At 43.4% G+C, this 72089-nt stretch overlaps 2 protein-coding genes across 2 annotated transcripts in view; both read right to left on the bottom strand.

Annotated features, from left to right (window-relative positions):
• mtus2b (microtubule associated tumor suppressor candidate 2b) overlaps nucleotides 1–1933 on the bottom strand; it is a gene marked incomplete at both ends in the record, with an annotated part of 65963 nt that extends 64030 nt beyond the window's left edge. Inside the window, one exon of the mRNA XM_084310448.1 lies at nucleotides 1–1933. This exon is cut by the window's left edge and continues 44 nt beyond it. Within this exon, the coding sequence (XP_084166574.1) occupies nucleotides 1–1933 (1933 nt within the window).
• Nucleotides 1934–31927: 29994 nt separating this feature from the next.
• LOC311227297 (high affinity cationic amino acid transporter 1-like) lies at nucleotides 31928–70610 on the bottom strand. Its single transcript, XM_084312898.1, has 12 exons — nucleotides 70466–70610; nucleotides 53789–54191; nucleotides 51988–52146; nucleotides 51575–51749; nucleotides 51330–51463; nucleotides 50705–50927; nucleotides 46017–46156; nucleotides 45133–45235; nucleotides 43954–44159; nucleotides 43581–43732; nucleotides 42612–42720; nucleotides 31928–37948 (listed from the first exon to the last, which is right to left on the bottom strand). Exons 2-12 carry the CDS (start codon nucleotides 54156–54158, stop codon nucleotides 37746–37748), a joined length of 1974 nt encoding a protein of 657 aa, XP_084169024.1. The 5' UTR covers nucleotides 54159–54191; nucleotides 70466–70610; the 3' UTR covers nucleotides 31928–37745.
• Between the last annotated feature and the right edge of the window lie 1479 nt (nucleotides 70611–72089).

The raw sequence follows: 72089 nt of genomic DNA, 5'->3' as shown, positions 1-72089 counted from the left end.
ACTTCCCGCTCAGTTTATGGGGACCAGCCTGGCTTGGAGCCTTCACTCCTGGAGCAGTGGTTCCTGGAGGGAGATAGCAGGCCGCCTTCTGCAGCTCTTGACGATACTTGTCGAACAGCAGGTTGGAGGAGCAGAGAACCTGCGTAGCTTTGAGTTGAGCAACGCTGGGCTCTTTGTGAGCCGGTGGACTGGGGTAGGAGGACAACCTAAGTGGGAGGGTGGAGGCCTCGTACGTGGCCTCTGTCGCCAAGGGCTTCACCTGAGGACTCTTACGGATGTAGGTGATGATTTTTGGCCGTACATTTTTGGGCTTATGAGGGGGAGAGGACTGCCTGGCCTCGGGCTCCCTCTGTTGAGAGGGGACAGGTTTGGGGATGCCGCTGCTCACAGACACTTTACTGGGCGGTTTGAGAGAGCTTTGGACTCTCTGAGGGGAGTCGCTGCGCTCCAAGCTGGGGGCCCGGGGACCCTGGACCCTGGCAGGTGAACCAGGGGGTATTTTCTTGGGAGACCAGTTCGTTTTGGGGGACGCAGGGGCCACTGATCGACTGGGGCTTCCCCACGGCCTCCTCCTGTCCAGACTTGAAGGACTGGAGCTGCGGCTGTTCTCAAAAGAACCTTGCTTCTTCAACGTGTTCTCAAAAGAACCCTGCTTCTTCAAAGTGTTCTCAAAAGAACCCTGCTTCTTCAAAGTGTTCTCAAAAGAACCCTGCTTCTTCAACGTGTTCTCAAAAGAACCCTGGTTCTTCAAAGTGTTCTCAAAAGAGGGTTGTTTCTTTAAGGTCTTGTCAGAGGAATTTTGTTCATTTAAAGTCTTATCAAGTGAACCTGGCTTCTTCGTGGCTTTGGGTGATGCGGTAGACGACTGAGTTCCCTTTGTGCCTGTTCTGGGTGAGTTATGGTTCATGTCCGGGGTGTCGTCAGCTTGGGTGCTTTTATCAATCTTCTTGTTGCTTTCGTCATGTGACTGATTTGCAGCCTTGTGTTTGGAGCTGCCTGCTCCATCATTGTCCCCCTTTCCCTCTGATGAAATAGTTTTCTCCAGTTTATATCTCTGGTTGAGGTTTTGCATGTGCTCTTCGGTAACATTACCAATGTGCTCCTTACACATAACAATTCCATTGCTCACTTGTGCTTCTGAAATGGCCTCCTTGGACGGAACCGTTGAATTCCGATTCAGGTCTACGTCTTTCCCCCGTGCTGTGCTTATCCCGGGGGAGAGAGAAGGACGTTGCTCTCTTTGAGCCGCCTTGGTTTCGTCTGAGACACGGTGGCAGGACTGGGAGGCCAGCGTCAGGTCCTCTGAGGCCGTTCTGTGATGGCCGGAGGGGACGTGCCAGGAGTCCGTTGTCTGTGTTCTGTCTGCAGTGTCCAGAGCACTGGCCAAACTTCCCCCAAGACTGGACATGGTGGACAGACAGGACACAAAGACATCAGTTTCAGAGCTGAATTCTGTCCTGGCCACGCAATCGGCTGTTCCTCTGCTCTCGGACATACGAGAGGCACTGGCCTCCTGCTCACTGGCAACTCTTTGGACGCTCTTCCTCTCTTCTTTGTTGCTGCGTTTATACGACGTCAGCCCTGCTGAAGCAGTGGCGCACGATAAGGGCTGATCGCCGAGCTCCTTTTGCTCTCCGACCCCGACGAAGTCCTCCCCGTCTTCGACAAGGTAGGCGTCCAGCTCCTGACACTCCAGCATCTCAAACTCAGCCAGGTCTGGGTCGTCACACTGGGAGTCCGTGCCCCAGATGATGATCTTGTCCTGTTCAGAGGTTTGGGACATTAGCGTGGAAAGGGTGCCAACATCTCCCGTCCTCCCGCCTCCCTCTGTCTGGATGTCATTAGCATTGGCATCACCGTTGCACGCCACACCGGCCTGCTGGTTGTTGTTTGTTGGCTCTCCGTGGATGATGCCCTCTCGCCGCTCACTCATTTTTACAATTTATCTGGCCCTGCAGGAGCAGTTCAAATTCAATCAAGCATCCATTGAAAAGGCCTAGTTTAGCCGCTCGAGGGCCTGGCACTTTGCCGGTTGCACAGAGGAAGGCTAAAAGAAGTTTCTCACATCTCTCTTGGGTTCCTTCCAAATGGATTTGTTCCCATCGGAGGTCCTTGGCCTGTTAGAATGACAAATAAGCGTATGACTTAAGGGCACAAACAATGGCAAATTATACCGTACCATCCATAGTATACTATCTCACAGGCATAATCCTAGGCAAATCAAGAAAAATCACATACAGTAACATTGCAATCTTTGAGTTTAAGCATACAATAGCAATCATTACTGTAGCCATGAGTGAAGTCAGTCTCCTGACAGGTTGTACATTTCTCCAAGAGCTGCGAGGGCAAGTACAGCCTTTTTCAGGTTTTATCATCTAGTAGACATTTCATCCAGCAGGGAATGGATCTTATGGCACCCCACACAGCGATAACCGGCTAACAACTAAACATATTATTGTCAATGGGGACGACAGATTTATAAAACACCAAGATAGTGTTTATGGTTTTGGCTCTCCTCTCCCTCCTTTTTTTCCTATGCACGGCAAATTGGGCCCACTCACTCACGGACGATACGGCAGGGACGTTTTGTAGCATGCACAGTGGTCATCTACTGCATTACCGCCATGGGTCTGCGCAGTTCCCTGCCATCTACTGCATTACTAGCCTCTCCTTCATTCTTTTGGATTTCTTTCTGTCAAACAGTGTTGTTACAACAGGCAGTCAAATCTAAAATGTTCCCTAGCAACAAGCCACGTTTGACTGCAGCGTATCAGAGAGGGACCTTTCCCTGAGGATCTCTCTCTCTCTCTCTCTCTCTCTCTCTCTCTCTCTCTCTCTCTCTCTCTCTCTCTCTCTCTCTCTCTCTCTCACAAGCTCATTAAAGTACACACACACACACCACAGTCTGACTGTACGCACACTGACATGGAATAAAGATGAAATAAAGACACACGATCCAGCACTTTCTCTCCATATCTCGGCGATGGTATAAATAACGAACCTATGTGTTTTAATTTAAATGGTATCACCCGGGGACTTTAACCCCGAAACAAAAGTAGTGTAGTCGGCAAACAATTGCTCTTTATTTGGTTTTACAGTAATCATGCACTTTATACGGTGCAAACCAATTAAATTATTGCTGCCATTCTTAACACTTTCAGTGCCGGCCATGCAGTGCCCCGGAACCCCGTTGCGTGCCACCACCCACTTCAATGACAGAGCTCTCATATTTGCGAACGCACAAACTATATCTTAAATTATGGCTATGTGTCTAATATGACCATCGCTTATCAATGACTTGTTTGCAGTCAACATTGTCGAAACGGATTGTTTTTTCATATGTACATTTCCGTTTTATACCCTTTTGAAAAACGCTCGTTTTTGGAAATTTCCAGAAAATAAAAAAGATTCTGTGATAAACGCCCTTTAGTCGAATACACAAAACATAATTTTTCGGCCTATTTATGAATCGTTTTCAAATAAACGCTAGATTATTGATAGTATATGTGTACTTATGCACGCTATAGAAGCGGGCTGAAAATAGATTCTCTTATTTCCTGATCGCACACACACATACACACATACGGGACACGTTGATATATCTGTGAAAATAGCTCTGATTATCCCAATACTGGTCAAATAGATTCCTTACCTCAGATCAGATGTTCTCCAAAAAGATTATTCCAATTCCTGATCGCCATTCCAAATATCGATCGCGTTTATTGATCCAACGCTGCGTACTGGAAACACATAATCCACGCTCCTCTGAGGGTCGGCGAAGACTGCAGTAGGCTCGGATTACATGCCTGACAAGTAAAATGTGGATTCCGGATTCTTTTTTCCCCATGTGTTTCATTCAGTCCATTCCAATGTGGTGCAATACCATCCGGAGAGACGATAGGGGGCGGTATTTTCCCAATAGAGCTCAGAGAGAGTTCCAGTGGTAACGTGAGGCTAGATTGATGAATGGATGGATGAATGGAAATCGCAAAAAAAAATAAAAATGATTAAACGACGATATTTCTCGTCGTTGGCACTCAGCGGTTGGCATGAACTAACGAGATTTCCCGTCGTTGGCACTCAAAGTGTTAAGAGTGTAAGTGCTCTGGCAATTTCTATGTGACTGAATCGGCCACCGTCACATATTTCTCCACATAGCCCCTGTGGCCTGTCTCTCTCCCTGGTTGACGTACAACGACACACATGCTGTTTAATCAGCCTGGATAGCTATAATAGTTACTTCTTTAAATAAAATGTTATGTCCATGTTACAATCGCCAGTTCCCTTTATGTATTACTTGTTGTGGGGAAGAGGACTAGGTGGATGCCTATCTAGGAGGGCATCAGCAGCTGTATTACACCTTTCAGGGTGATATCTAATATCAAAATCTAAGATTGCGAGCTGAGCCATCCATCTTTGCTCAACAACACAGAGCTGAGCTGTTTTGAGGTGACAACGGATTATTATCCATGTGTCTTTGGTTGGTGAAAATGCAGAGTGGCTATAGTGACTTTGGAAAACCACTAGCCACAGTGGCCAGTGAGCCAAACGGTTCACATCAAGCCCTGGTGACAACAACCGTACTATATGCTACCACAATGATACAGCTTTCGAACATTTTATTTTCTCACCTGCAGAGAAAACAAAATGTAAGTTCTAACAGTGTACAGACACTGTATGCAGTACAGCAAGGAGAAGCACAGCACTTCTTTGAAGAAAAAGTATTACTATAGTGCTGCTGACTGCACATCTACCTGTAAGGAATACTCAAGAGGAGACACAGCAGAGATTGAGAAATGTGACCTTAGGCTGGTAAACCACAGATATACCGTCTCCTCTCCGTTGACAGTCCTGCCCTACCCCCCCCCCCCCCCCCCCCCAAAGAACAGTCATGTTTTTAATCTTCAAAGCTTCCTCTTAAGTTGATGGGGGAAAAAAATACTTATGGTCTTGGGGGAATCTTCCATGACATTTTAGGAATCTGAAGTGTTTATTGTTACTGACACTTCAAAACAAGGAAACTCAGTTTTGTGCTTCAGAATGAAGGCAGTAGACCTATATTATAGGGATATAATTTCACCGGGAACAATGTCAAACATATCTGTGTGTCAAAACTGTGTGAGTAGAAATTACAATCACAATTATATGAATATACTTTGCAAGAAATGATGACAGTAATCATAAAGAGTCCACTTCCTGGAATTCCTCAGCACGCACAATATCTGCTCACGTATGCGTATATAAAGATAATTCTGTGAGAAAATGTGATTCATATTGAATTAATTTATAGACAGTATTGTGTACCACGATATCATAAATTCATCCTATAATCCCACTGTAAGAAAATAAGGATCATATTGAATGTGGTCCTATTCAGAAGAGAAAACCTGTCAACAACAAATGGTTTGGTTGCTTCCTAAAATGTTTTTCTTCAAAGACAGAGAGGATTACAGTCCAGGTAATCGCAGAACAGACAATTAGGACAACAGAACATGGAAGATTGAAGACAATGGCCCATTTATTTTGGGGGAATTTATGGCACACTTCCATGCGATTTCTGACAAATCCATGAAACTATTACTTTGATACAATTTTGAAGACATCCGTTTTGATATATAGGCCACATAGAAACTGAAGCCTTGTTAGAGCTAATGTAACCATCCATTTAAACTCTGTTCAGTCCAGTGCTTCACGTCATATGCAATACATCATATTCACATTTCTTGACATGTGGTAGATGTTTTCGGTTTTTCAAACAGGAATAGGATTGGTGGGCAGGGGAGAAGTAAGAAAAGCTTCAGGCAGATGGGTTTTTAAATCTCCAAGGGTAAAATAATCTGATCTACAAATGTATTGATTGGTCTTCGAGGATCAGTTTAATTCTGGATTTAGAACACAATTAAAGTCTCCCCCCCCATAATTAAATGATGTGAATTCAAATTAGGCCATACCATAGTGATGCGGAAGGTTTGTCATCATAGAAACTGGAAGCATATACACCAACTACACAAGTAGAATCATAAATCAAATCAAATACATTTACATTTACATTTAGTCATTTAGCTGACGCTTTTATCCAAAGCGACTTACAAGTTCTGTGCGACAAGACAGCAAGAAGGGTATAACTCTATCAGCTGAGTAACAATGTTCATCAAAGTGTTGCGTGTTACAGTGTAGGTTAGTTTATTAGGACAAGTGCATGACATTAAGGTTAGTCGGGGTTAGATTTTTTTTTTTTTTTTTTTTTTTTTTTTATCATTTCAGATAATGGTTGAAGAAGTGAGTCTTTAGTCGACGGCGAAAGATTGGACGGGATTCGGCTGTCCTAACTGGGATGGGTAGTTCATTCCACCATTGTGGGGCAAGGACTGAGAATAGGCGGCTTCTCTTTGATGACCCTCCGGGAGCTTGGATAGGAGTAGATCTGAGGCGGCCAGAAGACGCAGAGCGTAGGGGTCTTGAGGGTGTGTAGTTAGAGACCATTGACCGGAGGTAGGCGGGAGCGGTTCCCTTTGCCGCACGGTATGCTAGGTCGAGGGCCTTGAAGCGGATACGTGCAGCAATGGGGAGCCAGTGCAGGTCCCTAAGAAGTGGGGTGACATGGGCTGACTTCGGTAGGTTTGAGATCAGGCGGGCCGCTGCATTTTGAATGAGTTGAAGAGGCTTGGTGGCAGTGGCCGGGAGGCCAGCTAGCAGTGCGTTGCAGTAGTCGAGGCGGGAGATGACTGTTGATTGGACGAGGAGTTGGGTGGCTTCTTTTGTCAGGAAGGGGCGTATCCTTCTGACGTTGCTCAGGAGGAATCTGCAGGTTCTGGTTGTCGCTGCGATGTGAGCAGAGAAGTTCAACTGGTCGTCGAGGACAACACCAAGGTTCTTGGCGGTCGGCGACGCGGTCACAGCTGCATTCTCGACTGTGATGGAGAGGTCGGTCAGGGGGGAGGATTTGGCCGGCAGGTGGAGCAATTCTGTTTTGCTTAGGTTCAGTTTGAGGTGGTTGGTCGTCATCCAGGCGGAGATGTCGGACAGACAGGCCGAGATCCGCTCAGAGACGTGGATATCTGAGGGAGGGAAGGAGAGGAAGAGTTGAGTATCATCGGCATAACAATGATATGAGAAGCCATGAGATGTGATAATGTTACCCAGTGATTTAGTGTAGAGGGAGAAGAGAAGGGGTCCTAGGACCGAGCCCTGGGGGACACCCGTCTGGAGGGGGCGGGTGGCCGACAGAGTCCCTCTCCATGACACTTGGTAGGAGCGGTCATTGAGGTATGATGTCAGCCATGTCAGCGCAGATCCAGCCACTCCCATTCCTGCGAGGAATGGGAACATTGTATATCGTAGTTTCCTCACTACCACTGCATACCTTCATACCACCACATACCTTCCCTGACTATCAAAGAAAGATTGGCAACAAACAATGGGGTATTCTTACTTATTCATTTAGAAGTACGATTTAAATTTGGAATGGAAATTAAACACCTGGCTCACCCAGCCTTTACGTAGAAGTCCATGGTCTTGGTTTGTCTCTTGAAAGAACATTACGTCTGCTTTGAATTTCTTAAGATGTGCCAATACCCTTCCTCTATTTACAGTGCTATTAATTCCCTTGGTATTCCACGTATACAACTGGATTAATCTTTCCCCTCTATTCTCCATTTTAATCAGTCCTTTCTAGTTCTGCAGTTCCTGCAGGATATCAGTGTTGTTGATTGATGAAAAGGTTATTTGTTGTTCCCCTAGTGGTTGGAAGTCTTCAGACAGTCCTATCTGTAGCTTATACAGTCATAATTAGCTTGTCCCATATGAGCTCCATAAAATAAAATGGTTTAATAAACAAAGATCACAGCCCATTGGCCACCAATAGCATGTTTACTTAGCCAGTTTACTAGTCATAAGTCTCTGGTGGCTGTGTAAAAGATAAATAAAAATGACAGACACATAAAAATGCGACAGAGGAACCAAGGATATGGCTTCATCCATCTTAACGCGGGGTAGAAGTCCTCTGCTGCTTGTGAGGAATCAAAGATGTGTCTCACACCCTCCAGGTTGATAGCCAGGACCGCAGGATAAAAGAGACTCCTGGAAGTTCGCCTTCATTGAAGGTTGCCCTAAGCTTGCTTATCTCCACCGGTAGCCTACGGGGGGGGGGGGGGGGGGGGGCCTTCCCCCCGGCGAGGCTCACAATCCTCTTCCTTTGTGCGTAATAGTGCAACCGGGGTTGTGGTCGGTCCCCCTGTTTGGGCTTCAGTGCTGGGGGTCTATGGGTCGATCATTGCCGGAGAGGGACAATTCTCAGCCCCCCAAATCTCTGGGGTAAGCTCCTCCATAAATCTAGTGGGACTAGTTCCCTCCACTCCCTCTGGGATGCCGATAAATCTCTTCTGCCGTCTACTCCTGCTTTCAAGATCAAGGCGTTTATCCCGTAGATGCTTCAACTCTCTCGTCCTCAAGCTGTCAATCTGCTCCAATTGTCGAATGCGTTCAAGCAAGGGCATCCGAGGGCATCTCGGTTTGTTCTGGGTCACCTGGGTTTACTTTGCAATATTCAGAGGATTCCTTTTTAGATACTTACAGGTGCGTGGCTTTGCTAAGAAACACGTTACTTACCACTTAGAAATGCCATAGATACGATAATGGAATTAGATCCTTATGGGAAAGGGAGGGTGTCTAGAATCTAGAAAACAATACAAGACATCAGACAGTGGCTCAGGAGGTAGAGTGGTCATCTGGTGATTGGAAGGTTCCCGGTGAGATTCCCACTCCTCCTGGGCAGCGTGTCGAAGTGTCCTTGAGCAAGACCGTGAATGGGTGAATGTGAGGCACAAAAATTGTAAAGCGCTTTGGATAAAAGCGCTATATAAATGCACCATTTACCATTTATTATCATGGGATACTACTAAACTGGCATGGGAGGAGGACTGGAGATTGTCCAACTCTCTGATGAGACATGGCAGCCAGGTACCCAGGTGGGGTATCTCCCAGGCCTTTCTGTGTGGAGTTTGCATGTTCTCCCCATGCTCGCAAGGGTTTCCCCCCCCGATAAGATAAACCCAATGGAAAAACATGCACAACAACAGATCGCTAACGCTGTGGCGTCCTTGACGAAGACGGGCAGGAGCACTTGGATTGGTCCCCGGGCGTGGCCCTCGCCGACGCCTGTCTGCTCCCGGCTGCCCTTGGGGGAAAGGACGACGGGATGGGTTAAGCGCAGAGACGAATCGCATCGGTGATCCTACAAAAAACAATGCATGCGTGTGTGTTCCAGTGTGTGTGTGCTAACCGTGTGTGCTAACCGCTAACATTGAGGATAATTGCATGCCAATTAAATGCCGATCCCATAATTGCTGTCTCCGTCAGAAGAACATCTTAATGTTCTCCATGTTAAAACCGGGGCCCCCTTTATGGAATTTGTTGTAAGCGTACCCCTCGCTTGATATACACACATACATAGCTACCTATGCAGCCAGTTGGATCCAAGGATGCATGATGTTGTAAGTAAGTAAGTAAGTAAGTATTTATAAAGCACCGTTCATACATGTCATGTAGCTCAAAGTGCTGTACACAATTATAGGCATATATAACGATAAAAGCAATAAAGTCATAGTGATCAGTTAAGATCAATGTTTAAAAAAAAAAAAAAAATAATAATAGTAACGTAAAAATGAAAATAACGTAAAAACAGTCATTTGCTTACCAGTTTGGGAGAACAGGTCCGCACAAACATTTCCGCTCAGTGGCAACCGGAAGTGCACTAAACCAATGCACTTGTATTGTAGGTAGCAATGTTTAGCTCTTATAACGCTAGTGTAGTTACGTTTTTATCAGTGGTCATAGTTGGGTCCATAGTGCTTTACCAAGTCCCATGGATCCATCAGTGGCCGTGTATTGTGGTAGAAAGAAAGAAAAAGAAAAACGTATAAAGAAAACAGTCTAAAGTTTGAAAGTTTGGGAGGTCCGCAAAAACACGCCTTCAGCTCAGAAGCTGAGGCGTGTCAAAAACGTTTGAAAAACTGGAGGCGTGTCTCCTATTGTACCCATTCCTTCATCTAAAAAGTTTGAAAGTTTGGGAGGTCCGCAAAAACACGCCTTCAGCTCAGAAGCTGAGGCGTGTCAAAAACGTTTGAAAAACTGGAGGCGTGTCTCCTATTGTACCCATTCCTTCATCTAAAAAGTTTGAAAGTTTGGGAGGTCCGCAAAAACACGCCTTCAGCTCAGAAGCTGAGGCGTGTCAAAAACTTTTGAAAAACTGGAGGCGTGTCTCCTATGTACCCGTTCCTTCATCTAAAAAGTTGGGTCCACAAGGCTTATCCTAGCCTCATGGATCCATCAGGTTTTTCCAAGCCATAACTATTTGTAAGCTAGACTGTATAGGTACGTTTTTAATTTTCCTTTAAAAATGTGTATAGAGCTGGCGTTTCTGATGTGTGTTGGTAGTGTGTTCCATAGTTTTGGGGCATAGTTGGCAAAAGCCATACTTCCTATCCTTTTTTGGTTTCTGGGCATGTCTAGTAAACCTGTAGTGGATGACCGTAGCGTTCTTGAGGGCAGATAACTAACTAGGGAATTTGCTATGTATTTTGGGCCTTGCTCATTAAGAGCTTTATATGTTAGGAAAAGGACCTTAAAATCAATTCTATGAGTTATTGGAAGCCAGTGCAGAGTGGCCAGGACTGGAGTGATATGTTCTCTTCTCCTTGTATGAGTTAGTAATCGAGCTGCAGAGTTTTGGATAAGCTGAAGCTTCCCAATGGTTGCTTTGGGAAGACCAGTGAACAGTGCATTACAATAGTCAAGCCGACTTGATACAAAAGCATGAATAAGTTTCTCTGCATCCTTTTTATTTACGAAAGGTCTTACTTTCGCTATGTTTCTTAGGTGGAAGAATGACGTTTTCATGGCCTTATTTATATGAGACTTAAAGGTCAGGTCTGAGTCCAAGATGACACCTAGGCTTGTAACCTCAGTCTTTACATAGGATGACAGACTCCCCAGGTTTTTACAAAGCACTTCCCTTTTCGCTTTTGGGCCGATCAATAGGATTTCGGTCTTGCTTTCGTTTAATTTTAGGAAGTTATTGTTCATCCACTTGTTTATTGCTAACAGACAATTTGTAATGGACTGTATGGCTGTAGTGTTATTTGGTTCTGCGGAGATATATAGTTGTGTATCATCAGCATAACTATGGAAGCATACATTGTGGTCTCGAATGATGTCCCAGAGGGGCAGCATATATAGTGAGAAGAGTAATGGACCAAGGCAGCTTCCTTGTGCGACTCCAAAATTGCTGTCATGTTCCTCGGATACATTGTCTCCAAGCTTAACATAGAACCTTCTCCCCTTAATGTAAGTTATGAGCCAATTTAGTACATGATCGGAAAAGCCAACCAGTCTTTCTAGACGACTGATCAAGATATTATGGTCAATCGTATCGAACGCTGCACTAAGGTCCAATAGGACAAGAATTGAGACTTTGCCAGCATCGGAGTTTAGCCTGAGGTCGCTAACTATTTTGGTAAGGGCAGTTTCAGTGCTGTGATTTGTTCTGAAACCTGATTGTAGTTCCTCCATGATGTTATTATCTTTGAGAAAGGAGTTTATTTGTACTGAGACTATCTTTTCTAATATCTTGCTGATAAATGGAAGGTTCGATATTGGCCTATAGCTTTTTAGTTCGTTTACATCTAAGTTTGTTTTCTTTAGTAGTGGTTTTACTACAGCCGTTTTAAATGCATCTGGAAAAGTGCCTGTTTGAAGAGACATATTTATGATTTCAAGGACATGATTTGAGACACTATCAAACACCCGCTTGAGAAATGCTGTTGGTATAGGATCGAGGCAGGAGGTGGCGGAATTACACTCAGAGACAATCTTACAGAGGTCAGGTAATGTAATACATGTGAATTCCCCCATAGTTATCTCAGGTGGGGTTTCACTCATAGCCAGATCTATATCAGCGGTAATGCTTGCTCTAATCAATGATATTTTTTCATTAAAGAAAACTGCGAACTCTTCACATTTTGTGGCTGATTGCTGCGGTATATGGGGGGGTGGTATGTTAATCAGCCGGTCAATGGTGGAAAAAAGTACCCTGGAGTTACCCATATTTTCTGAGATCATTTTGGAAAAATATTCCTTTCTCGCAAGTTGTATTGCCTTATTGTATGCGCCCATGGCGTCTTTGTATAAATTAAAGTGAGCTGTGAGTTTGAGTTTCCTCCATTTTCGCTCGGCTATCCTACATTTTCTCTTGTTATCTTTAACATTGGTTTTATTTAGCCATGGAGAGATTCTATCAGTTTTTACCTTTTTAACCTTTAGAGGGGCAACAGTATCTAACACAGTTGACAAGGTGCTGTGGAAGTTTTGCACTTGCTGATTTAAGGAGGATTCACTGCATTGGTCATATGATTTCATCATACTAGAGAATTTTGCTTCAGCTCTAGCATCCAGAAGCCTTCTGTGAACTAGGAATTCGCTTCTGGTCTTATGTAATATTAGGCTTGTACCATAGAACACACAATAATGTTCAGAAATTGGAATTTGTTTTACTGATATATTCTCAATGTTTAGCCCTGTTGTTATTAGTAGGTCCAGAGTGTTGCCATGCTGGTGGGTGGCCTCGTGAACATGTTGCATCAGTCCAAAACTGTCCAGTAGGTTCAGAAACTCACAACCCCTGGGGTCATCCTTTTTGTTGATATGAATGTTTAGATCTCCATTAAGAATGATTCTATCATACCTGGTAATGCAGATCGATATGAGTTCTGAAAATTCCTGTATGAAGAGTGGCGAGTACCTTGGTGGTCGATACAATGTCACACATATTACTGGCATTTCTGTTTTCAATACAATAGCAAGGTATTCAAATGATAAAAATGTTCCCAGGTCAATATCATTGCACACAAATTGAGTGGAGATGATTGCTGCTATTCCGCCTCCCCTCCCACTCTGTCTGTTTGATTGATAGAATTTAAAATTGGAAGGGCAGGTCTCAATCAGTGTTGCTACACCAGTGATATTGTCTAACCATGTCTCTACTAAAAACATACAATGTACACCATGTTTTACTATGAGTTCATTTATCAGAAATGATTTTTGTTTCAGCGCTCTAACGTTGAACAGTGCTAGTTTTAGCTGTACGGGTTCTGTAGTGGGGTGTGAGATAGTCTGTGGTTGAACACTGATATTGATAAGGTTAGATTTACATATGGGACGTGATAATGAGTAATTGATTAGTCTTTTGGTGATCAGAATCGGGATGACACTCAACGTGTTTTTTTGTAGTTTAGGCTGCTTCTGTATATAGTCTACAGAGCTAGATATGGTTGGTTGTCAGGCCAGTGATGCTATACTTTGTATGACGTTATGTATTAGCACATTTACCCCTGATATGTTTGGATGGATGCCATCGGGTCTGTAATGGTCTTTCCTGGACCAGAGCAGATCAAAGTTATTTATATAGCAAAGTCCTATAGTAGTACAGTGGGTCTGTAGCCATTTGTGCAACCAGAACAGACGGCTAAATCGCTCAGATCCACGACCTATGGATGGAATGGGGCCAGACACAATGCATATTTTACCCAGGCTTTCAATAGTGAGTATTAGTGATTCAAAGTCAGATTGGAGTTTAACGGATTGTCTAGCCATTACGTCATTTGCTCCGATATGAATGATAACGGTGTGGGCGGACGGATATCTCTCGATGATTTCGGGAGTACACTCAAGTAAGTCAGTAACTTTTAAACCGGAAAAACAATACGTAATGCCGTGTGGTATTTGCAAAAACCTGGTGATGGAATCTCCGATGAGTAGGATCTCTGGCTGTTCCTGGATGCATTCCCCGTCGTAGATGGCCAGGTTTCTATGGTGAAAAGCCGCAGGAGTAGCGTCTGCATTGCTGGCGGAGTTAGACGGTTGGTCGGGCAGCAGCGCCGTGTGGAGGGGCTCGTTCACAGCGGCATTTCCATCGATGACACTCGCCGTTTGAATGATCATACTGGTATGGGCTGCAGAGCACCGCAGACGAGGGCGTTTAAACTTTGGGGAGTCGGACCCATCGCGTGAGTCTGGGGAGCTTGGCGATGCGAGAGCAAACAGGGCAGAGCGCTTTCTGCTCTGGGTTGTAGATATATTTCCATGGTTGAGTTGTGAGCTGGAGAGGGCCGCCGTCCTGGCAGCTTCGCTTGGAGCCTGGCTAGTAGCTAGGCTAGTAGCTAGGCTAGTAGCTAGCAACGGATAGTCTTTGAGCAAAGCTACATTACTAGCAGCAGGAGACGGAAGCGAGGGAGAGCCTAGGAGGCTGGAATTATTACAAAGAGGATTGAATCGGTTTGATAGTTGAGGTGAATCAAAGGGATCATATAGAGGAAGGGAGAGCTTCCGTCGGCCCCTCACCACTGTCGCCCAGGAGGGACTACTGGTGCGGCCTGCGTCCGCTTTTTCCATGCTAGCCAGCTTGGACATTAGCTCCGTTTGACGCTTGAGAAGATCCATTACTAGTATCTCGATGGTCTTCAGTTCCGTTCGCATTTCTGCGACATCTGATGTTGGAGCCATTTCCTCGGGGGAGTTTAGCACTGTGAGTACTGTAGCGTGTAGCTGTAGCTATGGCAACAAGAATGTTGTAGAATGTTTCTTATGAACATGATGTTGTGCTTATTCTTATTCTAAACACTGATAAACAATGTACATGTCAGTAATTGTTTACAACCATATTGCAATACATTTTTCTCATACTGTTCTAATTCTTATATTTAATTATTTTATTTTACTTTATTTATGAATATTTATAGTTTTTCTTCTTGACACTGTACTTGTTTTATTTTTTATCTGTAAACTGAAAATCTATATATATATAGTGTTTAACAATTTGTATTATTATTGTTATTATTATACATATTTTTTTTATCACTTGGGTGATGTTGAATTCTTCCTATTTACACTCCAATGTCTTGGCTCAGCTTTCCAAACCTGTTTGGAACCTGTTTCCGAACTGTCCATCGGCATCACTCCGAAGCGGACATGACCGGTTAGCCTAGGCATTGTCCAACTAACACCTCTCCCAAAGGCTAACCGGTCATGTCCGCTTCCATTCATTGTGCTAAGCTAGGCTAACATGCAGCCAGCTAGCTTTCTACTGAACGCACAGAGAGGAAACTGGTATCTATCTTCTTGTCTCTCTCTGGAGAAGACGATAAGCTAATTTCCCAAAATGTTGGCGTGTTCTTTTAACTATATTAGTTAGAATGTGCAGTATAAGTGAATAAGAAGGGAGCCGTCCTTCCCTGCGCATATCCCATCCAAGGGCCTTTCAGTCATGTCATGAGACAATCATCTGTGTCAATGCACTGCTCGCAGGTCTACTGAACACCGCCACCAAGCCCCTTCAATTCATTCAGAATGCAGCGGCCCGTCTGATCGCCAACCTACCAAAGTCAGCCCATGTTACCCCACTTCTCAGGGACCTGCACTGGCTCCCCATCACCGCACGAATACGCTTCATATATCGCACGGCGAAGGGAACGGCTCCCGCCTACCTCCGGTCAATGGTCTCTAACTAACTACACAGCCTCAAGACCCTACGCTCTACGTCCTCTGGCCGACTCAGACCCACTCCTATCCGAGCTCCGGAAGGGTCATCAAAGAGAAGCCGCCTATTCTCTGTCCTGGAACGAACTTCCCACCACAATTAGGTCAGCCGAATCCCGACCAATCTTTCGCCGTAGACTAAAAACACACTTCTTCAATCAATATCTGAAAAAATATGTGGAAATTCAGGCATCATAGCAGCATGGGGAGGGGGGAGGGAAGTACAGGTAGTGAAAAAGCAGTGTAACAATATAACAAATCAATATAATTAACTCTGGACATGTGCATATGGGCAACAAGGTGCGAGATGAGGGTATGTATGCCCCCTCAGTTATATTTGCCCTACAATAAATAGTTACAATATATAATCTAATAATCCAATATCTAATATATAATAAAAAATCTAAATTTAAAAAGCTAAAATGCTAAATATATGCAATATATAATCTAATAATCCAATAATCTAAATCTAATCTAATATATAATAAAAAATACAATTTAAAAAAGCTAAAATGCTAAATATATGCAATATATAATCTAATAATCCAATAATCTAAATCTAATATAACTAATCTATCTAATATAACCTTCTTACTGTCCTATACTACCATGCACTCATCCTACTATACTAATAAGTCTATGCACTCAACACTGTCTGCAGCACCCAAGTTTCAGCAATGTTTTTTTTTTATCCACTTTTTCTCCCATTTTCTATATTTTCTCCCATCCCAATTTCGTATCATCCAATTCAACCCTCCCCTGTCATGAACGCTGTTTCTTGCCTCCCACAAGCCGGCTGCAATGTGGACTAAGTCATACATAGCACAAGTCCCCTCCGGTACTTGAGGTAACAGCAGTCGCATCTTTTCACCTGCGCAGCTTGATCTCTCAGTGGCGAGGAGTAACGCGTGGGAGGCTCACGCTGCCCCCGACACTTCCTGATTCTACTGCGCAGGCGCACCAACCGACCTGTAGGAGACGCGGTCCACAACGCCCAATCCCCACCCTTCAGTTTCCCTCCCCGTAATACGGCCAATGTGTATTACTGCGGACGACCAGCTAAACTGAAAACAATGTGGAGAGCTGGGGGGTGTGGCGGTGCAAGAGCTCGGACAGATAGGGAGGAGCTGTGCCATTTAATGATTTAAAAACATTTAGGGCTAATTTAAAATCGATCCTAAAGCTAATAGGCAGCCAGTGGAGCGAGGCCAAAACTGGGCTGATGTGTTCGTGTTTTCTTGTTTTGGTGAGGAGGCGTGCGGCTGCGTTCTGCACCAGTTGTAGGCGGCGGAGGAGGGATTTGTCGATGCCCGTGTACAGAGCATTGCAGTAGTCGAGGCGAGTGGTGACAAAGGCATGTATCACCGTCTCTAGGTTACTTTGGAGAGGTATGCCTTTGTCTTCTTTTAACTACGGCGCTGACCTGTCTGTTGAATTTAAAATTGCTGTCGAAGATGACCCCGAGGTTCCTGACAGAGGTGGAGAGGTTTGGACCCAGGGGACCAACAATTTAGGCAACCAACTTCTAATCACTTACATTTTTTTTTTTTACGTTTAATTCATTTATCGCCTCTCTATATAAACGTGCATTCTTTCGCCGGTTAAGTTTAGGCATTCTTTCGGAGTTGGTTAAGGTTAGGGTTAAGTTTAGGCATTCTTTCGGAGTTGGTTAAGGTTAGGGTTAAGTTTAGGCATTCTTTCGGAGTTGGTTAAGGTTAGAGTTTGTCTTAGAGCATGGCAATATTTCTTTCGCCGGTTAAGTTTAGGCATTCTTTCGGAGTTGGTTAAGGTTAGGGTTAAGTTTAGGCATTCTTTCGGAGTTGGTTAAGGTTAGGGTTAAGTTTAGGCATTCTTTCGGAGTTGGTTAAGGTTAGGGTTAAGTTTAGGCATTCTTTCGGAGTTGGTTAAGGTTAGGGTTACGTTTAGGCATTCTTTCGGTGTTGGTTAAGGTTAGAGTTTGTCGCAGAGCATGGCAATAGAATGCAGCCTATTTCCGCACTGCCGCTCTCTCGCGCTGCCGCGGTCACATAGGCGTCGTGGCCAATCAGAGAAACGCTGAATGCAAGTTGGTTGCCTAAAGTGTTGACGCGGCCGGGGGGGCACTATTAAAAACAATTACCTCGGTTTTCCCTTCGTTCAATGTCAGGGAGTTTTCGGACATCCAGCATTTGATTTCTGCCAGGCAGTCAAGCAGTGGTTCTATTGACGTCTTCCCTTGGGTGGGCTTTAAGGGGAGGTAAACCTGCATGTCATCGGCGAAGCAATGGAATGAGATATTGTGTTTTGCCAAGATCTGGCCTAGGGGGAGTATATATAGGAGGAAGAGAGTGGGACCCAATATCGAGCCTTGGGGCACCCCGCAGGTGAGGGGGGCCACAGAGGAAGTGAGGTCACCGAGTTGGACAGAGACGGTCCTATTACTCAGGTAGGACCGGAACCAGTCTAAGACGGGGCCCCTAAGGCCTACGTAATGCTCGAGGCGAGCTAAAAGGATGTGGTGATCTACCGCAGTGGTTCCCAAAGTCGGGGTCGCGACCCAAAGGTGGGCCGCGAGCAGCCACGGGTGGGCCGCGAGATGATTACAAAAAAAAAAAAAAAAAAAAAAAAATCTTTTTATTTTTTATTATTTTATTTTTTATTTTTTATTTTAATTTTTTTTGTCAGGCCACTGAACTTAGAAGCAGGCCAGGACAGTGTTTCTAGTTGTATTCTAAAATTCTATTCTATTGTATTCTAAAATGTGACTATATGGTTTTATATTAACTTAATAAATAAACAAAAACGAAAAATCTACTTATTTCAACGAACATTTCAAACTAAATAACAGATTATGCACATAAAACGCTGAAAACAACCGAAGCAACAATAGTATTTTAATGAGGCTATTATTATTATCATTATTATTTTGCAACAAGTTAGCCCTCTCATAAATAGCACATATAAATGAATAACTAACTTGAACTAACTTAATAGGGTTGAAGTGATATTTGGCTTAAAAAATCGGTCGCCTGGCAAAAAAAAAAAAAAAAGAAAAGCCAGACGATGTGCATTGGGCCGCGGCTCTCTGACGCCTTATTTTCTGGGCCCCGGCCTGAAAAGTTTGGGAACCCCTGATCTACCGTATCAAAGGCGGCTGAGAGGTCAAGGAGTAGTAGTATGGATGAGTTTCCTGCATCAGCAGCTGAAATCAGGTCGTTTAAGACACGGAGGAGGGCCATTTCAGTGCTGTGTCATGGTTTAAAGCCAAATTGGAATTTATCATGGATGTTGTTGTGTTCAAGGAATGATTGTAGCTGTATGTAGACTATGCGCTCCAGGATTTTTGATAAAAATGGTAGTTGTGAGATGGGTCTAAAATTGGCGAAGACAGAGGGATCGAGGTTGGGCTTCTTTATCCGGGGCTGGACCACAGCATGCTTGAAGGCAGCCGGGACACATCCAGTGCTGAGGCAGGCGTTTAGTAGGGGTAATAATGTGAGGAGGACAGGGTCAGGTACTTCCTTTAGGATGCGCGAGGGGAGTGTGCGTCTGAGGGGCAATTTGTTGGTCGCAGGTGTTTAATGGCATCGGAAAGGGAGGAGAGGGAGACCGGGGCAAACTGGTCAAAAACAGCAGGCAATGGGTGGGGGGGGGGGAGGAGGGGGGGTGGGGGGGCAAGGGGGGAAAGGGGGAGAGAGATCTAAGGGCAGAGACTTTGCTGATGAAGAAGTGTTGGAAGCCTTCACATAGAGCTAATGAAGGTACGACAGAGGGGGTGGCACAGGGGTTGGTGAGCAGTGGTGCAGTGGCAAATTGACAGTAGGTCAAACGCTCCACGCGTGCGCGCGTGCGCGCGCATGCACAGTTTTTTTTGGCTGCTCTCGTCCTGCAGCTGGATACTATTGCCTCACAGCGCGGCCGTCAGCGCGCGGCCCAGAGAGCGCCGCTGGCTCTGCGGCTCTGCAGCTGCATGCTTCTCCGGGAGTCCGGTTGGATAATGCCATTGCGCATACTTCAGCCTCAGTGACCGAGGTATAACGCCGTTATACCGAGTTATACCAGCACTGCACCACTGTTGGTGAGGGAGTTTAGGACTTTGAACAGGGCCTGGGGTTTGTTTGAATTTGTTATGACTAAGTTGGAAATGTAAGCTGTTTTTGCAGTTTTGACAGCCGTTTGGTAGATGGACAGAGCGCTGTGTAGGATTTGGAGGGAGACATGCAGCCTGTCCTTCCTCCACTTCCTCTCGGCACGTCTACATGCACATCTGAGAGTACGAGTGGATTCATTTAGCCAGGGTGTGGGGAGGGGTTTTATGCGTTTAGTTTTAAAAGGTGCTACAGTATTTAAAATATCGGTGCATGACTCGTTGAACATGGAGAGATAGTCATCGATATTTGGGACACTGTTTGCAATTAGGACACACATTGGGGAGCTGGAGAAGGCTTCATCATATGATGTTCTCAAATCAATCAGTACTCGTGTTTAACTCATTATGCGCCAGTCACGAGAAAAGTCGGGTTAACTCGCCAACCGTTCAGCGCCAATCACGAGAAAACTCAGGCTTTAATCGTTATTTCTTTCATTAGCTATATCCATTCATTTTTCATCCATCCAGCCTGATGTTATCATTGGGAATGGGTCTGAGCTCGCAAAAGGGCAAATACCGCCACCTACGCCTTCCAGCTGGTATTGCCAACGTGATAAGTGTATTCCACTAAAACGCTATTATCGCGTCTTTTCCTGGAATTACTCAGAAGCACCCAAACTATATTCATATTCAAAACTGTATAAAACGGAAATGTATGGATGAAAAAACAATCTGTTTTGTGCATGTTGACTGGAAGCAACTCACTGACAATCGACGGGTGTATGTATGTATGTAAATGAAAAAAAATGAAAAAATGAAACGTAAGTCTTCAGGGGTAGGGCCCGACAAGCCTAGTGCTTCTCCCTAGCCCTTTTCGGACAATTGGACAATGCTGCAATAGCAGCTGGTAAAACGTTGGTGATTTATGGAATGACCGTTGCTATGTGTCCAAAGCCCGAAATAAAAAATAACTGAACTGAACTGACAATCGACGGGTGTATTAGACCCATAGCTGTAATATAAGATATATTTTAAGTCTCGCCATTTATTAAAGCGATGGCGTTCTAGTGCCCCCTGGTGCCCCGACCCCTGGCGCTGATTGAGTTAATAATCGTGATTTCAATATCAATGAAAATAATTGATATTGATATAATAATAAATAATAATCAAATAACAAGCATTACAAGAGGTCTACACAGAACACCACCGTGCATGTATTTTGTAGGGCTAGACGGCTCCAGTACAGATTTCCATTCTCGGGAGCTTAGATTTCCGATAATCAATATATCTGCTTTTTTAAAGACAAAGCCTGAATAATAGGGGGAAAGGGTAAAGAGTTAACCTAACTAAAAACAGCCTCACTTTAACCTAAACATAATAAATGTTTTTCTGTATCCCACAAAGATATAGCCTTATGCTTGAGATATGAACAATGTTAGATATTATCAGCATGTCTTTAAAAACAAAAGATAGGAAATAGGCACGTTTGTTCTATTAGGTCAATCGTTTTAAGACAACCATATGCATTTGTTTTACTTTTGTTGTGAGGAATGCTATTGGTGCTTCATTGGCGCCACGTTTTTCTATAATGATATATAGGTATCAGTAAATATAATGATATATAGGTATCAGTAAATATAATGATATATATAGGTATCAGTAAAGGTTTATATGGACTGGTAATATCATCTGACCAATATCTGTCTCACCCTATTATGTTGCCCAGCTCTCATGTATCTGACTACTGAAGATTGAAGGCCATGACTAATGATGTCAGAGCCTGATTTGTCAAGCAAAAGACTAATTAATTTCTACAGGCAGTGTGAAAAGTTGTATTAAAATAGGGCATAAGGTTTTCGCCCATTTTAAAGGAACATGCCACCATTAAGATGCTTACCGTCTTCTCCATAGTCAGACAAGAAGATGTATACTCATTTCCTCTCTGTGCGTTCAGTAGAAAGCTATTCAGCTTCTAGCTGTTGGCAAAGACACCTCTAAAAACACTAGTTAGTGGTCCCTATCTGCTTCTATTCATTTTGTGTTAAGCTAGGCTAGCTTGCAGCCGGATAGCTTTCTAGTACTGAATGCACAGAGAGGAAATTGGTATCCATCTTCTTGTCCGACTCTGGAGAAGATGGTAAGCGCATTTCCCATTATGTTGGTGTGTTCCTTTAAGTTCAGCTCTTTAAACATTTTAGAAAATTACTGGCAGGCCAAACTAAGCTAGATGTTCTAGATGTGATTCCCGAGCAGATTGTGAGCCCCTCTTTGAATTTCCCACGGGCTGCTCCTGGCGCTGCTTTGGGTCCCTGTTAAGAGTGACAAGGAGTTCCGCAGTCACAAATCACCTGACGTCTGCAGGCAACGTGATGCACCAGGAACTTCATGAAAGACCAAATCACACTGTGACTAAGAGTGGAAAGAAGCACGCCTGTCACATGTGTCCTGGACCTGGTGACATTAGGGAAACCAAAACGGCGACTTCAAAGTCAAAGAGTGTCGACGACACAGCTAAAGATCTATGGCCAAAATAACATAATTATGGAAAGATTCTCCAAAGGCGCTCACACTGTCTGCTCATCACAGCTGGAACTGAAAGACAAGCCTGTCGCACTTGCCACAGTGACCCAAAACACAACACCCAACACAACAGCCGGCAGTGGGAGACTTCTGTTGTTCCCCTAACAAGCACCACAGTCCCACAGTCTCTGATTAGGCCTTGGTCTTGCAAGGCAACCTCTGTCGGTCCCCTATGGCGTTCAGCTCTGAGTGCACGTAATAGAGAACCTCTGCAATCGACCTACTTTACTCTCCAGTTCGAATGGGTTGACAGAGCTAACCGATCTGGAGGGAGGGTGATTCTACACATTGAGTTACCCACTTCCAACCGGCTAAAGACCCTTAGGCTTGGGGTACTATGCAGATTGCTGACATGGTCTAATTTGCTTTCTTTGTTTATGCACATTCTGCATACGGCACTGAATGTCCTTGCGCTACAAAGATATTCCTCCAAATACTGCAGTATAGCTGATAATACTGCTCTGGGAATCACCAGAGGCCCCACGATATGGTATTATCACAATACTAGAGTCATGATATTGCGATATATTGCAACGTATTGCCTTTTTTCAACTGCAAATCATGTCCCCAACGGAAAACTTTGTTAACATCTGGAATAAAAAGATATATACATCATCTGTTTTATCTAACAAGATAATGTTTTCAGTCTGTTCACCTCATTCCAATACTTTTTATTGCAGTAAAATGGGATTGTCAAGCAAGACAATTTATAATTATATATATATATATATATATAATATACTTGGTGTGACTGTATCAATATACAGTAATATTGGCATGCAAAATATTGCAATATATTGCTGTATCGATTTTTACCCTCACCCCTACTGCTAATTAGTAGCATGATCTGGTGATTGTCTCCGACTTACAAAACCAAACAAAAAGGACCAGATCAGGCAGAAAAGCAGAGATTGATGATTCATTGGCAGAGATGAATGATGACTTGACTGGGAGAAGGCTTACAAAGGGCCTGGGCCCTCATTTATCAAGTTTTCTCAGAAAATGTTCTATTTCCACACGTAAGCACAGAATTTAGAATGTGTGCACGCACAAAAGAAACGGGATTTATCACACGTGCGTACACAGGTCCTACGCACACCTGTCATGATAAATATCACCTTGCTCCTACGCTGAGGCTCGTGCACACTTTCACGTATTTGCATACCAAAACCGCCCCGATTAACCATATACGGTAATGGAACACCCCCATGAAATGTGGAAAAATGGACTGACCCGAGTAGAGGGAAGGGTGTTATGGAGAAATACGAGACAGGTTGACAGACGTGTACACGTATGGTGATGTCGGATATGAAAAAGAAGAACCATTGCTGCCTGGGCAGCGCAAACACTAATAAAGACCGTGCTGGAATATGACTGCCTTTTCCCGTTTTGTTCGATTAATACCCAGGGATTAAAGTTCTCCTCAATTTTATTCCAAATCGCGACGGATTTGACCGTCAATTTTCTACCTGCTGCATATGATTTCTAGATACCTTTGACATTTCTCTGTGATTCTTGTATAACGAACGGTTCGGTTAGAACCAGTCCTTCAGGGTAAATCTAGGTTGGTTTCCTATTGAGGAGCAAGTGACTGTGGATTCACTCGGTGCATCACAGTCACGAAAGGGGCTAGGTGGTTGACGGTGGTTGAGAAGTGAGAGAGAGAACCCTTGTAAGTTCTCTCTATTTATACACTGTGGAGCGCAGTTCTGGAAGGTTCTAGCCTGTTCTAACCGGTTCTACTATTATGACATCATACTGAAGCTTAACTTGAATTACACTATGACACGGCGGCAGTTACACTAGGTGTTCTGCGTCTGCCCCCCCTGCCAAACAAGCAAGCCAACCTCTTGTTCGCGCATGAGCCCATTATAATTACACTACTGTCGCTATTTCACAATGAACTATAATGAATTACGGTTCATACAGAACACGCACCAGTGTCAGGAGTAATGCACAAAAGCTTATTTCAGCGTTGAAACTAATGCATTCTGAGGAGCGCATATGCGTAGTAACGATATTCTACCACTGGGCGTCAGCTAAGCATGCTCAGAGCTGTGCGTAGACATAAGCACAAAGTCAAGTTCACGTTCGAATTGATAAATCCCACACTTTGCTTAGAAATGGTCGTACGCACGGGTTAAGCACATATCTGTGCGTACGTCACGTTGATACATGAGGGCCCTGGATTCTATAATTACATAAGGCTGTGCGGTTATTGAGTTTACACAGTCCACTCTATATTGAATGTTGTCAAGCTGGTTAGATCTAGTCCACCCTTAAGAGTTCGCTATCATACGTTCTGAATTACACCTGACCCTAGACTCTAGATTAAAGGAAGGAACTACACACCATACAGTAGGCCTCAGTGCCTCCCTAATGCCTCCTCTACACCAGATGTGGCCCAGAACAGGATAGAATGAAGAGTCCAGAGTATAAGACTTGTTCTTTGGTGCTGCGAGGGAAGATGAGAGAGTCAGACATGAGTCTACATACAGTACAACAAGCATTTTTCTTCTTTTTTTTAAGACAAACTGCAGAGACTCAGAGATGAGCAAGAGGTAGAGTGATGAACACCTACTTATAGACAGAATGAATGATAAGCCCAAGCTTTGTTTCTCAGGGGTCAACTTCAGTTAGTCACTCACAACACATACATATTTCAATCCTACGTATTGCTATTTTTCTTTCTGCCATGAGGATAGAGATGAGGGAGCAGACTAAAGATAATAATAATAATAATAATGGGTTGGCCTTGAAAACGCAGCCTGTGAATCCTCTAATCGTCCTTGTTGACGATTAACAGGCCTGCTTACTGTTTCACTTCAGTCCCTCACCTCACAGTTGTTTGTGTTTCCAGAGCGACTGGTACATGACTAATTCTTGCTCAAGGGCACTACAGCTGCAGTTATCGTGGGAGGAGAGAGAGCAGTTCAGTTCAGTCACTTCTCTCGCCCAGATTTACCAGCTGGATCAGAGGTTGAACCGGCAACCTTCCTGTCATTTAATCGCTTCTCTAACCTTTGGGCCCCAGTAGTTTAAGATCCCATGAAATGAAGAAAGAATGTTCCTCTATTTTACCAATTTTGTCTGCACCTAGCTTTCATCTATTTATCACCATTTGCCAAAAGTAAAATAATTCCCTTCTCATGTTCGTCGCAAGAAATCCATTGTATATTGTATATGTTTATTGTATATTTTGTATAGTGTTTGGTCTTTATTCTTTGACTTTTTACTGTATGAAGCACAATCTCAGGAGGGTCATACAGAACCAAGCATTTCAATGTACATGTACCTTATAAGTGACAAATAAAACACAACTTGTACTTGGACTTGAACTTGTTTTCTCTTCCTCGAAAACTTAACCATACTGTAATTGCAGAGAAAACACAAAGTTAATCTGGGCAGAGAAGGCAGCCTTCTGTTAACCTGATGCACCAGACCCCAAGGTGAAGAGTTCTGTGGGCGTGGCTGGAAGCGACCAACTTGCAGAGCAGTGGCACACGCTTCCACACAAATGCTGTCTCAGCACCCGCAGTGCAGAGCAGACAGCCGATGAATCAGGATCCCTTACACCTGCCCTCTCACTCATCTCCCCCACTAAGGTCTCAACGGGTACTATATCTATGGGTCAATATGCAACCACTGTACCACATGCAATATAGCAATTTACTACTGACGGGTGACTTGGTCCAAATTAAAATACGTAGGGCCTATCTATACGTTGGATACATGGAGCTGTATTCTCAGGGAGGAACACTGCAACTACCATGATTGCTTCTCCTAAATTGCACCTCCCCTAAATTGATTCCATTCCTCAAAAGATCAATACAGCGCTCGCCACCATGAATGCTACGCAAGGCTTAACACAGTATGTGAAGCTCATTGAGACGGTCGAGTCAAAAGAGGAGGCGGCGGAGGTGAACATAGACCTTGCCCGCGAGAGAAAATACTTGGATTCTTGTCCGGCTGGGTTTGCAGAAGACAGGACTTTTCAAAGTGGCTCTTGAATAAGAACCAAAACCTGTTCTAACCCGACACAATAAATCACAACAACACAGTGTGATGATACAGCATAAAACACTTGGGTTCTACTGACCCTTTTGTCTGCACGTCTGTGTTAGTAACTGACACTGTCCTTACATGAAGTAGCTTCATTCACTACTACCTCTTACTCTATTCTCAGAGGAACTGTAATCTGGAGCACTCAGCCGATCTGTAAAAGAGAGCGCAGAGCGCTACGGTATCACATTCTACTAGTAAATGGTGTGAATTTAACATTAGTCGATGTGTCTCTTCGTGTGAAAATGAAGAGACACAGACTAATGTAATAATAATGTAAGCACAGATACCAATCTGTCACTACCAGACTGTTCTGTCCTAAACTGTTAAGGTAAGTTTCTTTAATATTTGTCATACAGAAGTACAGAATACTTTTATACAAAATGCTTCTTACTGTTACGCTCCAGAGACTGTGCAAGACAAGATAAGTATGAAATAAAATAACATAGTAAAATTAGAAGTAAAAAAAAAAAAATGAGGTCACAGTGTTCAGTTTAGACATATGTACAATGTTCGATGCAGAATAGACGTAGTTACCATACAATATACAATACTGTGCAGTGTACTAATATACAATACTATATAATGCAAGGCAGAAATGGGACGAGGTGCAATTTAGGTACAATTCACAGTAGGTGTACGAGTTGTAGTGCAAATCCTTTATCAATAAATATAAAGTGTAAAGTGTGTTTGTGTGATCTAAAGTGTGGAGAGTGGGTGCTGCAGTGTGTTGTTTGTTTAAGTGAGTGTGGGTGTGTGTGCTGTGTGCATTTGATGGTTGTTGCATAGTGTTTATTGTTCGTTTAGCAGCCTGATGGCCTGGGGATAGAAGCTTCTTCTGAGTCTTTCTGTGCTCGCCTTAAGACTCCGGTATCGCTTGCCTGACCGCAGCAGTTCAAAGAGGCAGTTGTTCGGGTGGCTCGAGTCCTTAATAATTCTCTTAGCCTTCCCCTTGCACCGCTTGTTGTAAAGGTAGCATCCAACACAGCCATTACTTCTACTTATACAGTAGGGTTGTAAGTTATAAACGATAATTCAATACTATCATTTAACCTGTCATACTGGGATCCATCCTATCATGATCAAATTATGATATTGTGATGTCATTGCGCACAATTCATCTAAATCGATAACAATATTAACATATTACTGTAACTCAAATTCATTAGATCTTATTAGAAAGTAACCGTTTTGGTTTGATATCACACTTTACATTGTTATGCAGTTCAATGTGATGAACGGCAATTGGATTATTCTTGTGATAACGTTAACAGATATTGTGATGTAAATCCAGATGATTATCGCCATATGAGTTGCATTCGTATCGCCCAGCCCTACTCAACAGTATAGGCTTGAACTATTAGTTTGGGGTCATGACTGAGATGTGGCGTTAATCTATTTTGCTTATATATGTGTTGCTGTTTTGCTTCGATTCTCTGATCTGCAACAAATGGCTCCTAGTGTTGAAGTAACAAAGCCCACTCTCCCCCTCCTCCCAAGCATGAAACCTTGGCGTGAACCTTGACCCCACCGCCATCGACCCTCACATCCACCAAATTGAATGAGGATTTGACAATTTTACATTTAGTAATTTAGCGTCACGTAAATGTAAATGTGGGGAGACAGTGGATCAGGAGGTAGAGCGGTCGTATGGTAGTCGGAAGGTTCCCGGTTCGATTCCTGGCTTCTCTCGGGCAACGTGTCGACGTGTCCTTGAGCAAGACACTTAACCCCTAACTGCTCCTGATGAGCAGGTTGGCACCTCACATGGTTGCCTCCGCCGTCGGTGTGTGAATGTGAGTGAATGGGTGAATGAGAGGCATGAAATTGTAAAGCGCTTTAGATAAAAGCGGCTATATAAATGCACCATTTACCATTTAAATGTAAATTTGTCAAATCCTCCTTCTACCGCCTCCGCAATATTACAGAGATCCGGTCCTGCTGCCTCACACACCCTGCAGCTGGAACACTCATCCACGCCTTCATTTCCTCTCATCTCGACTACTGCAACTCACTCCCCCACGACATCAGCTCCGGCTCCATCAACGGACTTCAAACCCACAGCGGATCCTGCTGGGACCACATCGCCCCAGTCTCTCCCACAAAATCCTGGTCCTCACCTCAAATCCCTTCACCAACTTCACCATTCTGTAGTGTGATAGTGAAAGGTTAACCTTCTGTAGTGTGGTAATGGAAGGGTTAAGTTATAGAAAACCGCTACAGAAATCCCATTTATTGTTATTATTATTATTACCGTCTGTTACCCTATTTAAGCCTGATATCGGCCCAACATGCCACACCAGTATCGTTCTTGGTGCATCCCTAATGATATCCCCCAGTCCTGGTCTGGACAGACCTGGATCCCTGTTTGCCATCGTCACCTATACACTCTACAAACATGGCTGCCAGTGTTATCGCCTCAGTCTTGTAACTGGCTCTGTCCTTTTGTTCCCATTGTGTAACCCCCCCCCCCTCTCTTGTTTAGATGTTGGTAGCCCCTGCTGCTACCACAGCAGATACAGTAGAGCGACCCATGTGATGCAATCACGGCCCAAGAGACTCTGAGGAAACGTACACTCGCTCCTCCAGCACGCTTCCCTGAGCCTGTTCCCCATCCCCCCAGCAACAACCCTCAGCGGAGGCCACCTGCCTGCCTTATGATATGCAGCACGGTGGAGAGAGACCTTCCTGAGCACTGCTTGTTCCATCTGTGCATTCTTACACAAGTGTGTGTGTGTGTGTGTGTGTGGCCTACAACCTCTATCTCACCGTGGTGACAGTACACAACACGCGTCCTGGGGGCGCCTGGGCAATAGTCCAATATTATCATTCCTTATCTTTCAGTGGGATCGTATACCGTGATGAAGGGATGATGTTGTGATGTATTGTGACACGTAATTCTGTTGATTCTTAAATGTATGATAACAAGCGTGTTATTAATAGCACGTGATTTCTCACAACATGTGATCCGAGATATGTGAGGGGAATTATCATTTGACAGTTACAGAACTGCTTTGATATCACACACACACACACACAGTACTGTATCATGCAGTTCAAGGTGTGATGAACATCAACTGTGTCCTTTAACAGGTGATTTTGGATATGTTTGCAATTATGTAATAAATTGGGGGGGGGGGAAATCCTTGTGATTATCACAATATATATTTTTGTCCCATATCAGTGGCACACCCCGCCCTCCCCCCCTCCGTGCTCCTGAGCTCGAGACTGGTCTTTCTCCATGGATCGCTACTTCCCACTACGCCGGGAGAATCCTCATGAAATATTAAGAGTGAATGAAAATGAAAATGGAGGCAGGGGTCTCCCCCTCCCACTTCCTCCAGCCACCATTTCTACCGTCTGCTTTGTCTAACCAGCCGAGCCTCAGCAGACTGAAGCATCAGCGAGGAGGATGCATCTGCCAAGGGATTACTGATGATGAAGACATAAGTGGGGGGGGGGCTGTGTGTGTGTGTGTGTAGGAGCTTCTGACAACCCATACAGGTGTGTATCAGCTGTTTAACATTTTTCTTTTTCTGTGGGTGGGGAAAATACTGTCACAATAAAGGTTTTCCTTGTAGAGCACCAGGGTATAGTCAGCAGTCATGTCTGGAATGGATTCAAAGAAAGGACAAGGTGCTTTTTGCTGAAGACCTTTAGAACACACACACACGCACGCACACACACAGAGAGAGAGTGTCAATGGTCTTGTAACTGACCAGCCCTCTGTGTAGAATGAAAGCCTGAGGTCTACAGTGGTGATTCTGAGGACAGATAAGGCCAGCAGAACAGAACCTATGGAGGGCATGGCCCACATATTCATGGTTCAACTATAGCCTACTTCCCCCGTCACATCACATGTTACATACTGTAATGAGAATTGACTTGGATTGGGATCATCATTCAAACCGTACTGCACTGCAGGAGTCAAGTCACCTCAGGCTCAGTCACAACAACGGCTAATAAAAGCATGCAGTCTCTTGTTTCTCATTATTAAAAAAAACTAACAACACCCAAAGAGGAGTTTTGTTGTTGCCTTGCAGAGTGAAACCTATCCAAAGTTTGAACATTCTTTCTTCACACACACGAACGCACGCACGCGCGCGCGCGCGGACACACACATGGCATAATACTTATACAAGTTGCTGCATTTGAATACCTTTGTTTTACCTGCGAGAAGCTAGACTAGACATAAACACTATGCATTCCTCGAGATACGACTAAAATGCGACTTGAAAATTCTAATAATAATATTATTGCCCGACCGTTTGCACTCACCTATGCTGCTGCTCGCACGCGCCAACGGACGCGTCAAATTAATCAAAAACCACTTGTCAAAGGCTGGCCTGTGGCTGTAATTAAGAGCCAACATGACCGTCGCCTTTTTCTCAGTCTGAAACAAAAAAGGAAAACACCTTACCTTTTAAGCTCAGACAATCCGTATGAGAGCAGCTTTGCGGGAAAGGACAGTGTCCATCATCACATCTGAGGGGTACCATTCTGCAGCATCGCAAAGAAAACAGGAGGGAGGCAGGAGAGGTGCTGCTGAGAAGCGCTCGGGGGCGGGGGTGCGTTTCCAACGCCCATTTGAACGTTAACTTATGTCGCCCCCTGTAGGTGAATTACAGTCACAGAGATTTACCTGTGGTCGTCTGAACACAGAAGTACTGGCTGCAAATCAATGGCACCAAGCCAGGTGATGTTGATCTTGGGTGTTGTCGTGGATCAGATCAATCAATTGTGGGCGTGGACAGATCTTGAGGATCAATATAACCCCTTTCCCAACCTCGTTCAAATACAAGTACATAGGTCAATAAGCTTAGCGGAGAGGAGGAGTATGCTTCCGTTGTGGCCACCAGAATCATACTGAGGGAGATCAAAGGAATGTAGGATTATAGAGATACATTCTTCCACATGAGTCACCTGAACTTTGCTTTTTTATTTTAACTTGCATGCAAGAAATAGAATAGAAGTAGAATACCAGTATACTGTAATTGCAGTTAGCAAATCTATTTACAGGCCTATTTGGATTGGGGGCGTTAAAGATCCAAAAACCAGAGTGCTAAGACTCAAACTAGGGATGTCACCAGGTATAAGCTATGCTATGTCTGGAACTGGGAAAGATGGTAAAGGCGAGACACAGAATGTTCCTGGCTTTGGGGAGAAAGTGTTGCGTTGACGAATATCATCTCTCCTCTGAACTCTCCTAGACCATGGAACTAACAATTATTTACATTTCTTATTTGGGTAGTGTTTCCCTTAAGTTTGAGCCAAAGATTCCTATGAACAGGTGGATGAATTCAGTCTGTACTACGATCATTTCATTGTCAAAAACCTTGACAAAATGATGACAAAGATTTGTCACTTCACTGAAACTAAACGAAATGCCATGCAAGTGAAACCAAAAAAGTGATGTTGCAACTTTTGTCAATAAAAATGTGATCTATACATAATAACTTACTAGAATTTGCCTAAAAATGTTCCAACAATAACCACACCAAAATGTTAAATTGCTGCCAAAATGAACTTTGTTCAGAATGAACTAAATGTATGAGTAGATTGGAAACCATTGCCAAACAAACTAGACTTTCAAAACACATCATTCTAAAATCAATGACAAAGTCTGTCTTTCAAGTTCAATATTATTTATTTACAACAGGAGCAATACAAACCTCAACCATTAATAAAACACAATAGATTGAATATTTGAAACAACACAAAAAGAGCATATAAGCTAACCTCATTGTGATGTACCATGGCTTACACACAAAGGTAAACGTTTCACCCCCTCCAAGGCCACGAAATATACATATAAATATATATGTGTTCATAATTTAGGATGACTACAAAACCATATGATCTTTGCTCAAAGCTTTTTAAAGCTCATGCTTTCTAGCAAACACATGAATACAATAAATAGACAGTGTCAAAGACAAAGATTAAAACACTTTGGTTTCAAATAAGGCCTTGTTTTGGGACTTTTCAGTGGAGCTCTCCATTGAAAAACAGTCTTACATCTTGCATATCATTTCAGTGAAGTAAACAACATATAACATGGTCTCAACATAAATGCAGTCGGATAAGATACTCTTAACACATCAGTTTAACTCCACACGTTTCTACAGGAAAGAAAACGCCCCGCTACTCATGTTCAAGTATACAGCGTTATTGTAATTTGGTGAAAGCAGTTGGCAGGTTTTTGTTTTTATTGATTAACATAATGGACATACAGTAACTCCCTTAAAAAGTGTTGTTTATTCATTTAACATTTTATTTTGGATTTCATGGTGTTTTTTCTTCTTCTTGATTTATTGTGATGTTTCTTCTTGACTTGTTTAAAGAAGACGTGTCTGGCCCATGGGGACATTAACGTGTGTTGTCGGGCCTTACAAATACATTTTAATTGATTTGATTAGTTGAGGATCTTTGAAGTTGAAGTTGTCATATGGTGTGTGTCACAATCATGCACAATTAAATACATATATACAAACAGCCAAAACCACAGTAAAAAATAAAAAAAACCTAGAAAGTGTTTTGAACAATACATTTTGAGTTTAAGATAGAGAACATAATGATGTATTCTGTAAGTTAATGACACCCCGACCCAAATATCTCAGTCCCAATCAATGACTCTGGTCACATGACAAAACGAGTAAATTTTCTACAAAAACATGGTATTTACAAAACAAAGTAGAGAACAGAGAATTGTAACGTAATGTAACAATCTCTACAATGTCACAGATGTTCAGATTTCATTAACATTCAATAACATTACAAGTATACTTTTTATTTAGACATTTTCAAATATGTACAAAATGGCTTACTCAATCTAATTTGGATGGATACTCTAGATATCTATAGATCAACCTACATTGGCTTTGTCAACCAATATTCTTAAATGCAAAATTGTTTGTTTTGTAACAAAATCCAAAACACGGGGGATATGGCTTCAAAACCACACATCAATATCATAAATTGTAATATATATATAATTATATATATATAATTGTTTTGTACCAATTAAGGGGCCCTCATTAAATAGATCTTTCATTTTGGTACAACATTTTCATTCCTAGACATGCATACCTCAATATGACTCATGAACAGCTGACCTCTGGCATTGCGTGTTCCTGGAGTATGCACAGTAGTCAACATTTGATGTTAAGGCCATTTCAGACTTGTTGCATATCATTGAAAACTACTTAAAAACTACTACGTAGAACACAGTAGAAAATATTGATATCGCTCTGCTGTTGAAACAACCCGACTCTGTACATGACCCGAAATGATGCGGTTTTCAGAAATGATAGCGAGTGAGTAATGCCATTACAGGCGCCTATGGCAGCCTGCGTTGGTGGTCGACTGGTCATGAGCTGAACTCGTACATTCAGTAGGCATACATGCTAAAGGTGATAATGTTCCAACTAAATAATATAAATATTCATTCATTTCAGCATACAGTATATACAGACGACCTGAATATTTAACAATGCTGATCACGAAACACTTTAAAAAGGCCAAATCCACCGTAAAATAAAACGTACATGTTTCTATGGGCGGTTTAATCTCGAGAAACGTTCTAAAAATGGACCAAGTTAATTTCCTGTTGAAATGTTTGCTAATGCAAGTACTGGTAGGAAATACACTTGGGTCCAAACTGTTCCCTAGCAACAGGATTCCAGTGAAACCGTCTATACGGTACAGCTCAGTTTGTGGAGCTTCTCAAGACAGTGGAACAGTTTCTAGGACAGGATAGTATCCACCGTGACTGGGAAATGGGTACATATTCTGATTGAGAGCGATATGCCCTACATTTACAGAAAACTCAATTGGATGTAATAGCTCAAACAAAAATCCTATGAGCCGACGAAATTTGTTCACCAATTCATTTTTTCAACTCTAAAAGGTTGATCCTCTGTGATTCTACAGTCGTCTACGTTTAGACACTAACGTATACAGTTTGTCCATGTTTATAGATATTGATTCATCTGATCAAGATCATTGGAATATCACAATGTAAATTATGTTTTAGGGTGGATTTTCCCTTTAACAGCTGATCAAGAAATAGGCACTTGTAAGTATGTAAATCATGTAACTCATAGAGGCCACTAGTTGCCGATAAATCAATTCACATGCAGCATGTCAAGGTTTCTTTGGTAAAATTATCAGGCACAATTCCCTTGCCAAGTATTTTTTAAATACGCGATTATATATTCTAGCATATATCTGATCTTAAATAAGGAGAGTGATGGAGAACCCCCTAAGCTAGAAGACAGAAAATACTGTGGTATTATTACTTTAGAGCACCATGTCAAATTTCTCTGAACAATTCTGTTGATTTTAGTGCAGAATAAGCATGCGGTCCATGCTATATCAATCAGTAACATAATTCTAACCAAAACACAAAGTTGTAACTTTTAGGTATACCACCAAAGGCGTGCAACGGTATTAGAAAATGCCCTAAGGATACAGTTAAAATATTTAACTGTATTTGAGTATAATCAAGGTTTTCTGACATACGGAATTCATCGAGTCAGAGGAATCTTGTAGAGATAATGGTGAATACGAGGACAGAACAATTTCCCAATTCGGACACAGCAACCAGCACTGTGCCTCCTCATCTTGGCACTGACCAAAGCACACATCTGAAATTACTAAGGGAGTGGCCACACTGATCCATCGCAAACCAGAGATAAAACAGATGGAAGGTATTGCCGTCCGTTGGGTTTGTTTTTAATCAAAACCTAGCTAGCGCAAATCGTGTGTTTGCAGAAACGACAGCTTCACCGTGGACATCGACATATCCGTCGGTTCCAAAAGTTCATCCTCTCGAACCTTTCTGTCCAACAGACGGATGCTCCTTATTGAAAAATAATTCAAAACAAACGTAGACAGACGGCCACAATGGATCAGTGCGGCCGGGCCCTAATGCCGAAACAAGGGTCGACAGACTGCATTTACCATGAGGGAGGGGGGGGGGGGGGGGGGTGTTCTTTATAACATTTGTCCTAAAAATTATAATAATTCATAATCCAATTTTTTTAATTGCCATTCTATGAAAGCCAAAAATATAAAATGCATACATCTTTAACTCATTGAACGCCAAAAACGAGTATACTTTTTATTATTATCATCATCATACTAAGCAGTCCGCCACACCTTGTGTGTGATCCTGGTAACCCTAACATAATTAGAATTGAAATGACGATCGAATCCCGATAAGTGGCAGTCTCGCCTACCTTTTGATCTGGGCTAGTTTCCTGTGGGGAGGGTTTGCTCACTGGCCACAGTAGCCACTAGCCAGCAAACTGCCTTGGTAATGGCGACGCGTGGAGCGAACTATTGGAGATTATTATGAAGAGTTTTCACCAGACTACGTTCGACTCAACATTTTCACCAGACTACGTTCGACTCAACACTTCTGGTAAATCCTAAAAATACTATAGTCAAACCGGCCAAGGATGTAACGTTATCTGTTCACCGCTCCGCTGTAGTCGCCGCCACCAGAGTTGAGAGCCCTCCAGACGAGCCAACTAACGTTCGGCAATGGCGATCGCGTAGAGTAAACTGTTTATTATGAAGAGGACAAACGGTGACGATCCATCCATAACATGAGGTGCTTTTTCACCAGACTACGTTGGATTCTAGTATTTTCAAACAGGCTGAGGATGTAACATGATCTGTTCACCGCACCGCGCCAGAGCCAACTAACGTTATTTATTTAAATTGTTCCTGTTCTGACTCAGACACTTCGGAGCAAGAGTGGACAGGGTTTTGGCGGACCTGCTGACAAAAAAGGTAACGTCTATTTTACCGAACCCCCCCCCATCATAAAACATGCCTTTGTGATGATCCCAGCATCAGAAAACGAGTCCGACGACTATGGCGAGGAACGAAGGTATGTAGAAAACGGTTTGTTCCCTGTTGAAGTATAAATATTGCCTTTCAAATGAGTCATACTATTGTCTCCATAGCTATAATATAGAATATACGATGCAAAATCATCAAAATGGTCTGAAACGCTGGTGCCAGATATTAAAGATGGAAAAACAACGTGGCAGTCAATGAGTTAATGGGTGTATCCGTCGCTCCAAGACAAATGAAAAATTATCCATTTCAAGCAAAAGAAAAAAATAAAAGACAAATACTGACCTATAAGGATTTTAAGATCAGATATGTTTGTTACACTAGGGGTCTAAATTCTGAAGAATCAAAATCTGAAAATCTATAGGCCAAAAGATTCTACTTGTGCTCTGCTTGGCGCCGTTGTCCACAGATTCATTGGTGGTACATTTGGAACACTGGTCACGTCAAAAGTGCTAAATGGAAAGCAATGCCTTTCAGCAAGACTATCAGACAGTTGTCATGGCAGTTCAAAATAAGGTTTGTGTTACAGAGGTCCCTGGTCTGGACTTGAGGTCAAATTTACCTAATTGTAGTGCTGGGCGGTTCATCCGGTATACTGGTTTTAATTTCCTGTACAATGTGAAATTTTCATATATCGTCATACCGGTGCATAGCTGAAACAGCTCTGTCGCTACACTACATTTAAGAACAGGATAGAATGATGGAGTATGAAGAAAAGGAGACCGGAGATGTTACATTGTAACAAAGACTTGTAGGTTTCCCGTTTTGTTTCGTGAAGCTCAGAAATTTCAAGCATCCGCGATGTGACTTTCCGAATGAACGCTTTCGTTCCAGGAAATAGCCTGGCCCCAAATAGCTACAAAACTAAATAGCTATGACAGCAGCCAACGAGCTAGCTCGCTTGTTTGATTATCTGAAGTTCACCATCAAGTCAAAATGAAATCATACGCCAACGTTATGTCCTGAAGACTACGTTAACAGCGTGTTATTCTATATATATATTTTTTTTTACACTTTATTTAACACATTGCTGACTCTTGTTGGTTTCCTTGCATACATCAAAGCCACGTTGATGTGTGTAAATTACATGTGTGAGGGGGAACTGTGGCCTCTTGTCTGCTGCTCTCAAGGCTCTCTTCTTTTCTGATTCCTTATATTGTATAATCTTGCGGGGCCAATTAAACCATATAGTAATCAAAGCCTTCAGTATATACAGCACATGTATAAAAAGTTTTTATATCCAATGTACTCCTGACAGTAGAATAAGCCACCTATATAAAGGCTCAGTCATGCAAAACTGAAAAAATACTGTGATATACAGTACCGTGAAACCGCCAGAATCTTCATCATATTTTTGGTCATACCGCCCAGCACTACCTGATTGGTGGAAATATTAGCAGCAAAATGTAGGCGAACAGTCCGGCCAGCCAGTGAGGAGACCCGACGTGCAGATTTCCGACGTGCGTCGATATCTTTTCACGGGTCGCCTGGATTCGTACCTTTCTTGGGGAGAATTTAAATGTGAAAGTTGAGATATGGAAAACGGACCTAGAGAAGTACACCAGGACCCGTCTTTCCTTTAGTAGTCATCATCGTCATCATCATCGTCCTGCCCTACGGCGTCCATTCTGTTCTGCAGAAAGGCCTCCTTCTCCACGGCCATGGGCTCTCCGTTCAGAACGCAGGCCGGTTTGTAGCCGCTGAAGTTATCGCCGGGGCTGGCCTTGGTGAGCACCGCCTCCGCACTGTTGCGAATCCCGTACGTAAAGTAAATAAAAAAGCCTAAAAGAGAAGGGGGGGGGGGGGTTCGAAAAATGTATAGTGATTTATCCACACATTCTTGGACAACCTGACAAGATATATATTTAAGCAATAGCTCACAACAGGCCATGGTATATGGTTATTATATCACAGCTAAGGGGCGTAGTTCAGTCCGACACGAAGCGGGCTACGGCGATATGAAAGTAAGATAATACTAGATTCAAATTCATAGTCATTATACAGCACAAGTACAGTACAAAGAATATAATTTTGGCATCCAACCAGAGTGCAAATGTAGCAGTAAAGTGCAACAGCAATATACAGTACAGGTGATTAAACTGGGTAACAATATGCAAATTAGTACTAGTGAGTGTAGTGCTAATCAGATGTATGTACTGAGTTGTAGTATAATAAATAAAGACAGTATGACTACTACTGGCCAGCAGTGTGACTAGTAAGAGTAGGATCAGCGTTTCCGTTAGCCGGTAATTACCGGTATTTGACCGGCAAAATATGTTGAAGTCCGAATATTTAAATCTCTCCGGTCATAATGTCCGGTGAAAATAATTTCTCTAAGCACAATTTTATTATTTGAATTGTATTAAAATAGGCTAAAATTAAATAGCCTATGCGATGAACGAAACAATCATTACATGTTGCTTCACTCTGATAAAGCGCAGATGGCGCCGCTCGGATGTGAATCTTTTTTTCTTTCTTTTTTTGAGCCTGTCTGGCCACCATAACGACAAACAGGTATACGAGCGAGAGAGAGAGATGGCCAAAACAAGCTAAGCTGAACAAATATTTCATGAAACCAAGCACAAGCAGGTCTAATAATAATGACAACGAAGATGAGTCTTCTGAACTTGAAGTCACAGAGACCGCTGATGCCGTGGTGAAAGAAAACAGAAACAGAAATGTCGAGCGTTCAGGCCCGAGTGGAAAGTTTAATTCTCCTGGCTGAGGTGCGACATTATATCCACATTTTCCAGTTCACTGATCCAGCCAGGGTTACCACAGTTCATTCTGGAACCTCAGATCCCCGCTGATCATGGAGTTCTACAGTATCGCGTTGGATCCATACACGTATCGATTTTTTCGAATGGTGATCAGGAATTGGAATATACCAGTTGGATACCATCTGATGTCAGGTAAGGACTCTATGTTATCAGTGTTAGGATAATCAGAGTAAGTTTGATGAAGTTATAAGCTGTTTTGTGAAATGTCTTCTTTCGGTTTCACTGTAAAAGTCCAAGAGGAAATCAACGGGGCGATTATCCGCGCGCGGCCGTAATGTGCTTGCGTGCACGTATAATATTGATCATCTAGCGTTTATTTGAAAACGATTCATAAAAAGGCAGACGAATATCAACGTTGTGGAATATTCCACTAAAAGACGATTTTCATAGAATGCTCCAGAATGAGCTGTTTTTTATCTGAAAACGGGGGCTTTTCTAAATGCTCTGAAACGGAAACAACGCGATAAACAGCCTTGACAGCACTGACTGGAAAATAGTCTTTGATAATGCGATGGGCAGATTAGACATAGATGGTCTAAACTATGATAACACCACAATAGCCATAATTTAAAACATAGATTAGGCGATATTAACGTTAACATTGGCGCCGATGGTGGCATTCAGCCGGTAAAAAGGAAAACCAGGCTGACCGGAATTTCTCGAATATGTCCGGGGATAGAAATCTTGCAGGACACCCAGACCGGCACGAATATGTTCTAACGGAAACGCTGAGTAGGATATGTACAGATACTGATAGTAAAGGACTATGTGCAGGTATGTTCAAATAATGTGCCTGCACTGCAAGGCAGTTGCTATGCAACATACACACTAACAATTAGCTTAAACAAAATTATTCATAGTCGCGCAGATATGCCGACTATTTACCAAGGCCGAAAGCTGTTTTAACGTACAACCTAGGACTATTATTATACAGTTTAAATATTTGTTCAGGCGTCTAATTCAGATGACTATCGGACATGTTGAGCCTCTCTTGGTCCATATATGGTATGGGCATATGCGAGTGCCGTGACGCGAGGGCTTCCCCAGTCTTGGCACCGAGAGGATTCCTCTGTTTAACTGGGCATGCGTCAGCCCCAGTCTCCTCCGTAGACCAGACCATCTCAGTTAACAAGGCTAACGTTTTTTTCCTCAGACGTGGAGTGATCATAGCTGTGGATATACGCTCATTATACCATGGCTATGAACCAATCAGATGGCTTGATTTGAGCTACCCGTTTTATAAGATGCTATATATTATTTAAGTAATTAATCACGTTGGAGAGGCGCATTGCATTCATACCTTATATTAATATTGCGTTAATGTTATTCACAAAGGCTTCGATTCAGACTTGAGGCGAGTGTGCGTAAAGCGCGGACATGGGACAGCGACAGTATCGATGAAACAAGGACACACAGTGACGTAGGAGGCGAAGTGGTCTCCTCGCCTAGCACAGCACAATGAATGGAAGTGGACATGGCCGGTTAGCCTTCGGGAGAGGTGTTAGTTGGACAATGCCTAGGTTAACTGGCCATGTCCGCTTCCATTCATTGTGCTAAGCTAAAGCTAGGCTAACGTGCAGCCAGATAGCTTTCTACTGAACGCACAGAGAGGAAACTGGTATCCATTGTCTTGTCTCTCTCTCTGGAGAAGACTGTAAGCTAATTTCCCCAAATGTTGGCATGTTCCTTTAAGTGGCTCAATACCAGTCATGCCCATGAGAAGCCGTGTCTACCAAACAGAGGTGTGTTGTATTCAGACATTGCAGCTGTGTGATAAGAGGCCACAGAGAAAAGGGGGAAGTCTAGCGTGGTCTAGAATCCTTTTCAAAGATATGCAGTTGTCGAGGAATCCTTTTCATTGCCCCGGGCCCAAACAATAGCTTAGTTCACACCTAAGCGAGAGGCCAGGGTCTACGGCTCCCACCCGTCTTTACTCTTTACTTTAAGCTCATTGTCCCCTTCTCTGCCTCAATGTTTTCTAGCTGGCCACCACAATGAAAGCACTCCTCTCAGCCAAGTTCATTTAACCTTCATGTACTTTGTGTACGGATCTTCGGATCAAAATAGGTTTAATAGTTAAAACAATTGATAGAGTCAGGTAGAGGGAGGCAAGCTCGACACCCATAAATCTGTCCCAACCTACTGCCTAGAAGTGATGATCGCCTATTTATATCTCATTTCTGGTGGAATGGAGTGGGCGTTTGCAATCATTTGACTAGAATATTGCCTAATCATTTGTTCGTCACCTACATTGTACCTTGGCCTGTTATGAGCATCACAAGGTGTTCCATGACGACCGTGTCATAGCATGAGCAGCTGACTGAGGTCCTGACTGACACCTTCCACCTGTCACAAGACCAGGCAGCTGTTCCCGCGTGCTTCAAAACGACCACTGTATTCATATCTACTTTCATTATGGCATTTATATACAACCTATAGTTTATCCAAATAACACTGTATATCTATATTAGATTAGATTCAAATGCATCGTCATTATACAGCACAAGTACAACGAAAAGAAGTTTGTCATCCAACCAGAGTGCAAATGTACAGTAACAGTAAAGTGCAATAGTAATATACAATGTATGAACTGGGTATAGGATATATAAATGAGTACTACTGGGTAATAGACAGTGCTAATCAGATGTATGTACAGAGTTGTAGTATTAATATGTACAGTGATACAGGTATAAAGACACTATGGTAGTAAGTCATACTGGACAGCAGCGTAACTAGTAAGAGTGGGTAGGGATATGTACAGATATAGGTATAGTATCTACAGATATGTAAAAAGGATTATATGCAGGTATCTACAGACAGATGTGGATCAATATATGTACAGTAAGAATAAATACATGTATATAAGGTATAACAGCATTATAGGAGTATAGGCAACAGAGTTCAAAGTTTGTACAGTACGAGTAACAGAGCCTAGGGTATAGGCAATGGAGTTCAGAGTTATACATCTGCTATATCTGTAGATCTACTCATTTAAACCACTGGCTAGATTAGTTACATTAAGCATAGTGTATTCATACTCATACCACTGTATATAACAATACTGTACATACATTATCTTAGCATCTTTATTCTGTAGCTTTTTCATATATACTCCGTATATACACATGGTATACAAGTACATTACAATGCACATTACTGCCCCTTTGCACTGGTTAGATGCCAACTTCATTTCATTGTACGCTGTACTTGGACTTGTGCAATGACACATTTTTATCGAATCCAAATATTGATTGTGAAATCTGTTGCACAACTATTCTTTCGAAGTGCATACAAAACACACACACACACCTCTGGGAGTCTGTGGAAAACCTTTGCTGCGCTACATGGGCTTGAAAAGTGATGCCGAGCCTGCTGCAGCTTTAAGTCTGAGGACTGAAGTGATGAATTGAAGCCATAGGTAAAAATCAAAGTTAAAAATGAATAAAGAAAAAAAGAAAGAAAAAAAGAAAAAAAGAAAAAAAAAAGAAAGAAAGAAAGAAAGAAAGAAAGAAAGAAAGAAAGAAAGAAAGAAAGAAAGAAAGAAAGAAAGAAAGAAAGAAAGAAAGAAAGAAAGAAAGAAAGAAAGAAAGAAAGAAAGAAAGAAAGAAAGAAAGAAAGAAAGAAAATAATAAAAGACTACCGGTATGTAAAATAAGGAAATGTACCTATGGCCATCCAGATGGCAAAACGCATCCAGGTGCCTCTGTCCAGCTGCATCATGAGATAGACATTGATGAACATACTGGCTACAGGGAGGAACGGCAACAGAGGAACCTGTAAGGGGAAGAGTATTAAACACATGAGGTTATGGGGGGTAGTGAGGTATGGGGGCCATTAAACACATGAGGTTAGGGAGGTAGTGAGGTAAGAGGAAGAGTATTAAACACATGAGGTTACGGGGGGTAGTGAGGTAAGGGGGCCATTAAACACATGAGGTTAGGGAGGTAGTGAGGTAAGGGGAAGAGTATTAAACACATGAGGTTAGGGGGGTAGTGAGGTAAGGGGAAGAGTATTAAACACATGAGGTTAGGGGGGTAGTGAGGTAAGGGGAAGAGTATTAAACACATGAGGTTAGGGGGGGTAGTGAGGTAAGGGGAAGAGTATTAAACACATGAGGTTAGGGGGGGTAGTGAGGTAAGGGGAAGAGTATTAAACACATGAGGTTAGGGGGGTAGTGAGGTAAGGGGAAGAGTATTAAACACATGAGGTTAGGGGGGTAGTGAGGTAAGGGGGCCATTAAACACACCAACACTTGAAGGCCCATGGTCGGGGTAATAAATAAGGAATGTTTTGAATGAATGTAATCTCAAATGCAGCAAGCAGGCAAATGGCTCAAATACTGTGAAACACAATGAAAATTAAATCTGAAAACTGTTTATTCAATAAAGACCTTTCCGGCACGTCCAATGTATAATTTGTGAAACCCCTTCGGTCTTTGCTTAGGATTTACTGTTATGCACCGTTGGGCAAATGGAATATGAATGAATCACGCAGAATGAACTCAGAACGGAACAATAACCACATCCTGTTGATGCTGCCCGGCAACACCAAGTGGCACACTTTCATCACAAACCGAACACCGTGTGAAAATCACCTCACACTTGAGTCGTAAAAAACAAGTTAACCAACTCTACCTTGAAGGCGAGCTTGGTCTTGCTCTCTGGCTGTTTCCATATGATAAAGGTGATGATCATAGAGACCACCGCCAGGAAACTGAGAATGAAGATGGACCAGATGGCGAATCCTCCATGAACGGCCACGATGGAGAAGACACAGACCAGCACACCTGGGGAGGAGAAGCAGAAAAGAGATTCAAGATTCAAGAGTTTTATTTGTCACATAAAACGTAGGTGGCCATGCCCGCCTTGATTGTGCAAAAATACGAATTTACATAATATAACATAACATAATACAAAAAGACGACGTAGTGATAAAGGAGTGCTCTTGAGTGGCGGTAGTACTCGTTGATTCGGTGTGTGCCTGCCCCGGGGCGTGTGTGTCACTCACCCAGTGTACTTGTGCAGATGTTGACGGCGAAACCGGACCGCGGAGAGGGCTCCGTGTTTGATGGGAAAAGCAGGTTCTTGATGGTGCAATGATCGTCCTGCTCCGGCAGGAAACCGGTGGTGTTCTCGTTGAACGTCTCGGCCAGGTCGGACTCGTCCTGCGCGCTGGCCATCTGATAGGTCATGTTGGGCTGTTCCGGCTGGTACCTTGCAGACCACAAGACAGACACCCGTTACCATGACGGTCGACACCAGACGAGGCAATTCATGGTACGCTCATGACGCGGCAAGCATTTCCTACCAACGCTGTGGAATGTCACAAACGCAGCTCCTTAATCGCGGTCATCGACGGTTGACAATCAACTGTTATTTGATAACAATCACCTGTTGTTCGCCTACCAAGATGTCTGCGACGGTGATGTGACCACAAACTATCAGATGTTCTGATGCTCAGTAAAGAAAGCTGCAGCTAATAATCCACTCTATTTAGGTGTACCAGAATGGACAACACCAGTTCAAATAACATTATCAAGATAATTTTGGGCAAGTTTGAATGACAATCATGATGCTCTCTTTCTTATCAATCTCTGTTGTTGATCATGTGGTAGCTCAAGTACACGTGCCGGGAGTGTTTTTGAGTGAACCCAAACTATGACCGTTGAAGATCTGTGTTTTTTGTCCATCTATGATAACTTGTGTTGCTGTGACATGGGCCCATCATAGGACTAGCCAGGGTTGCCGCGTGTGGACTGCAGTGTTGTAGTACTCGAGTCCTGGACTGATTTCCAGGACTCATGACTCGACTTGGACTTGAGCACTGATGACTCGGACTTGGACTCGAGCATTGACTGCATTCGGAAGGTGCAGACTCAGACTTGTTAATTAATAAATAGTTATTTATTTAAAAAATAAATCATTTGGCATAAGATATTGATGGCTAGTGCCTTTGTTTGGCTATTGTGTCACAAAGTAAATAAACTCCCTTTGAAATGGTGACTGCCGTGTCATTTATATGGACTCAACCTCGATGACTCAAGACTAGGGTAATGGGGACTCGACTCTGGCTCTTCTTTGGTGACTCAGACATGGACTTGAACACTGGGGACTCGAGACTCGACCTCGAGATTTAGTGACTCGACTACAACACTGGTGGACAGTGAGTCAGCCTCAGGAGACATACCTGAGGACCATGACACAGGCAGCCACCAGGGTGTAGGCCAGCAGAGTGCCGATGGACATCAGGTCCACCAGGTCCTTCAGGTCAAACAGGAAGGCCATCACCGCTGCAGGACAGAGACACCACAAACATGACACCACTCTCAGGAGTAACAAGTTTAAAGTCACTGCACAGAAATGTACGTACACAACGCATTCAAAAACATTACAATTGATATTGTATCACATTTCACAAGATGATAATGCATACTACTAATAAAGAAACATTTTAATCTAATCATTTGTAGACAACTCCATTTACTTTAACCCAACATCATGTATTATTGATATTGCCACCTTCCTCCTTCCACAAGGGGGCAGTGTTGCCATTGGCCACTTCTCGAGCCACTCTCAGCTTACCAGACATGAGCCCTGATGCCATGGTGGAGATGATTGGCGTCTTCCTCGCGCTGACACTTGCCAGAAACGAGAAGAGCAGGCCGTCGCGAGCCATAGCAAAGATAATGCGTGGCAGAGGGAACATGGAGCCAAGGAGACTAGGCCGGGGGGGTTGAGGGAAGGAGGGAAGGAGGAGGAGGAGGCAAAAGATTTATAACCCAATCATAAGCTGTCTCACACGGCTTCAACCGTTGCCCCTCTCAGCCCGACACTCCATGGCAATGGAATATTATACGGCAAGCCATTGTGCTGAAGGTGGCAGCCTTCAGAATAATAAAAGTTTAGAGGCCAAAAGAGAAACCACGCAAGTGACTGCATGTGTCCGGATTGGTTCTGGCTACCGGGCTCGAGGAGACAACAGTGTTTTGAAGCCATGTGTGTGGCGAGAGTGTTCCTGTAGGGTTCTGAGAGGAAGGGCAACTAGTTAGTGGGTTTAGGGTCTCACCTCACCTGCCACAATGCCAGATGTTACTGTTGCTATTAGAGGGGTTTTGGTTCTTTGGCTGATTTTAGCCAAACCTTTGAAGAGCAGGCCGTCCTCAGCCATCGCCCATATCACTCGGGGCATTGGGAACATGGAGCCTAGTAAGCTAGTAGGGGAAAAGACAGAAAACCAGGCCATGCAGGTGAATGTGTACAGTTAGAGATAAAACACAGGGAAGGTATCGGCATAAGTACAATCCTCAACTATTAAACCTCCACCATGTAACTTCATGAAGATTTGAGTGCTTTAGCGATCTACGCAAGTCATTGAGGTGCCGAACAAGGGGGGGAAAAACACCCATTGCCCATACGAACGCTTCTGGCTGGGGCTCGACTAGTGGCATGAAATCATCCACAGGAAGTATGTGTTGCACATATTAGAACTAAAGTAACAGCTAGTCCAATTTCTACAGATGAAAAATAATGCGCAAAGTTATTCTCAAGGCCGACGGGGGCAATCATTGTGTGGAAGTTACATAGTGCAGGTTTAAAGTAAAAGTCCACCCTAAAACAGAATTAACATGTTATTCCTATAACGTTAAGACAATGCAATTGTCAAGTGCAATGTAACCCAAAGAAATTGCCCATTTCTAAAATCGAAAACCATTGTGCGCCGTTACCTAAAAAGACCCAAGGTAAACAGGCCTCAATGACTATTGTCCAGTGGCTTTAAAGTGTCTGGAGAAACGGGGTCACGATGAGAGTCCAGTTGGAGAGATGGTGCAATGACAACAATCTTGCCCCGAACATCAGCAAGACTAATGAGACCACCGTGGACTTCAGAAGCCAAGCCACCGTGGAATCCATCAAATGGTAAATGATAAACGGTGCATTTATAATATAACGCAATCATATAACGCTTTTATCCAAAGCGCTTTACAATTTTTGTTCCTCACATTCACCCATGTCTTGCTCAAGGACACTTCAACTCACTGTCCGGGAGGAGCATGAATTGAACCGGGAACCTTACGATTACCAAACGGCCACTCTGCCATCAGCATCACAGGGACACCGGTGGCAGTTGTCAGTTGCTTCCGTTTTCTTGGTCTGCAGATCTCAGATGACTTGGCCTGGTGCCACAACACTACTGATGCCACCCTCCAGTGTCTAACCCTAACCCTGGAACCTCAACACTGAGGCTCCGTGAGAGCTGCCAAGACCTGGCACTCCATTCCAAGTTACATCCGCAATATAGAAAACACACAGATCATTCAAACACACTTTCAAAACCTGGTTATTGGTTAAGAAATAACTACACGTGTGAACATAACAGCCCTGCAGAACTCTAACCCCATATGCCTGCCTGTACCTAATATGTAGAATTATTGTTTGTTTGTACATTGTCTGATGTAAATATTTTGCATGATGTGTTTTCAACCTGTTCTTAATGACCTGTATGCCATATATATGTTATGCTTTCTTTTTTAGCTGCTTTTTAACACCAGGCCCAGGGACAACAGTTGAAAATTTGCTTTGGCTAACACTGTCTCACACATTTACATTTATGTTCATTAATGTGAGCTGTCCCTGTTCAAATAAAGTTTAAACTGAACTGAACTGAACTGCTGAGGAAAGCCCACCAGCGCCTCTAGCCTCCACAGTGCCTAACCCAAACCCTAACCCTGGAACCTCAACACTGAGGACACGCAGAGGAAAGCCCACCAGCGCATCTACCCACCAAGGTGCCTGAAAGAATGCAGCACCAGCACACAGTGGCTTGTGGATCTTTACTGAGGCACATCAGAGCTTCCCGACGAGTGTCGTTACCGTGTGGTACGGCAACACACCACTGCACACGATGACCCAAATAAACATAGAAATAAACTGGACAGAAAAGCGGGTCAGCAGAGATGATCATTAGGTGTGTTCACCTTCATTCATTGAGACCAGGTGTCAGAGCAAGGCCTGCTCCATCCCCCAGAGACCCCAGTGACCTGTTCTCTCCACTGAGACCCCAGTGACCCTGAACTGTTCTCCCCACTGAGACCCCAGAGACCCTGAACTGTTCTCCCCCAGAGACCCCAGTGACCCTGAACTGTTCTCCCCCAGAGACCCTGAACTGTTCTCCCCACTGAGACCCCAGTGACCCTGAACTGTTCTCCCCCAGTGACCCTGAACTGTTCTCCCCACTCAGACCCCAGTGACCCTGAACTGTTCTCTCCACTGAGACTCCAGTGACCCTGAACTGTTCTCCCCCAGAGACCCTGAACTGTTCTCCCCACAGAGACCCCAGTGACCCTGAACTGTTCTCCCCACTCAGACCCCAGAGACCCTGAACTGTTCTCCCCACAGAGACCCCAGTGACCCTGAACTGTTCTCCCCACTCAGACCCCAGTGACCCTGAACTGTTCTCCCCACTGAGACCCCAGTGACCCTGAACTGTTCTCCCCACTGAGACCCCAGTGACCCTGAACTGTTCTCCCCACTGAGACCCCAGTGACCCTGAACTGTTCTCCCCCAGAGACCCCAGTGACCCTGAACTGTTCTCCCCCAGAGACCCCAGTGACCCTGAACTGTTCTCCCCCAGAGACCCCAGTGACCCTGAACTGTTCTCCCCACAGAGACCCCAGTGACCCTGAACTGTTCTCCCCACTCCAGTGGGTATGAACCGTTTTAGTCACCGTTGACTACACTTTATAATATGTATAACCTACGGTACTATGCTGTATAGTTATGCTACCTATGCTGTTGGCAGTGCTGGCTCTTTTGATAGTAAAGGTTGCTGACCCCTGGGCTAGGGATATGTCATTGTTGTGACACAGTTACGATACTTGTGAAATTCACCTGAATTTCCAGTCCGACTAGTATACTGGCTGGAAATCCACCCCAGATTCAGGGTGTACCTTGCATTACAACATATCCAAACTGTACCAGAATGATTACTACACTCCATGCTGCATATTTAGCAGCATACTGTATACTTGCAATTGTATATTTTTATACAGTTCTTTTGTATGTACATATTAAACATTTTCTGTATAAATTAAGGCCGGGCCGTTATTATTATTATCGCGCAATAAAATAATTCTCTCTCTCTCTCTCTCTCTCTCTCTCTCTCTCTGTGTGAGGGAGGGAGGAAGGAAGGGGTGGGGAGTGAGGAAGAAAGGGGGAGAATGAGAGACAGAGAGCTAAGAGACATACTAGGAGAGATTAGTGGAAACTGTCAAAATGATTAACAGATGTTGACTGTAAGAATCTCTAAGGGCATCAATGGGAGCAATAATTTTTTTAAGTAACTAAATAGTTACTTTTCACAGTAACTCATTACTTTTGGGTGTAAGTAACTAGTAAAGTAACTGAGCCATTTTAATCTAGATTAACTCCAGGATTGCAGATAGATTAATCTAGATAAAAAAATAAAAATCTATGCCCACCTCTAGTATAAATATTATCAAGATGTTTTGACACAAAATTGTATTGTGTTATCACTATTGCCTTCTGTATTCTTTTAATCGGCGGCAACAGTGGGTCAGGAGGTAGAGCGGTCGTCTGGTAATCAGAAGGTTGCCAGTTCCCGGTATTGTTCCGGCTCCTCCCGGGCAGCGTGTCGAAGTGTCCTTGAGCAAGACACTTAACCATAGTTTCCACAATTGCTGCACTGGATACCTCTTATAGTTTACAACCAATAAATGAGAGAGTTGTCGTAACTGTTGTGGAGAAAACTATGTTTGAGAAGGAAAATAAATCAAGTTTAAACAAGACCGTGCTGGTGAGTCATATTTGCATATACAGGCACAGTAGAAGAAGACCGGAATGCACGCCAAATGTTCTAGGTTTGGAAGAGACTTTTTCATGTTCTATAAACATTAACTAAACTGTCTCAAGATCACAGGAATAACATGACATTTTTCAGGGTGGATTTCCCCTTTGAGGCCTTTGTTAGCCAGGGGGAAATGGGACAAAATCTTATTTTCATTGTACTGTATTGTAAATGGATTATTGACGAAAAAAGCATGCAGCACGATTACAACATTGTAGAAGAAATAATAATTAGGGATGGGCACGAGTATTGTTTTCCCACATTGAATACTCGCATGAATTACTTGAGTAGTGGTCGAGTAATTGTTTAGGGAAATCTAGTTTTAGAACGTATCTTAAAGCGCATGGCAGCAGCGATAACGAGATATTGTGCGTCACGCACACGCAACCGATTTTATTATGTCTCGCTCCGAGAACATAACAATGCAATTTGTACTCTATGCTCAATGCGTATCGTCAGTCAAAACAGTCAGTTACCATTTGTAATAATTATATTATCTCCATTCTGTCTGCAGAAGGTCTCTCCGCTCATGGAATGGCGACATGTTGTTGGCACAATTTGGAAAGGCACAAACACGAACCGCTGTTTGCATCTTTAAAAACGCTGAGCTAGCTTTCAACGCAACAACGTTTTCACTCCAGTTTCCAGTGCAGTGTCGTCTTCCTGCAACAACTCACACTTTGTGGATGAGATTTCTGTTTCAGTGGCACTTTTGGTGGAAATATTTGGTGGTAACCAAATAATAGAAAATAATAATCGAGCACCCTTCGAGTTCAGTAGAAACGGTGAGTACTCGACTAATTGATTACTCACACCCATCCCTAAAAATAATAATAATAATAATAACAATAACAAAGCAGAAAAAGTCTTCCAAAGCAGTGAGAAGGCACCTTACCTGGTAGACAGGGCACACAGGGAACCGATGGCCACTGCATAAGTCGCTCCCTCCCAGCCTACATACTTAAAGGCTCCAGGCAGCGGGCTGCTCTTGTCCAGCAGGTAGTACGGCATCATCAGAGTGAGGGCTGCGGACACTCCAAAGTAGGCCACGAAGCAGATGAGCAGGGAGGCCACGATCCCGATGGGAATGGCCCTCTGTGGGTTCTTCACCTCCTCTCCTGAGGAGGGACAGAGGAAAGCGGGAGATGTCAGGGCGATAGGGAGAGCATGCCTGCTGATGTTACTGAGCAGCTAAAGACAGGCCTGGGTGATAATGGAGGAAATTATTATCATGATAACCATTTAGATATTCAATATTATTGTATATGTAATGTATAGTATGATATCTGCTAACGTATACATCCAATGGATGTTCATGGAATTTAACTACTCGTTGTCAAACTCTTGTCATTTCCAAATAATATTCCTCTCAGTGCCATATCCTATTCAGTAATTTCATCACGATATGGAGTTCTGAACCCACTTAAAGATGATTGAAAAATGAATTATTGCCCATACCTAGTGTCGGGGGGGGGGGGGGGGGGGGTCAAGATGCATAAAGAAAACTCCTCCCCTCTCACCTGTGGTGGCGATGCAGTCGAACCCCACAAAGGCGTAGAAACAGGTGGCCGCGCCAGACAGCACTCCGGTGAAGCCGAAAGGCATGAAGCCTCCCTCACCGAGACTCGCGGCCGATGGTAACGGCTCGGACACACTGGACGGTAAAAAGAAAATTTTACTTATTCGCTTTGGGAAAACACACGACAAGAGTGGAATATCACATTCAGAATCAATTTGGTTTACAATAATTTTCCTTTTCACACACTTGAGGCTTGCGTTGCTGGTTGTAACGTTCAGGATCTCGTCGGGGTTCAGACGCCAGTTCTTCAGGGTTCCCTTGACCAGGCCTGAGATGATCACGAAGAGCAGCACCAGAACGTTGATGCACGTGAAGACTTTATTGACCATGGCAGACTCTTTCACCCCAAACGCTAGCAGTCCTGCAGGACACAAGAGAGGGAAACGATACCATACAATACTTCAATCTTCTGGGGGGCAATTTAAGTTTGGGCTAACGTAAGTGCTTTATCAATAAATGACAAATAAATATGGACAATTCAAACAGCAACCAAATGAATGAATCTATGTAGTAAATTAATAGAATAAAAGAGAGATTTAAAAACGTTTCTAGAGACAGATGATACACAAATGTTACTATTTTCTGGAGCTAAGTCTGACCTGTCAGCGTGATGATGATGAAGACAGCAAATATGTCAGGATACTCTGCCAGGATCCCTGGGGCATTCATGGTCATGTAAAGTCTGCAGAAGTCCTCTATGTGTCGTCCGATCAGCTCGTCAAATGTAGCGCTCCAGGCTCTGGCCACACTAGACGTTCCTGTGTGGAGAATAGTGAACAAAATAATAATCAATTTGTCTCCCAGTCCTAAATCCCTCCCTTAACTCATTCGGGGCCAACCACGTAATATTACGTGTTTGCCCGACAACCGTTGAGTGCCAACGACATAATATTACGTTTTTGGTTAGTTTTTCTTTTTTTTCTCGATTTTAATATCCTATTCAATGTCACAGAGCTGTATTTTGCCTGGAAAAGGCATATTGGGACTCCGGAGGTGCAGTACCGGCCAGATCCTGGTAGTGGTGCTGTCTCGAGAATGCAGTAACCCCTGTTGCAGACCGGGTGTCACACTGAAAGGGCTTCGGATGGACTTTTCTAGTTACCTGAAGCGAGGGCTTCACCGGATTGCATGGAATAGTTTTTGGGACGCCCGATTCATTATGCTGTGGAGGGTTATGGCGTGGGCCAAATGGACATATGATCTACCAGATGGCAATCAAATAATTGGAATATTCTTTTTGGAATCGCACCGGCCAAAGGTAAGAGCAATTTGACGTCAATTTCAGCTTGATCGTGCAAGGATTTCATAGCCATCCCCCAGATCAGCGTATGTTGTGGTAATAACGAATGGCGTTATTGGCAATCAATTCATCAGAAACGACCCCCCCCCCCCCCCCCCCCTTTCATGCATTCACCCCAAAATAAGAAATAAAATGGTTGCGTTAGGCCACACCCATTGCCACGGCCCCTTTAGCCAATTGGCATGAACACACACGCCCAATTCCAGCCTCCTAGGGTGAAACCAGTGGCAGTTAAGAGGGTGGGGAATGTTTTGTGGACCAATCAACCGATCAAGCTACAGACAGAGTGACCTAGCTCATCGCAGCTAAAAAGGTTTGATATGGATTTGGAAGGCTTTGGATTCAATAAGCGGATTCTATACTGGATTCAGAATCAATCAAATACTTTCAAAACCGCAAACCTACATGAGTTTCTGTGAACAGACGTACACTTAACCAAGGCCAAATAATGATTTTCAGTCAGACAAGTTTATTCCAGTGTTCCGTTTCAAATTAAGCAATAGCTCCTATGTGTGATACACCGTGAAGCTTCAGGCTGAGATAACGTGAACATAATGATTTTCAATTAAATCCTGGCATGGATCAACCAGGTCACTGGAACAGATGGGGCAGGTTGGGGCTAAACAACAAATGTCATTGTATCAACAGTAATGAAAATGTGTAGAAATATCGTCCTATGATATTTTGGCCATATTGCCATTTTGGCCATATCACCCATGCCTATTCTGTAGTGGATTCAGACTAGAGTTGATAAAATACCTTCAAACCCCAAACCTATTCAAGTAAAAAAAAGTCTCACAAATGATATGAGAAAGGATAAACTGCGCTCTTCCTCCCTTAGGTGGTTTAATCCAATGGTGGTCTCATCTAATGATATAAGGACATATAAAGGCCTCCCTTAGGTTTACATAATTTCATCCAATGATATAAGAAAGGATAAAACTCTTAGGGTTAAAATGTCTCATCCAACCCTCATTTAGGTTTAAATAATTTCATCCAACGATATAAAAAGGACAAAACACTCCTTTAGGTTTAAATAATTTCATCCAATCATATAAGAAAGGTAAAAAAAAAAGCCTCCTTTAGGTGTAGAGTCTCACCGATGATATAAGAGAGGATGAGGTTCCAGCCGGTGATGAAGGCCCAGAGCTCTCCGACCGTCACATAGCTGTAGAGGTAGGCCGAGCCGGTCTTGGGAACACGGGCGCCGAACTCGGCATAGCAGAGGCCGGCCAGGACTGAGGCCAGGGCTGCGATCAGGAAGGACAGGACGATGGCGGGCCCGGAATTCTCCCGGGCCACGGCGCCGGCCAGCACGTAGACGCCGGCACCCAGCGTGCTGCCCACGCCCAGGGCCACCAGATCAAAGGTGTTCAGACATCGGGACAGCCGGGAGTCCTCGGCATTACAGTCCACCACCTTCACCCTCAGTAGCTGCCTCCCGATGCCCTTCAGCGCCCCCAGAATCATCCTTGCTGCTCACAGTGCCGGGGAGAGGTTCACCTGAGGCCAAAGCACAGACAACAACGTGAGGAATGTGGGACAACTGTGTGTGTGCGTGTGTGTACATGCAAGACCAGATACTAATAATACAAGCGTTGACAAGCGTTTATGTGTTACAGAGCCGTGAGTGCACGCAGTAACGCAGTTATCTAATTGAACCAGAGGAAAGCATTAAGAAGTCTTTATTAGGGATGCCCCGATCACGTTTTTTGCCACCGATCGTCTATGAGTCATATCGGCCGATACACTGCCGATACTGATCGTTTTTGGTTTTTGTATAGCAGCTGGCAGTATTATACTGTAGGTCTAACACAGGCATTCTCAAAGTCAGGTCTAAATTATCTAATCTAATCTTAGAAATTAAGTAAAATGAATAGTACTGGGTGTTAAGCATAACAGTATCTAAGTTAATTTACTTCTGACCATTATAGTCTTTATTTTCCTATGACCTGAAACTGAAACTTATAAGATGTTCTCAGTGTTCAGTTACAGCTATGAAGCACGATAGCCAATTAGCCAACAGCTGCATAAACGAATGATGTTATAAGACATTGATATCAGGAGCTATCTGTAGCTACTGCTAGCCAGCTAGATAACGTTAGACAATGCCTCATGTAATAAACTAAAGTGAATAGTTGACTGGTTCATTTTGTTTAAACAGTAACGTTAGCTAGGTAGCTAACGTTAGCTCACGGAACAACGATAGCTAGTTAGCCAACACTAGCCAACTACTGCGAAAACAAATGCCAAAATTATATCAGACGTTGATATCAGGAGCCATCAGTAGCTAGCCAGCTAGATAACGTTAGACAATGGCTCATGTATTAAACTAAAGTGAATAGTTGACTGGGTCATTTAGTTTAAACAGTAACGTTAGCTAGGTAGCTAACGTTAGCTCACGGAGGTCTCATGCACTCGACTATTGCCGGAGCATTTGTTGACATGGGTCTGGGAGGGGGACGGGCAAGGCATGCAGCAGCAGCAGCTGTGTGCGAGAGAGAGAAGACCGTGAGTGAGAACGCCGCTGAGAATTGGATCATGTTTTTCGTCATCGATCGGTTTTCACGATCGGCGAAAATAAAGCATTATCGGAATTCACCGATCTCATATTTATACTGAATATCGGCCGATACCTCGCTGGCCGATCGATCGGGGCATCCCTAGTCTTTATCATCTATATCTTTATCAATGTTATTTCTCTCCTTGACTGCCATTTTCTGCCATATTTTATCATCATTATTCACAAAAACATGATATACACAAGCATATAATTAACTTAATTGAGAATACAGAAAAAAATGCATGTTTGTATATATGGTTGTAAGTATATTCCCCCTTTGAGCCTTTTATGGTCAGTGCTGTTGGAATATTACTATGGTACTACTACTGTCCCAGGGGGATTCTTTCACCAGGGGAAGACTAGCAGAGGGAAGACTAACAGAGGGAAGACTAGCAGAGGTAAGACTAACAGAGAGAAGACTAACAGAGGGAAGACTAACAGAGGGAAGACTAGCAGAGGGAAGACTAACAGAGGGAAGACTAGCAGAGGTAAGACTAACAGAGAGAAGACTAACAGAGGGAAGACTAGCAGAGGGAAGACTAGCAGAGGGAAGACTAGCAGAGGGAAGACTAGCAGAGGGAAGACTAGCAGAGGGAAGACTAGCAGAGAGAAGACTAGCAGAGGTTAGCAGAGGGAAGACTAGCAGAGGGAAGACTAGCAGAGAGAAGACTAGCAGAGGGAAGACTAGCAGAGAGAAGACTAGCAGAGGTTAGCAGAGGGAAGACTAGCAGAGAGAAGACTAGCAGAGGTTAGCAGAGGGAAGACTAGCAGAGAGAAGACTAGCAGAGGTAAGACTAGCAGAGGTTAGCAGAGGGAAGACTAGCAGAGGGAAGACTAGCAGAGAGAAGACTAGCAGAGGTAAGACTAGCAGAGGTTAGCAGAGGGAAGACTAGCAGAGGGAAGACTAGCAGAGAGAAGACTAGCAGAGGTTAGCAGAGGGAAGACTAACAGAGGGAAGACTAACAGAGGGAAGACTAGCAGAGGGAAGACTAGCAGAGGGAAGACTAACAGAGGGAAGACTAACAGAGGGAAGACTAGCAGAGGGAAGACTAGCAGAGCGAAGACTAGCAGAGGGAAGACTAGCAGAGGGAAGACTAGCAGAGGTTAGCAGAGGGAAGACTAACAGAGGGAAGACTAACAGAGGTTAGCAGAGGGAAGACTAACAGAGGGAAGACTAGCAGAGGTTAGCAGAGGGAAGACTAACAGAGGGAAGACTAACAGAGGGAAGACTAGCAGAGGTAAGACTAGCAGAGAGAAGACTAGCAGAGAGAAGACTAGCAGAAGTTAGCAGAGGGAAGACTAACAGAGGGAAGACTAACAGAGGGAAGACTAGCAGAGGGAAGACTAGCAGAGGGAAGACTAGCAGAGGGAAGACTAACAGAGGGAAGACTAGCAGAGGGAAGACTAGCAGAGGGAAGACTAGCAGAGAGAAGACTAGCAGAGAGAAGACTAACAGAGAGAAGACTAACAGAGAGAAGACTAGCAGATTGAAGACTAACAGAGGGAAGACTAGCAGAGGGAAGACTAGCAGAGGGAAGACTAGCAGAGGGAAGACTAACAGAGGGAAGACTAGCAGAGAGAAGACTAGCAGATGGAAGACTAGCAGAGAGAAGACTAGCAGATTGAAGACTAGCAGAGAGAAGACTAACAGAGGGAAGACTAGCAGAGAGAAGACTAGCAGATTGAAGACTAGCAGAGGGAAGACTAGCAGAGGGAAGACTAGCAGAGAGAAGACTAGCAGAGGGAAGACTAGCAGAGGGAAGACTAGCAGAGGGAAGACTAGCAGATTGAAGACTAACAGAGGTAAGACTAACAGAGAGAAGACTAGCAGAGGGAATACTAGCAGAGAGAAGACTAGCAGAGAGAAGACTAGCAGAGAGAAGACTAGCAGAGAGAAGACTAGCAGAGGGAAGACTAGCAGAGGGAAGACTAGCAGAGGGAAGACTAGCAGAGAGAAGACTAGCAGAGAGAAGACTAACAGAGAGAAGACTAGCAGAGGGACGACTAGCAGAGAGAAGACTAGCAGAGAGAAGACTAACAGAGGGAAGACTAGCAGAGGGAAGACTAGCAGAGAGAAGACTAACAGAGGGAAGACTAACAGAGGGAAGACTAGCAGAGAGAAGACTAACAGAAGGAAGACTAACAGAGGGAAGACTAGCAGAGGGAAGACTAGCAGAGGGAAGACTAGCAGAGAGAAGACTAACAAGAGGGAAGACTAGCAGAGGGAAGACTAGCAGAGGGAAGACTAGCAGAGGGCAGATGGCTTGGGACCGTCTTCCTCTCTGCCCACTACAACTAACGTTTCACTTGGGCCTTATCCAAAACGTGACAGCCCAGTGAAGGAGGCCTCCTCCAATTTCGGGAGCGCCATCAAAATGTCAGGCCAGTAGCCTCACGCCAGTAGCCTCACACCTCCATATAGAGAAGCCCTCTCAGGCATTTCTCCCCGCGGCAAAAAGCCCTCAACGTTGCGGCCGCCTCTAGGAAGTGCGCTGCCGTCGGCTTCTTTTCTCAGCTTTTTTTGTGCGGCCGAAAGTTGAAACTTTCTGAACTTTCAGAGCGATGCGCTGGAGCTCATTTTCAGACAACCAATCACAGCCATTCATCTACCACTCTGTTTGTAACCTGACACCGGAGCTGCCTGCCTGTCTGGCTGTCTCCCACAGACCATTGAGATTCGCGACAAAACTAATAATAATAACTACACGAACTACACGGTAAAATCTTCACGCCTGAGGATTAAGCCCCATTATAGAACAATCATTTCTAGCCTGAGCAAACATGCTTCTACACATCCTGGGATAATGCATGGCAGCAGTCACATCCGCTCATCCACCAGTGTTGATGTCACAGTAGAAGTGTACAGTGAAAACAGCAGAGCGGGTCGACGTTACGAAGCGCAACACATGGTGGAGTTCAAGTTGTTCCAAGTATAGAAGCGTGTTCCAGTACTTACTTCAGCCTCCCGGGTCTGTTAAAAAAAAAAAAAAAAAACACAAAGCGAATATTCTAACTCGACGTGTACGATTAGTGCCACTAGTGATCCAGATTATGAGTCTTCCTCCAGAATCGTTTCCATAGCGTGTGTGTAGATGTGGTGACAAAAAGGATACAATTTGCAAATGCCACAAGGGCAAATAGAAGCAAGAGCAGAGAGAGAGAGAGAGAGAGTGGCGTTAACAGCACTCGGATGTCTGTGAAGACGTACACCCCATTCAGGTGGCTGCCTGGCTCACAAATAGAACCGTGACACATCACATGGCCTCACAGGGACAGTGAGCAGCTGTGACGTCAGCCAAACATTCTCCTGTAACCCCCTCTCTTCACACCACAGCCCCCCCCCCCCCCCCCCTAGTCCTACTCTGCGCCGTCCAACTGAATGGAGCAACTGTAGCTGAGGCTCCTCAGAGTTCATTCATTAAAAGTTTGAACTGAACTCATATTAGGGGCTGGGCAATTAACCAAACTTTAGGTTCAACTTACGATTTCAGCTTCCAACGACTATGAAAACAAGATAGATCGAGAGCCAGGTTGTGTTTTTATTTTTCCCAGTTGAATTAGCCTATATTTAATGAATTTTTTTTTGTTTAATAAATGCATGATGTTTCTAAAGTCAATGAGTAATCATGTTAAATAATGGTGATCTCAATATTGACCAAAATAATCGTGATTATGAATTTTGCCATAATCTGTGCCGTATTTAGTTCCTCGAGGCTGAAGGAATAATACAAGGTGAGGCCTATGACTGACCAAGCCTTAGGCACACACAACTAAATAAATAGAAAAAGAGGTAAGAGTGCAGATCTAGGATCAGTCTTGCCTAGGGATGCACCGATCCAACTTTTTCAGTCCCGATACCGATACTTGAGTTTGGGTATCGGCCAATACCGATCCGATACCCATTGTCCAAATATTTTTTCCAAAAAAGTTAAAAAAATAAATAAAAAAAAAAAAAATCCACGTTTTATTTTTTTATATATTAAAAATATATTTAGTTTTTAAGAATTGTAAAGGATCACAAGTGTGTTTTTGATTTGTTGTAAACAAAGACAGAAAATAAACTTCATTCATTCAATTAATAAACTGTATGCCTCACTGTCACTGTGTGGAAGAGACTGGGATCATTCTTTTGTGCAAGGCAACATCAGGCTTGACTTAAAACATTACTTTCCTAACTTAGTGAAACTAAATGTAACAAATTAACACAGATATAAAATGTACTGAATGGTTATTTCTTATTTTATTTATATAAAACATTTAAAGAAAAAAACGATCCAGCTATTTTACTGATATCGGCGGCCAATACAGATAATATCGGATGGGTGCATCCCTAGTCTTGCCGTGGAAATGATGCGCAGGAACATTAGATTTATTGTCATTGTTAAGGTCGGGTACCCTTCACATTTGAAGTGCAAACTTCTCAATTTCAACATCGTTATTTATTTAGAACATTTAGTTATTTACTGTTGTAACACACCACACAAATTTTATTGCATGATCGTGTATTGTTTATAAATATAAACATCATCTGGCCATCCTCAGTAAATATGATCAAACTCCTCTGACCTTGTCTGGTCTTTCCAAAGACCCAAGAGACAGGACAGTAATATATATAAATTTGTGGAAAAGGCTCCCTCTTGTCTAGTATATTACACTCTACATGTCGCACTATACTAAACATATAAAGGCACCGAAATACGGTACCGATTGATCTAGCATGAATTAGGGCTGCACGATTTTGGGAAATAATCTAATTGCGATTTTTCTAACAGATATTGCAATTGTGATTAAATTTGCAATTATACTTTTTTTTTAAGCAGCCCCACAGAGGTTTATTGTAAAATGTGGCTTGCATCTGGCCTACGCGGTGGGTCTGTTCGGGACACCGAGCCTGTTGCGATTTGCATCATTTAAAATCGCGGTTTCGATTTAAAATCGATTAATCGTTCAGCCCTAGCATGAATCGGTACTCTGTAGTACCGATGTAATTCGGTCGGTATCCTTAAAAGTACAGAGTTCGGTACCCAACCCTAGTCATCGCAGAGCACAAGTAAAGTACAACGAAAAGTAAAATTGGGCATATTGATAATCTCTATGGTGTAATAATGTATTATGTCCTCCAAAGAAATGCCAGCAAAACATTCAAGTAGAAAATCTTGACAAAGTAATAGGCTATATAACTGTACATTGTATTTGCCGCATGTTAGAAGTTGTGCATTATATCAGACTGGGTTGTGATGACCTGCTTGCAGTGAAAGCCAAAACATGATCCCAGGCCAGAAACTCATCTACAATTATCTTCAACGTCAACCGCAAAAAAAAGTGAAAGCTTCGACAACCTTGATGAACCCACAAAGACACAACAGTGTCACGCTGTGCGCGCCAAAGAACAGACGACACGTGAAGCTGCGGCCAGCGACTGCAGCTGTACGGTAACACCATGTCCTCCACAGCAAAGCGTGGAATAAATAAAGACATGGGAGAACATTCAGTCAGTCTGCCCACTGCCCAGGAGGCAAAGGGCCAGTAGTTTGGAACTTAATATAAAGACCCATGCGTTGCTCTGCTGGGTTCAAGCTAAAATAGAAGGGTGGGCAGGGGAAGGCCCTGCCCTCTTCTAGTCCAATCATCTTGCCCAATGCCCACACACCTGCTTGTAAATTCGGAGTGGCAGCTAAGTCACATGCAACCTACTTCACTATTCTGACCCGCTTGGAGATGCAATTGCTCTGTAATCCTATGAGCCCGGTCATAATATTTGTTTATGTACCGTGGGGGAAAGAAATACCTACAGCAGAATGTTGTTTTTTCAGATTTTTTCATTAGCCATTTTGAGATTGTGAAAACTGATATTATTGGTTGTGTATTAATCTTCTTATCGATTTCCTTAAATATACTGCAAAGTAAGACTACACACAGCAGTTTGGGGATATTGAGAATATTTGGATGTTAACATGACATGGACAATAGACATTCAACTAGAGCCATATGGAATCCGCGATCACGGAATCGCGGACGGAATCGCGGAATTGAGCAATAAAAATGGAATCCACTATAAAAAAATAAAATAATTTTTTTTTTTTTTTTTTATGTTGTGGGACTTGTACAGCACTTTGTTCAACTTTGTCAGTGCTGTAAAGTTTAAACCTTTTAAAATCTTAGACAAACAAAACACTTTGCTTTCATGAAATATTGTAAGCCGTCATTTGAGGCTTTATAAAAGCAGCACAATGAACACAAATCTGTCAGTGCCGAGTCCGACCTCATCTTAAATAACAAACAGCATTGCTTGTTGTAGTTAACAAAGAGAGGCAGAGTTGATTTTGCAAAAATATATATAATTTTCTTTTTTTTTTATAATCAAATTTTATTTTCATATTCGAATCCCAATGCCCATCGAACGAAGCTTCGAAGCTTCAAAGTATTTAAGACAGCCCTATTAAATGGACTGTTATATCTTATTAAATTGTGGACATTTATTCATTCCCACTTATTAGACACTATTTCTGATGGTAAAATGAGCGTCCAAAGCAAAATACAGAATTCTGAAATATTAAAACGGAAAAAACGGAATTTGGAAAAAAATAAAATGGAATTTGGAAAAAAATAAAACGGATTTCATATGGCTCTACATTCAACACAGTCTCACGGCTGACATTTTGACTTATAGATGGGTAAACACAGGGCTTTACTGTTTGTAAACATTGATGACGTTTCCAGGGAAAGTCTGGATGACGCCATGCGACGTCCCGTCGGTGTACGCGCTTTCATCTACAACGTCCCTATCGATATATTGAATAATACGGGGCGACAGTGGCTCGAGAGGTAGAGCAGTTGTCTGGCAATCCGGAGGTTCCCGGTTCGATTCCCGCTTCTCCCGGGCAGCGTGTCGATGTGTCCTTGAGCAAGACACTTAACCCCTAATTGCTCCCGATGAGCAGGTTGGCACCTTGCATGGTTGCATCCGCTGTCGGTGTGTGAATGTGAGTGAATGTGTGAGTGAATGGGTAAAATGTGAGTAACAAATTGAAAAAGCGCTTTGGATAAAAGCGCTATATAAAAAAGCAGCCATTTACCTATAATCAACAGCCTATATCTATGGTTACACCTTATGCTTAGTTATGCCCATTCAAGTGAAAATGTCTGCTGTGAAAAAGGGCCTGAGACTGGTGGCTTTCAAGTACATTTGAACAAAAACGATTTCCGACTCTTGAATAATAATTCCCCCCCCGGGCCCCCCCCTTCTTTTGATTCCACTCTAACGACGCGGTGATGCAGCAGCAGTGCATCATGACCCGACTCGGGGAGCGACTGAGCCACGACGCTCCATTTTGAAGGGTATCTCAACAGCAACAACAAATAGTCTGCCCTTGTGATGAAAGCGAGGCATGCTCAAAACAAAGTGCCATGTGAGGCTGATCATAAAACGGACCGCTGGTATGAGTTATGACCACCGCCGACCCCCCCCCCCCCCCCCCCGCCTGCCCCCTGGGAATCTGGCCAGACACAGTATGAACACCTGTGGGCACCTTGTTGACCTTGCAACACACTGGCGTAAGGAGCGAGCATGACATCATGTAACAGATCAAACACAAAAGACAAGCGTTTTGTACACAGACGGACGGTGGGATGGAGACCTGTCGGGGCGACAGGCTAACGGATACATCCTGGATTTCATACGTGCGTTGTTGTATGTCTCGAAACGTCAACACCATACGTGGTATACGAGTGTAACAAAAAAAGATTGTGGAGCTGATCAGGTAGCGTGCTAGGTGTGCACGAAATCGCACACAATTAATCAAATGTATGTATTGTTTGAACAAAATGTTTGTTTGGGGATCGATTTGGAATCGGTAGAAATACTGTAGACTCTTTTGTGAATGGATTTTCCCCTGCACCCCTACAGTATACCTCCAATAATAGTAGGCCCATCACTTGCCGAACAATGGGAGTTCACAAACCTATACAAATGCAGGTGCCATGTCAAACCTTTGGAATCTTACTTGGCCTTGTATGATTGCTGCAGTCCCTCTTAAAAAAGGGGAACAGGCATTTTGTTTTTAGAATTGTCATATTATTTAGTAGGTACTACAACATGTTAACATACAACATACTAAAGCCTACACCTGCATTCAGAGAGAACGCACTTCCAACACCTTCCAATCCAATCCAACTTTACGGTAACGGTAACAAAATGATACAACAATAACACAGTAAAACAATAAGATCATAAAATCAACAAGCTACATGGTGTCGAAAGTCAGAGAGAAAAGGTGGGTCTTAAGGAGGCCTTTGAAATGGGACAGTGATGAGGCCTGCCTAATCTGCAGCGGCAGCTCGTTCCACATTTTGGGGGCGACAACGGAGAAGGCACGGTCCCCCCTGAGCTTACGCCTAGTTGTAGGCACTACTAGGAGCAGCTGGTCAACTGGTGGGGAGAGTCATCACCGGAGACAAAGAGGAATCACCGGAACCTCGCCAGGCAGCTCAAACGAGGAAATGAACAGAGCACAGAAAGAAAGAGAAATGAAGACATCAAATACCAGTACCATTTTCTGGAAGAGGAAATACGTAAGGTAGGACAGGTATAACTTGTCTTGCAGTACATCTTTTGAAAAGTTTGGCTGTTTTCCTGTAGCCATTGATTTTGTGAGCTTACTCTCTGGAAAGCGTGAACGGTGCAGACTATAGTAGGGCTGGGCGATAAAACGATAACGATAACTATTGCGATAAATTATTTCCTCGAAATAAACATGAAACGTGGTCGCAAAGTTTCGATATATCGATTTTCCAAGCTTGGATATCAGCACACGCGCACTAACAACCAATCAGTGAAGGAGATGGCGACAGCAAAGGAGACCCGCGGTGCAAATCTGGGTAGTAAACAAGGCTGGCTGGGATCATTAGCTTTCACGCCGCTATTTTAGTTTACGTGCGGAGTGGGTGTGTGGCGTGAATTCTGAGGGTAACGGTTAGAGTAGTGTGGGGTAATGCTGCGCCGCGGTGGACGTCGTTGCAATGTATTGGGGCGGAACAGAGTATTTTAGGGTGATAGTTAGTACATTGGAAACAAGGCTGGCTAGGATCATTAGCTTGCACACCGCTATTTTATAGTTTACGTGCGGAGTGGGTGTGTGGCGTGAATTCTGAGGGTAACGGTTAGAGTAGTGTGGGGCGGTGGACGTCGTTGCAATGTATTGGGGCGGAACGGAGTATTTTAGGGTGATAGTACATTGACGTGGGATACACCGCTTGCTCTGGCTAACTGTGTTAGTTCCATTCTTATAATGCATATGATCCAGTGGCGGTAGGTTGCCCCCTGGTGGAATATAATAATCTATGCACTGGGCCGTGTTTACTGCGTAGAAGAATGGCGCCGGGCATAAGAAGTTAATTAAACTTGACAGAAATTATATCGACGATAATTATCGATATCGAGTGATATGAAAATTATTTTATCGCAATAACACTTTTGGCCATATCGCCCAGCCTTAGACTATAGTAGTAATTCGATAGTCACTTGGAACTATTCGATTACTAATAAAAAATCGACTACCGGTAATCAAATTCAGCAGTGTGACAGTTAATAGGGTCCCTTCTCAATACACACATTGTAGGTGCCGGTAAAAACAAGGGAAACATTGTTTTTGAGACAAAACTATATTTCTTAAAAAAACTATTTATTTTATGATTTTATGACCATTCGAATTCTAAAATCAATGCCCATCCCTAGTGCAGACAGGGGTAGTATAGAGCAGGGCTGTACGTTAACTTTTTTTGCACATAGCACTGGTGCTACAGAGGTTGATAGTTTTGTAGCACAGGCCAAAATCTTGTAGCACAAGTATAAAACGTGTTATATTTGTAACAGTCACAAATGTGCCTATTGTATTTGTGTTATTTAGTTGCAGTGCCATGTTTGGCTGTCATTTAGTATATCGCCATGTGTTATTATTACTATGATACTCTCATATGCTATTTTAAATTAATATTATAAACAACATAAGGAATATTAGCATAATTTTGAGTGGACTGAAGGAATGAGTCAGCGTTAATAGTTTTAAATGCAAATAATTTATTGAAACATAGAAGTGGGGTCGGTTGGGACACACACACACACAATGGGGGACCCTGATGTAAACAAGACAAACGTCTTTCTCTGGTCTGCATCCCCTTAACAATTGTGTGTATTGAGCCGTACTGTACCCATTCTGCAATCTGTTAAATAAAGTTTTCATTCATTCATTCACACACACTGTTTCAACTCACCACCCCCGCATCATATTGTAGTCTAGTCTGTCTTCAAACTTCCACTCCTCTCGAAACTTGTATTTGAATATCATCATTATCTGTCCATCCTCAGTTTACTATAATATACTCCTGTCCTGAGTCCTGACTAGTGACTTCATCGTCTTTCCAAACGCACGCACGCACACACACACACAGGGAAGGGGAGAGAGTGCCCCCCCATTTCCCTTTCCACACTGTGTCTGCTGGCTCTGCGCCCTCTGATCAGGATTAGCTTGTTAGCTTGCTAACGTTGTAGTGATTGTAATGGTACATAAACGTTCATTTCGGGCGATGTGCGCATAAAGGAATGGCGACGGTGCAAAGCATGTAGATGCATTTGACCCGTTGCGAGAAAGAAAAAACACCACGGACTTATTTCGGGACGTGTAGGCGCACTGCTGTGTTAACGTGCACCAACCGACCAACGCGCTGCTCTTCTAGCAGAAGCACGGATAGGGCGGATACGACTCGTTGAGTTGTCACAAGAGTTTTTTCAAAATAAGAGTATCATATGCACCTGAACGTTGCTAGCTTTCGGAGCCTAGCTGGAGCTGCGCGTGGGCAGAAATGAGACCCGCTACAGGATTTTCAAAATAAGAGTATCTATATGAACCGAATCCCTATCGCACCAGTGCTACTGAAGTAAATCCATCCATCGCACAGACAGCTGTTGCTGTAGCACGTGCGAGATATATGTCGCACTGTACACCCCTGGTATAGAGGCTACATGAGAGCATCAAATTGGCCGATTTGCTTTTGTTTACAAGTCAGATTCAGAAGTCGTGCTTACCAGTGTTGTGTAGGGTTGAATGAGAGTAGCAATAGTGATGCTGGTTGCAATATTTTGTCATGTTGAGGAACTGCACACGAGAGTAAAATGAGCCCGTTGCGTTCTGATTTATGGCAATAACGTTCAGGTTTGTGGGAGATAATCCCAAAAAATAGGAGAAATAAAAAGGTAAATCCAGAAGTCAGTTGATTGACAGGGGCTGGCGTGGGCTGGGTAGGGTAGTTTTTCGAAATTTGAAAGCCCTGAGTTTCTTCCTTCAAAAGACGATCTCACTTTTGGCTGCTCCACTTCCTCCTGTCAATATGCGCCGGTTTCCGACTCAATGCCCTGAGATTTCTATAATCTTATATTTCACTAATAACAGTTAAAATCATTGGTAATGGTAAACAAACGTAATGCTGAAAATATACACTTTTATTGTATATATTTCCCTGCCACGCAATTTGAGCATCTTATACCATTCTCTGCCAGCACTGTAAGTCTATGTAAGTCTAAAAAAAAAAAAAAAATTAAATGGCTAAAAGTGATTTTGTAATTTTACTTTTAACCCTGTGAGGCCCAAATAAAAAAGACATTAACAACTTCAAAGGCCAGGGGGTGAGACCTATATAAACACAGGAAGGGTGCCGTGACTGAAAAAAAGGTTGAGAAACGCTGGTATATGGTGTGGCTCTTTGTGGTACCACAGTCATTCTTGTGGCTCTTAGTCTCTGACTGGTTGGCCACCCCTGACCTAAACAATATATATTTATTACTAGGGCTGACCTCGACTAATCGATCGAAAGGAGTGTTAGACTGCCAACCTCTTAGTAAAAAAATAATAATTGGCAAAACACCTTATCGCCGGAGGCATAAAAGTCATTTGGATACTGTTCTGCTCTGAATTGAGGGCTTATTGCGGAATTTCTTAGCTTCTTGACGATGTTAACATCAAAGCAGCCAGACGCTTGAGCACTGCTGCGTGTTGTGTGTAACCCGCTGTAGCATCCCCGACGCCTGTATGCTTTCCCCAACGCAGTTGTGTTTCCGCGTCTCCAATTGGCTAGCGCGTTTCTGGTCATGTGACATGTGCGCCGGACCGCAAGTTTCTACACTGGTTAAGCTTAGGCGCTCTTTCGAAGTTGTTTACGGTTAGAGTTTGTCTTAGAGCATGGCGATAGAACGCCTGCCTTCTTTCGACAGTTAAGCTTAGGCACTCTTTCGAAGTTGGTTAAGGTTAAAGTTTGTCTTAGAGCATGGCGATAGAACGCCAGGTAGTTTGCAGGCTGTTAGACCCGGAAATAGGCGCAGAACTTGCTGTCCCACGATTGGCGCACATGTCACATGACCTGGCCAATCATAGCGCAAACCGGGAACGCGGACACACAACTGCGTTGGGGAAAGCATACACGCGTCGCCGACTCCCCGGTCATGTTTGCTTTGCACCAAACGTTCCACCCAAAAACGGAATTTAAGTCCAGATTAGGCAAAATTCTGCAATGTTCCACATTTTGCACTTGATTCCATTTTTATTGGTCAATTCCGCGATTCCGTCCGCGATTCCGTGAACGCGGATTTCATATGGCTCTAATAGACACGCCCACCATCTCCTTATAAGGCGAATGAGGCGGGTGTAAAACAGCCGAGTTTCGCCATCTGATCCCTGTCTGATATATTCAACAGGAAGCGCTTTGCGATCTCAAAATGATCACTCATCGCATGCGTGTGTGTGTTAATCTGATGACAAATAAAGACTTATACTTGTACTTATACTAGGGCTGTCATCGACTAAGGATTTGGATGGTCGACTATGATTGGCCAAAATGTGCCGTTAGTCGACTATTGGTCGACTAAAAAAATTTAAATAAAAAAATAAAAAGTATAATATTTAAAAAGGCCCATTTGGGCTGTGGGGGGTGCTTAATGTCTGAATGAGTCGACTGAAGGCTTCTTGTCCTCTGCAAAAGCATGCAATTGGTCCACTGATATTTGTCTAGTCTAGTGTGTTCATTAGATGGGTGAAATCCTCTTTCAGTGCCTCTGTGCCTGTTTTTGTAGGCAGTTAGCCTCTGGTATGCGTGCCATTAGCGTTAGCCACGCTTCTAGGCCTCTTTTCTTGTGGAAAGAATGATAAAAAATAAAAAAATATAATTTTTTTTTTCTTTTTTTTTTTTATTATATTCGACTAACAGGTTGGCCAGTCGACTACGGATCCTTTCGACCGATTAGTCGACTAATCGACTAATAGGGGTCAGCCCTAACTTATACGTATATGTACTGTATAGTGCAAAATAAATCGTTCCAGCAAAGTAGGCATACCAAACGACTGGCTGCGCGCTTGTCCAATCGCGGCGCGCAGTATACCGATATATATAATGCAGCTGATCCATAATGCTCTCTCCTTTCAGAGAGATGACAGGTGACAGATCCTGTATTTCCGAAGCTATAGGTTCGGAAATACCGGATCTGTCACCTGTCATCTCTCTCTAAAATGTCCGTGGCTAAAACTCTGAGTGCGCTCAGAACTTTAGGTGTGGAGCAGAGTCTTGATTGATTGAAAATTGTATTAACAGATTGCAGAATGGGTACAATACATACAGCTCAATACACACAATTGTTAAGGGATGGCAGACCAGAGAAAGACTTTCGTCTTGTTTAAATCAGGGTCCCCCATTTTCAATTAATCATAAATGACATACATGATGACATACAGATAGATACTGCTACATCTATACAGAGAAGAGAGGAGGAGAGAGGTTGCAAATATGCGTTATATGCGTACGGCCTGAACGTTGCTGAATCCCAGGTAAGAACAACGTAAGAGGAAATGCTAGTTAAGAACAAAATCTGTTCTTATATCGCTTCATGCATGAGGCCCAATGACCCCGGAGCTTTTGTTTTGAATCATTTTAGCAAAAAAGGTCCCCGTTCTCATTGAAAACTTGTCTCCATTTCCCTGTCAGAACTAGTACTAGCGGATTAACATTTAGAGGCTGTTAAGCTGTTTATTAAAAAAAACAATTATTATTATAATTATAAATATGATTCCAGGCATGCAGCTCAAATAAAGGTTCTGAGCCAGAAAAGTCAGTCACTAAATTCATTGTCAATGGACCAACTCCAAAAAGGTTTCACTTGACATCACAAATTCAAGTGATGCTCTTGATTTCTGGGACACATTTGTTTATAGATCTGTTGTTTATATAGTTTATAGAAATGCACCAGCCAATATCATTAGAATATCAGTATGTACAATTTTCTTTATTGACAATATTCTGCCGAATGTAGCTCAAAGGAGCCTGGGTTGTTACATTGTTTACATTCTGCACTGATGCAATTAAGGGTTGGAGTTTAGTAACTTTATTACACTGAATTGCTCTAGTCTAGACACAGCAATCCCTCCCCCAAATCAACTCCAACCCACACAGACCAAAACAAAAAAATGGAAACAAAGTGCAATGAATGAATGAAAACTTTATTTAACAGATTGTAGAATGGGTACCAGAGAAAGACATTTGTCTTGTTTACATCAGGGTCCCCCATTTTCAATTCATATTGGATACCAATACCAAGCTGGGCTCTTGCCTGGAAGTCGCTGCATGCCGTGTTGATGATATTACGGAATCTAGACATAATAACCTACATGAAAGCAGTTGTTACTACATTATCAGTTTAGACTGCTGGTGGTGAGAAGCATGTGGCGCTAGTATAAACGGCGACGTTGCGCCCCCGGCCGCGCTCAACATCGCCGCACTTTCTGGCGGCTTCTGCCTTGTTCCACGTTAGTTACGAAAACTGCAAACTTCCCACCGTCGCTGCAGAACACAACTATTACAGTCTATTTGCGTTCTTTTCCCCCTTCTTTTTTAGGGAAATGTTTGCGACCCCTTACTGGTGGTCGATTGGGACATGTTATCGTTAATCGTTAATGTTGCATCAGCAAGATGGTTCCTCCTCACCTACTACTACGCTCCTTCCTTCCTCATCTTTGTGGACCATGTGCATCATTGCTTCACGCATGCACACCCTCATAGCTCTTATTAAATTCGTTCACCCCCGAATACATTCCTGTTCCACGGTTTTATTAAGACAACGGGTCTTAAAACGACTTTAGTTTATCCGAAAATAACGTGACACAAACTTGTAATTACTTACCCTATTAAACCGCAGTGACGACACGCGGCGCCGGCTTCTGCAATGTTTAAAGTTTCGTAGGCTACAATAAAGATAACAAAAGTATCCCGATTCTCAAGGAAAGGCTTTGACTTTCAGAACCGTGTGCATATGACAGATGTTACTGTGAGGGGGGACGACGGACTGATAGTCGGGAATGTGTGTTCAGCCTTGAACGCACTCTATCGCGCTCCGCCCAAGCAGCGTTTTGCATCGGGTATCTGTCTGTTTCAATAGGGTATATCTGCAGAGCCGCAAGCCCAACGTCTGGGCAGGGCTTCGTGGCTTGGACTAGGTTTGAGGCGGGTACGGTGGCGTGGATTGGGTTTGACTGTGCGTAGGCGGGGGGGGGGGGGGGGGGGGGGGGGGGGGCGTTGTGGCATGTACCTGGTTTTGTTGGGCGGTGCTTCATAGTGCGCATGCGTGTGGACTGGAGCATGTGAGAGTACTAAGGTCGCTTTCACATATAGTTTTGGTGGACTCGGTGCGGTTCTGGGGGTGAAGTTGCAACATTGTTGCATTCTTCATTTGGTTCGCCTGCTTTCACATAGAAATCTGTCAGGCGGACCGAGACCTTCTGAACAATGTCACGCGGTCGAAAAGGGCGCTTGTCTATTGGACAGTGGAAATGTGTGTGTGGCTTTGATTGATTGATTGAAAAGTTTATTAACAGATTGCAGAATGGGTACCATACAGTACAGCTCAATACATACAATTGTTAAGAGGATGCAGACCTGAGAAAGACTTTCGTCTTGTTTCCATCAGGGTCCCCATTCCATCAGGCTGCGATCCCGTGTGTGTGCACGCGTGTGTGTCTGTGTGTGGACTGCGGAGCCCTCCAGATCAGCGGAGCCAAGTTTTGACATGGCATTGATCCATTGTTCTATTGAAGCACATTATCACCATCCTCTCGCTAAACAACTTGTAGACCACGGTGTTTTTATGAGTGCCCACAAGTAGCTGTTTTATTAATAATATAATAAGCCGCGCGCCTCGGTAATAATAATAAGCTGCGTTTTTTCTTCCTTCTTCCCAAGATGCACAGATATATAGATAGATAGATAGAGAGATTAGATGCAGTGTGCTTGTTTTGCAGTGAGTGCTGCGAGCAGTGGTAATAATAATCACTTCTATATTTGGTTTGCGTTTGGTTCGATGAAGCCGAACGAGACCGACGTTTTCAGGCGGACCAGAGTTCGACTGTTTGGTCCGCGAACCGAGTTCGACGCGCATTCACACAGACCGAAAGTCCGGACCAAACAGCCCCTGTGTGAAAGCGACCTTAAGAGCTATTTTAATTAGCTAACTGGCTCTCTCTCTTTCTCCCTCTTTCTCTCTTTCTTTCTCTCTCTCTCTCTCTCTCTTTCGCTCTCTTTCTCCCTCTTTCTCTCTCTCTCTTTCTCTCTCTCTCGCTTTCTCTCTCTCTCTCTCTCTCTCAGCTTCCATCAGTAGCGGCTGCTGGATTCTTCTCCACTAGGGGCGCTATACCAAACATTTTGCAAACATGTACAAGGCACGCATTGGCGAATATTATCACCATTGCCATCGATCAATATATGATCACAGTCAGTCAAATGCAACCACGTTTCCAATAGCCCAACACAAA

The sequence above is a fragment of the Notolepis coatsorum genome (assembly GCF_963971535.1).
Source record: "Notolepis coatsorum genome assembly, chromosome: 1".
NCBI lineage: Eukaryota > Metazoa > Chordata > Actinopteri > Aulopiformes > Paralepididae > Notolepis > Notolepis coatsorum.
The sequence above is the reverse complement of the archived record's forward strand: the minus strand, read 5'-3'. Positions and strand labels throughout refer to the sequence as shown.

What these genes read in the sequence shown, in the direction of transcription:
- LOC311227297 (XM_084312898.1), bottom strand. Translation starts at nt 54,158, where the DNA reads ATGATTCTGGGGGCGCTGAAGGGCATCGGGAGGCAGCTACTGAGGGTG. An exon ending in ACCAGCAACGCAAGCCTCAA is followed by an intron (nt 51,464 to 51,574) that starts GTGTGTGAAAAG and finishes TTTACCGTCCAG; the next exon opens with TGTGTCCGAGCCGTTACCAT. An exon ending in TGCCATCTGGATGGCCATAG is followed by an intron (nt 37,949 to 42,611) that starts GTACATTTCCTT and finishes CTTCTCTTTTAG; the next exon opens with GCTTTTTTATTTACTTTACG.